This window comes from Pseudonaja textilis, chromosome 14 (genome assembly GCF_049901715.1).
Source record: "Pseudonaja textilis isolate UNSWEBS1 chromosome 14, rPseTex1.2, whole genome shotgun sequence".
NCBI lineage: Eukaryota > Metazoa > Chordata > Lepidosauria > Squamata > Elapidae > Pseudonaja > Pseudonaja textilis.
In genome coordinates, this window is record NC_142003.1 from 2741187 (window position 1) to 2812253 (window position 71067).

At 44.2% G+C, this 71067-nt stretch overlaps 1 protein-coding gene and 1 pseudogene across 7 annotated transcripts; both read right to left on the reverse strand.

The window, feature by feature from the left end:
* Positions 1–255: 255 nt before the first annotated feature.
* Positions 256–355, reverse strand: LOC148124671 (small nucleolar RNA U3; annotated as a pseudogene).
* Positions 356–9257: 8902 nt separating this feature from the next.
* Positions 9258–54004, reverse strand: CARD11 (caspase recruitment domain family member 11). 7 transcript variants are annotated; one of them, XM_087912911.1, is made up of 25 exons: positions 46826–46890; positions 39361–39575; positions 37705–37842; positions 36097–36422; positions 34896–35075; positions 33694–33846; positions 33195–33320; positions 32662–32856; positions 31560–31739; positions 30946–30997; positions 30124–30230; positions 27033–27133; positions 23350–23399; positions 22739–22754; positions 22643–22660; positions 21333–21534; positions 20846–20972; positions 19955–20195; positions 19332–19419; positions 18637–18732; positions 18354–18486; positions 17641–17820; positions 15288–15412; positions 14239–14354; positions 9258–9891 (listed from the first exon to the last, which is right to left on the reverse strand). In XM_087912911.1, exons 1-25 carry the CDS (start codon positions 46882–46884, stop codon positions 9687–9689), a joined length of 3429 nt encoding a protein of 1142 aa, XP_087769037.1. In that variant the 5' UTR covers positions 46885–46890; the 3' UTR covers positions 9258–9686. The 7 variants fall into 7 exon arrangements, with proteins under 7 accessions (XP_087769037.1, XP_087769034.1, XP_087769036.1 ...); XM_087912908.1 differs by lacking the exon at positions 46826–46890 and adding an exon at positions 53926–54004 and having other exon boundaries at positions 22643–22754; XM_087912910.1 differs by lacking the exon at positions 46826–46890 and adding an exon at positions 53355–53966 and having other exon boundaries at positions 22643–22754; positions 36097–36419.
* Between the last annotated feature and the right edge of the window lie 17063 nt (positions 54005–71067).

Consider the following 71067-nt stretch of genomic DNA (forward strand, 5'->3'; position numbering starts at 1 on the left):
TAAAGAGCCAACCTGCAAAAGGGGCAAATCAGAAAGAGGTTCATCAGGACTTTTAAATAATAATAATAATAATAATAATAATAATAATAATAATAATAATAATGGTTTCCATTGCTTTAACAAAGGGAAATTCAAGAGCAAACCCCCCCAAGGAAATCAAACAACTACTTTAGATTAAAACAGTTGGAAGGGATCTTGTAGGTCATCTAGTCCAACCCCCTCCTGCCCAAGCGGGAGACTCTAGTCTACACCATTTCTGACAGATGGCAGTCCAATCTCTTCTCGAAAGCCTCCAGTGTTTGAGTGTATTTCTCTAGTTGGATACTGTAGAAATGATCCCTGGAAGTATAGTCGTAGAATGATGGGGTTGGAAGGGACCTTGGAGGTCTTCTAGTCCAACCCCACGAAAGCATTTTTTTTTAGTATCGTGATGTCCAGAGCTGATTGCAGTACTCCAAATGTGACCTTAACGATGCAGTTCTATAGGTAGTCCTTGACTTATGGCCACAATTTCTGTTGTAAGCTGAGTCGCACCTCACGTTATGACAATTTTTACAGCATTTATTAAGCGAGCCACCGTTGTTGGGTGAATCAGGAGGCGATTCAGCACATCACGCAGTTGTTAAACAAACCCAGCTTCCTTGTGCAACCACCGCACCGAACGCTTACATGCAGGCTTTTTCGGGGAGGGGTTTGGCGATGCCGTCATCACCCCTCCTGAATTAAAATCTGTCTCTTCTTCCAGTCGGATTTTGATTCCTGGAATGAGGAGAGAAAGTGGCACCATCTCGTTCCTTGGAAAAAAATAATAATTGTGGATTGAGTTCCTGCAAATGCAGGCATATATAATTGGAAAAAAAAATTAAATTGATTGACTAAGACTCAGACCAATAATTGACTAATCTTTCATTTACTGAGTGACAGCTCTATTGGTTATCCAGCGCTTGAGCCAAGACACATAATCTACGCACAAACATTAAAATCCCCTACACCAAGGAAAGCTAGACTTTGCTGCCTGGTTAAATGGCCCCGATGAAAAATGGTCAATTACTTTTATAATTGTCCTTCAATTTGCGCAATTGGCTCTGGTTGCAACCTAGAGGAACGGTCTCCCAGGATAGCCCTGAAAAGCATCCTCAGAATATTAAGGACTAGAAACATGGGGCGCGGGTGTGCCCCATGTGCCAGAGAGAAAGGGGAATCTGCTTTGTTGTGCATCCATAGCCCTGGGCTTGCGCGTAGCTTTTGCAGAACAACAGCCTCTTTTGCACCGAGTGTGAAATTTTCCTCCCCGTTGCAAAGATCACGACCTCCATTTGGCTGGGCTTCTCCTTGGGGAGAGAGGCTGGCATGCAGGCGGTTTAGCAGAGGCCTTTCCCAACGTGTCCTGCCAGGCCGTGGAGTTTATTTTGGGAGGCTTACGAAGCAAATACAGGTAATAAGCAGCAATGGGAAAATCGATGGCGATAAATGAAGCACCGGCTAACGCCGTATTTTTGCTGGCCGTCTCATCGTTGGGGCTTTGATTAATGACGGACCGTCGGATCACGAGCCGTGCATTCCGAGGGCTGGGCTGGGGTGGAATGACATGGGTTGCTTTTTAAAGGACGCCATGTGGGCTGCGGGCATTTTTTTTTAGAGAGAGATTAACAGGGTCGGACAGGACCTTGTAGGCAGAGGTGGGATTCAAATAATTTAACAACCAGTTCTCTGCCCTGATCAGTTCTTCCAACAATCAGTTCACCAAACGGCTCAGAAAGTTAACAACTGGTTCTCCTGAACTGGTGCAAACTGGCTGAAACCCACCACTGCTGGTAGATCATCTAGTCCAACCCCTCTGCCCAACCAGAAAACTGTTTCTGCACCGTTTCTGACAGATGGCAGTCCAGTCTCTTCTCGAAAGCCTCCAGGGATGAAGTTCCCACATCTTCTGAAGGCAACTTCTGTTCCATGGGTTGATTGGTCTCATGGCATTTGAAGATTGTGATGACCCAAAGGGGCGTGGCACAAAGGCAACACAGTCAGATAAGCAATAAGAGTCCCTTTATTATCGCCAACTTTGCCTCCAATGTCCAGGTTACCTTCGGCTGGAGAAAAACTCTCCAAGGAACAGCCTTTGACTGAAGAAAATTCGGTCCAAAACAAGGTACACAGAAACTGTAACTTAAAGTCCAAACAAACAAACTGAACCAAACTTGAAAGCACAGCAAAAGTCACACAGTTGGGTAGATGCCAGGAACACAGATAAGCCATCATGATACAAGATAAAGTCATGTTTGCTACCAGCAGTTTCCTGCGTGCAGTTTGCCTTTTTTTATATACTGTGTTCCCAGCTGCAGCTAATGAAGGGAATCAGGGCCCTTTCCTCCCCTGTAAGCCAAGCAACCCACGTTGCTCCCTTCTCCGTTCCTCCCTGCATGCCCTAGGATGAAGAGGGGGTGGGCCTGGGTCTTCCTCTGAATTCCCAATCCCTTGTTCTACCTCTCCCCTGCTCTGCCCAGCCAGACTTTGCCCTTCTCCTCCACAGCCAACGGAGCCGCATTCCCACTCCCTGTCAGCTGCTCGACTTCCTCCTCCAAGTCAGATTCCAACAGGGGCACGACAAGGATCTTCATGGCTTCACTGCCCTGTTGCTTTTACCAGAGGTCCAATGGCTTCCCAATCTGCCTTCTCTCTCCATCTGGCACTGAGCAACTCCGGATTAGATAAAGCCTCTTGCTTCCAGAGGCACGTCAGCACCCAATCTTGATATAGAGATCTTCTTGAACCCATGCAGATTTGCGTAAGCCAATCATGGAAGCCACAGTAGTGCCTTAAGAAGTGCAAAATAATAATAATAAAAATGAGTGGAAGGGACAAAAAAAGGATTCGCGTTGGCTTTTGCTGACACACCGCATAATATATTGTTGGGGAATAAACATCTTTCTTGCTGGAAAGGTTAACATCCTTGTAAATTAAAAATAATAACATGAACAACGCCTGGAGCCACCGACGGGTTCGTCTGCCTGCCCTAATCCTAACCTCAACCTGCAATCGTTCCAGCTTACTTCAGAATCGCCGTGTTTGTGTGGTTGGCAACACTGAAGGGGATTTGTGGGTGGCCGAGGGCAGGGATAAAAAAAATGTAAGATGTTGACCATGACTACGGAATCGAATCCCCCTTTTAAACATAGGTCCTGATGCCTGCAAAAAGTGGACAGGATTTTGAAGGCGTGGCGGTGGCTGACCTCTTGACATTCCTGTGAACTGCGGGGTCAAAAAAAATATATTGTAGGAGCTGAAATTGCAGCCCCTTCTTAATGCTGACCAGCATCTAATGTTCTTTCATTCACACCACGGGTTTGTCAGGTGTGAAAGATTAGGTCCGCATGAAGGTCCAATTAAAGTGATTTATTGCTATAACCAGTCCGATGTACAGGAGTCTGCTCACCTAAGGGTTAGCTTCTGCTTGGCGTTGGATAAGGGGAAATGAAACTCAAGGGAGGTTGGACTTAGTTTGCTGTTGACTCTGTAGAGATTCTAGGCTGATTCCTCTTTTGACTTGGCCCCTAGGTTCTGCCACTCCTTCTCCTACAAGTTGTGTATTCCAAAAAGAAACTTGTGCACGAAAAGATGAGACTTCTGTTCCCATTGGCAGTGTTGGCATTCAATTTTTTTTACTACCGGTTCTTTGGGCGTGGCTTGATGGGCGTGGCAGGGGAAGGATAGTCAGAGGTGGTATTTGCCAGTTCTCTGAACTACTCAAAATTTCCGCTACCAGTTCTCCAGAACTGGTCAGAACCCGCTGAATACCACCTCTGCCCATTGGCAACTGGATGGCCAAGCTCCTCCCCAAGGGAGAATTTCAAACACTCCATTGGGTCATTGAATGGCGGTGGATTTTTGAAACTCTGTGAGGTTTCAATCCTCTCTAAAGTGGTCTTCTGGAGATGCTAAATCTAAGAATGCTTGCTAGCAGGAACGGCAGCTGGACCTTTCATGTGGGCAAGATCTTCCTTTAGAAATGTAGTTTCAGTGGAGATGGGTCACTTTCTTAAACCAGTGGGTCATTTCTCTTCTTCTCCAGACCTGTGTCTCTCAACCATGGTGTGGATTTCAACACCCAGAATTCCCCGTGGAACAAGGTTCAGAACTACTCAATCTGCCAGGATTGAGAGAGACACATGTATGTCCACTTCTGACGTGGTTATCAAGCAGTGGTGGGATTCACGTTTTTTTTACTACTGGTTTTGTGGGCGTGGCAGGGGAAGGTTACTGCAAACTCCCCATTCCCTCCCCAACCCGCTAACCTGCTTTCCAGCTCCATTCTTCTGTGCAGGGCAACCAAAGAAGACACAGCTGATCAGCTGGGACTCAATGGGAGGCAGAGAAGGGATGGAGTTGGTGGGGCCAGTCAGAGGTAGGATTTGCCGGTTGTCTGAACTACTCAAAATTTCCACAGCCGGTTCTCCAGAACTGGTCAGAAACGGCTGAATATCAAGGAGAGATGGGCTAAACTTCTCAAGTCTTTGCTAAGGATTTGGAGAAGGTTTTGAGGGGAGGACATTACAGAGCCACAACTTACCCTTTGTTGAGCAGCCAGAGGTCCACACACCCCTGAGTTGAAAATCTACAATCTCTCCCTTTGTTTCTGGTGGTCTCCCATTTCACCAAGGCTTCCATAAAGGAACACAGTGCTCAGCCAATGCACGGAGATCTTCAGCTGCTTCTGTGGAAATACGAAAGAGTTAAAGACTCCGAACAATGCTTTGAAACATTGCTGACATAGGCGCTGTTGAGTGTTTTCTCCGAGGATTGCTGTCCAATTAAAGGATTTAGCGGCCTTGATTAGGTTTTAAATGTTTTGATTTTAACAGCTGATTGACTAAACTCATTGCTTAGACCAAGGCTATTAAAAGCTACCTTTGAGGCCGTCAACTCCGTAACTTACCCCTGGACTCGGTCAAATGGTGGGGTCCTGATCGCTGACCATCAATCCATTTTAGAGGCCTCCATCCTTTCTTCCATGAACTGAGATGCTGGATTAGAGCCATAGAATCATAGAGCCGAAGGCGACCTGAGAGGCCCAAGGCAGGAGAGTCATTATACCATCTGAGACAAATTGGTTGTCCAATCTTTTCTTCAAAATCTCCAATGATGGGGCATCTACAACTCCACAAGGCAAGCTATCCCATCGATTAATTGTTGTCTCTGTCAGGAAATTCCTCCATATTTCCAGCCTGGATCTCCTTCTGATAGGTTTCCATCCTGCCTTCAGGTCCTATGGAAAGGAAATCGACCCCCTCTTTCCTGTGATAGCCCTTCAAATATTGGAAGACTGCTAAGATACCTCCTCAACCTTCTCATTGTTCCTCCGGCCATTCTTCAAAGGATGAGTTCTCCAGACTTTTATCTTCTGGGTTGGTCTTCTCTGCACTCTTTCTAGGGTCTTAGGGTAGCTCATGCATGGTAGAACCCACAGCCAACCTCACACACTAATGAAGCTACTTGTTTTTTTAAAAGACAATTAGGTGTGAATGCGCATCGGGGCGAACGAAATTCAATAAATCACGCAATCTCAGCGAGAAAAAAAACTGAACATACTTCCCCAGAAATGACATTCCTGACAGATGCCCATCCGGGTGTGCGAACAGAAGAAGGTACAGGTAAGTCCACACCTTCCTTCCTTCCTTCCTTCCTTCCTTCCTTCCTTCCTTCCTTCCTTCCTTCCTTCCTTCCTCCCTCCCTCCCTCCCTCCCTCCCTCCCTCCCTCCCTTCCTTCCTTCCTTCCTTTCCTTCCTTCCTTCCTTCCTATCTTTCTTCCTATTTGCCTTTTCTGAAGCTTTCATACCACACAATAAAGTTTGTGATGCTTCCCTGCCTTCTTTCTTTTTTTTCCTAATAATTTTGGCCAGGCTCCCTAAATTTATTCTGCTCAGTGCTTCTTGTAACATATTCCAGCAGCTTAAAGTCCTAGTCAACACCCAGCAGAACCTGGCCAGAGAAATAGCTAAGAAGGCTACTGGGGCATTTAGGATCCGTGGGGTTAATCTCCATTTTAAATCCCCAGAGGGAGGGGGCACAGAACCCTGCTGTCTCTTTCTCTTCCCCCCCACTCCCAAAGCCTTCCATGCTGTCTTCCCTACTACAGCAAGCTGGATGTTGTAGCAGAGGTGGAGGACTGAAACTGATGGACAAGGTAGATTTGCGTACCTTGGCTGAAAAAGAAAACCAACCACTATGAAATCGTTGAAAATCCTTTTCAGCAGGGGTGGGATTCTACCGGTTCATATCTATTTGCTAGAACTAGTTGTAATATTCTAAGCAGTTCGGAGAACTGGTTGTTAGAAGAAATTACTGGTCTAATCCTGTAAGGAAGGCAGGAAGGAAACATTCTGTTGTTGCTCACAGAAACTGCCTCTCCGTTAACCCTTATTATGTTCTTGGCAGGACTAGACTTCCTGTCTCTGAAACTTCTCTGGAGTATTTTTTCCCCTCCTTTGCTGGTACTTTGCTTGTGTGGAGGGACCATTCAGAGTTACAATGGTACTGAAAAAAGCGACTTATGACCATTTTTCACACTTACGACTGTTGCAGCATCCCCCCAGTCACGAGAGGCCAGACGAGGAGATGCGTGCCTCGATGTGAGTGATGTTGAGTTGGCCACACCCAGCCAGTCACATGACCATCAAGCCACACCCACCAACTTAGCCACGCTCACAGAACCGGTTGTTAAAAATTTGAATCCCACCCCTGTTTTACAGGCACCAAAATCCTTTCGGTGCTTTTTTTTCTGCTGCAAAACATTTGAATATCAGAGTCAAACACAACTGTGGAAGGGAAGTGCCATCTCATTTGCTTCTTGTTGTTGTTTTAATTCTCAGAAGCAGCCCAGCCCATCCTAAAATCCCAACCCCGCATTCACAGTGTGATCTATTACATTTCAGGCCAGGTTTTCCTTCCAAAATCCCGATCTGGTTGTCTTTTTCATGAGCCTGGGCTCAGTTTTATCGAGAACAAGCCTCCCTCGCCATCCTCGATGGATTTAACTGCTCAGAAAAAATTGTCCCCTCCCTTTGCTGCCTGTTGCAATCAATGCAGTGAGTAGATATTAGAGCACTCGCCATATTTGATGGAAGCTCATGGAGGCATGGAAAAAGAGAGAGGGGGGGAGAGGGAGGGACAAAGCGAGAGAGAGAGAAAAGGAGAGAGGGAGGAGGAGGGAGGGAGGGAGAAAGAGAGAGAGAAAGAAAAAGAGCGAAAGAGAGAGATGGGAGGGAGAAGGAGGGGAGAAGAAAGACAAAAACACACAGAGAGAAAGATAGAGAGAGGAAGGGGGAGAAAGAGAGAGAGAGAGAGAAGAGAGAGGGAGGAAGAAAGACAGAGAAAGAGAGAAATGGAGTGAAGAAGAAAGAGACAAAACAGAGAGAGAGAGAGAGAGAGAGAGGGAGGGGAAGAAAGAGAAGAGAGAGGGAGGAAGAAAGACAAAGAGAGAGATGGGCGGGAGAGGAAGGGAGGGAAGAAGAAAGAGACAAAAACAGAGAGAGAATGAAAGAGAGAGAGGGGGAGGGGAAGAAAGAGAAAGAGAAGAGAGAGGGAGGGAGAAAGAGAGAGATGGGAGGGAGAGGGAGGGAAGAAGAGACAAAAACAGACAAAGAGAAAAAGAGAGAGAGAGAAGAGAGAGGAAGAATGAGAAAGAAAGAAGGGGGAGTGTGTGTGTGTGTGTGTGAGAGAGAGAGAGAGAGAGAGAGAGTGAGAGAGAGAATTTTCATGTGCTTTCAACATCTTTACAAAAAAAAAAATCATGTCGAGTGACAAGGCCGTTTGCACCAGGAAAAAAAAATTGCCACTTAATTGAAGGTGTCAAAATTGGGGAACTGCGGCCAGCGCCAACTCCAGAGCCCTCGGCGATCTTCGTTCTTCAAAGGGCTGGGAGATATGAAAAACGCTTAGAGACAGCAGGCAGAGGACACAATCTGCCAGCACAGTGTGCAACCTCTATTTATTTTTGCCAAAGCGAGCCCCCCCCCCACCCCCCCCCCATGGATACTCAGGGGCATCCGGAAATGCCTGGCAGGAATGTTTGGTCTTTCTTGCTCCAGATGGCTAAGGACAGAGCTATTTGGTGGACGTAGAGCTGGATTAAGGAGAGAGTTTGGGCCAAATGAAGCCATCGCTTCCTTCAAACATGCTTAGATCATAGAATCCTAGGGCTGGAAGGGACCTCGGAGGTCATCTAGTCCAGGGGTCGCCAACCTTTTGGACCTCAGGGACCACTAAACTCATAATTTTAAATCCTGCAGATCAGAGACCCTGGGAAAATCCTCCCAAAAATGTCTGCAGGAAAATTCTCCACCCCGTTTTCCCGTTTTCCCGTTTTTTTCTTCGATTGTTCTTTATTTGGGATTGCAGGATACAATCTGCAGCTCCGTTCTCAGGGAGAGAGAGAGAGAGAGAGAGAGAGACTTTTGGCTTCATGCAAGGAAAGCAGCAGAAGCCGCAGAAGTCTTTCTTTCTCTCCCCCAAACTCCGCCAGAAATGAGTCTTTGCTGGCTCAGCCTCTTGGAGCAGGAGGCCTTGCAGGGTCCCAAAGACTCATTTCTGGTTTGGGGGAGAGAAAGAAAGACTTTTGCTGCTTTCCTTGCGTGCAGCCAAAAGCAGAAGAAGAAAGAAGCGGAATATAATAACATATTACAGTACAACCCATCTCTTGTGTATTATACTCGGCGAAGCATCACGGTCAGTGTTGGATGTATATTTTGTGTATATCCGTCGATATTGTACTCTCAAATTGCAAATGGAGATGTGGCTACTCTATTTTTCTTATCTCCATTTTTAAGTGCTTTGGTTTGATTGTATTGCAAACAGTTGCTGGGGTGCATCCAGAGTTTCGTTGTACTTGTACAATGACAATAAAGTTCTTCTCGTTCTTCTAATTCTAATTCTAAAGAAGCAGCCCAGTGGCCAGGCCAGGTGCGTGGGGCAAGTGTCCCCCCCCCTCCACCCTTTCCCCGCTCCCCTCACTACCTCGTGTTGTTCACATGCAAGAGATACAAGCCTTGTGTTCCTGCGGGCCATGTGGGCAGCACAGCCTTGTGTTTTCACACAGCCTGGATTAATCATTTTAATTCCAGTTTTGATTCATGATTTAGTTGAGGAGCTCTCCTCTTGGTAAGTGTCTCCAAGGGCCAAGACACACATTTTGGGGGGAATCTGAGAACAATTGGATCCCCCTCTTCAAGAGATGGACCATGAGCTACGCTGAGGCCTTCCCCGGCTTCTATTTATTTTATTTTATTTATTTATCCAATGTAGAGGCTGCCCATCTCACTCACAGAGTGACTCTGGGCGATGACTATTAAAAATGCTTCCCCGTGACTCTTCCACCGTCCATTTTCAGATTCTTCTAGTTCCATGTTTATGCTTCAAAAGGTCTCTTTGGAAACATCTGACCTTCAGTGGCTGATGGCGTGAACACTAGGATCCGGACTTCCTGGGAGAACAACCCACTTCCGTGCCCCAAAGTATCCTTTGGAAACTTCATCGTTCAACCCCCTTTGTCAACGCTTCCATTCTTCCTTCTTGAGGACGTTCTCTCACCGTCAACGTTCTCCCTGCTACCGTCTCATGAAGACCGAACAAAGGCTGCCATCTTCACCCAAGTCTTTTATCTGTCAGCTTTGTTGGAGGGATTCCCAGATCCCAGATCACAACTGCTCCTCGTCAACCCAGATGGTTTTCTGCTGCTCTTCCCAGACTTTATCCTTGATAATCCGGAGAAGGTCTTCCAAGCTGCTCCACAAATCCGTCTCCAACGAGGCGTAAAGGCAAGGTAAGCCCTCCAGTTCCTTCTCGTTGTGACGACCCGTCCTGAGTAATTCGTCCTCCAATTCTGGTTTTGGTAGCAGCTTCCTACAAGGACACAAGAAGAGACACCCCCACCCCAAAAGACAGCTGTTAACCAGATGTGCACCCATGGAAACATATGCAACCAGAACCAGTCTCCCTCTCTCTCTCTTTCCCTCCTTCCCTCCCTCCCTCCCCCTCTCTCTCCCTCTCCCTCTCTCCTTCCCTCCATCTCTCTCTCTCCCTCCCTCCTTCCATCCCTCTCTCTCTCCTATCCCACCTAACAGAGTTGTTGTTGGAATTTATTTTATTTTTATTTATTTATTTATTTTTGTCAATTGCTTACAAGATAATAGGTATAAGTGAAAGTTACGAATACATGGATACATATAAGAAAAATAAATGAAACCATAGGACAGGGACGGTAGGCACGTTGGTGCTCTTATGCACACCCCCTACAGACCTCTTAGGAAAGGGGTGAAGTCAATAGTAGACAGTCTAAGGTTAAAGTTTTGGGGGTTTGGGGAAGAAACCACAGAGTCAGGTAGAGCATTCCAGACATTGATCACTCTGTTGCTGAAGTCGTATTTCCTGCAAGCAAGTTTTGTGCGGTTTACCTTGAGTTTGTATCTATTGTGTGCTCTTGTGTTGTTATGGTTGAAGCTGAAGTATTCATTGACAGGTAGGACATTGCAATGTATGATTTTATATACTATACTTAGATCGGACCGAAGGCGGCATAGTTCTAGGTTTTCTAGGTCTAGAATTTCGAGTCTGGAATGACTTGCCACCAGAAGTTAGCAAGCTCCAACAGTGGAGGCTTTTAAGAAGAGATTGGACATTTGTCTGAAATGGTGCAGAGTTTCCTGCCTGAGCAGTGAGTTAGACTAGAAGACCTCTGAGGTCCCTTCCAACTCTGTTATTCTGAATGTCTGGATTTTATTGAAACCTGGGCAGTATTTACGGGCACCCCAAGATTCCATCCAGAAACAAAGAATCCTTATTTCTGTTTCTCTGTCGTCCCCCCAAAATGACGGAGCCTCGAATATATTTCCCTTTTCTTTTCTTTCTTTCAAACCCCATGCTTTCTCTCTTTCATTCCCCATTTCTAACGCCTTACGAATTTGACTGACGCTGCTTCCCCACGAAAGGGTAGACAGTGCGAAGGGAATTGTTGTAAATACATTCTTAGATTAAAAGGTTCAAGTTGAGAGAAAAGAAGGTCGAGGAGATATGACTAAAATCGATGGGACCAATTAGTTTCAACTTATGTATGTCTCATTAATTTCTGACATAATCACCGTGAACTTTTTCTGGACCGGGAACAGTAATTTTAACAGTGGGAGCCCCCAAGACACAGATCAGCCATCCGTTCCAAGCCAAAGAAATCTTAACCCATTAATCACATTTTCCTTAAATGTGCTTCGTTCTCTCCCATTGCCATATAGGCTGAATCCTCTTGCAATGCCCTTGGTAGAGTTGGACTCTGAGGAAGAGGAGGAACAGCCGACAGGGAGTGGAAGTGTGGCTCCGGAGGTTGTGAAGGAGGCTGGGGAAGGGCAGAGGCTGGCCGGGCAGTCAGAGGAAGGACCAGTCCCATCCTCTCTGCATCCTAGGACATGCAGGGAGGAAAGGAAAAGGGAACAACGTGGCTTAAGGGAGAGGAAGCGGCCATGATCCCCCTCATTGTTACAGCTGGGGAGACGAGTATGTAAGAGAGATGGTTAAAACACCGGTTGCCAGAAGCAAAGCGTGTTTTATTTTGGTCTGAAGTTATCTTGGTTGGTGTCCTTCCAACAGACTGCGCCTTGTTATCTCCTTGCAGTTGGTAATTACTTATCCTGGTCCGTTGTGTAAATTCCTTCATTGTAGTTTTTTTGGTTTTTTATTTCACCTTCACCTGGTCATTGAGTTCAGACTGTATTGCTTTCTTTTGAAGACTATTTTTGAGTACGTTTAATCTCCAACTGAGAATTATTGAACAGCGGGGCCAAGTTGGAGGCATTAAAGGACATTTATTTACATTTTGGATTTTATTACGTTTGTGTTACGCTCCGGGTCACCACACCTCGGTATTTTTCTATTCTTTATTCCTATATTCTATTTTACTCTACTCGCTACTCTACTCACCATTGCAAGTTCTGTAACTATTAAAAAAGTGGCTCTTTTATCATGCAAACAACGCATGATGGGCAATCGATTTTCAGTTTTTGGGGCCAAGCAGCATGGATGCTACAGCTAATAAACTAAACCAAATAACTGCGGCTTGAATTTGATCAATCAAATGGCATATTTATGAATTGAAGAACAGCATTTCATGCCCCTGCTAACCTCCGTTGGGTGCCTCCGTTGCCACCAGAAATGCAGTAACTAAACTTGTCCAACACATATTGTTTATGGTTCTCCAGTGTTTATTTACAGATAACTTAGAGATCCTTTCAATCTTCCGTGGGGTAGAGCATGACTGAGTAATAATTTGGTATTGATTTTCTATTATGTTTACACTTTGGCTGGTTTTCATTGTCATGTTCTGGAGATTCTTCCATTTGTTTCCCGAAATTGGAGAGTTCAAGTCTCTTTCTACTTATCCAATTCGTTGTTTTATGACATAAAATTTTATTACCGTTGACCATTTTGGGGAAAAAAAAAAGTAAACCTGGGCCAAAAGAAGGAGGAAGAAAAGTCAGATTTCCAGAAGGCCAGGAAAGAAGCCTTGAATTATGACCACAGTTGGATAGAAGTTTCCATTCTAAGTCCTTGCAATTATTAAGTCGAGTTGGGCTCGATTTTATAATATTTTTACAAAGGTCGTTGCAGCCAGTTGTAACTGGGAGCCAGTTGCCAAGCATCTGAATTGCATTCACATAGGGAGGTGTGATGATCTCAAGTCTGAGTCCAGATCGTAAATCACATTTCCCAAGGCCGTCGTAACTGTAAACCCTTGTTAAATGAACGGTCATAAGTCTAGACTACCTGTAAGTGCGACCATCCCATTTACACACTTACATTTTTGTCCCGTGGTTACAAATTGCATTGCTTGCACAAATTGCATCAGGAAGGAAGGGAGAGAGAGAGAGAGAGAGAGAAAGAAAGACAGAGTAAGTAAGAAAGAAGGAAGGAAGGAAGGAAAGAAGGAAGAGAGAGAGAAAGAAAGAGAAAGAAAGAAAGAAAGAAAGAAAGAAAGAAAGAAAGAAAGAAAGAAAGAAAGAAGGAAGGAAGGAAGGAAGGAAGGAAGGAAGGAAGGAAGGAAAGAGAAAGAGAAAGAAGGAAGGAAGGAAGGAAAGAAGGAAGAGAGAGAAAGAAAAAGCAAGTAAGCAAGTAAGCAAGCAAGCAAGCAAAAAAGAAAGAAAGAAAGAAAGAAAGAAAGAAAGAAAGAAAGAAAGAAAGAAAGAAAGAAAGAAACAGTGTAGCTTTTGTTTTTCTCCACAAGATTTTGTTCTCTCGAAGACTTCTGGCTTGTAATTTTATTCGAACGATTATCATGCAAACTTCCCTCCTCGCAGGGCCAACAGGTAGAAAAGGAATTCCCTGCCAAATTTTGATTCTGAGTCATCCAAGCCAAGCATAACATCTGGTGAGCAGGGAACCCATGGCGGCCTTGCCTCCTCTGTACTTTCCAGATGTGTTTGCGATGATAGATTTGCCAGTCCCAACACACGAAAGGTTTGGTTTCCTAGCATTGGCACCAAGTGCCTGTTTTGACCCAACCAGGTTCCCATAGAGCAAACCCAGACAAAGTCAGCAGCCCCCACCTTTTAAGGTTTAATAACGAATTCTGTTCCGAAGGCTGCTTTCCACTAATTAGCTCCGACAAAAAAGAGCCTTGCCAAGTTTTTTTGTCAAAGTTGCCAAACACCCAGCGATAAGAACTAATTTACAAAATTCTCCAAACACGAACTAAGATGTCCACCAGTTGAGCTTCAGAGCTTCTTTGCTATCTGCAAAGAACGCTTTTCCAGGCAGCAGTTCACTCCCTGATAGTCCTGGCCCCTCATCAGAGTCATCGCTTTCCTCAGCCACCTGTACCTGCTGCCGGCTAACCACAACACTGCCAGCCCTGATTTTAAATCATCAGTTGCAACCAGGGTTGTGGGGTTGTTGTTGTTGTTTGTCTCCTTACATTCAAATTCATCATAATCACATCATATTTTTCTTTTCCCTCCTCAAAACAGGAAGGAACAACTTAAGGACAAACAGAACCCTGGTGTGCAAATCCTAGGGAAAAAAAGACGTCGGGGTCCAAATAGACTAAGTAGTGATTGTCTTTGTAAGGACAGGCCCCACTTTTAACCTGAGTTCATTTTTTGCGGTTGTGCAGCTGTTTCCACCGCCCCGTATTTCTGCACGAGACAAAAACCTCCCTCGATTTCCTTCCTCTCTCCCGTCCCTCTTTTTGCGGCGCGACCGATGTACCTGAATTTCTTGATGTTTTTTTCGGAGACTTTAATAAAGATAACAATGGGATATATCTTGGCTTTGATTAAATCTTTGGTGCAGCCGATGCCGAGTTCGAGCAGGCAGTGTTTGTTCTGTAAACACAAAATCAGAGAAAGGACCCCGGTTAAGCACATTGTGGTGGTGGGGGGAGTGAGGTTTCGACCCACGTCACCTTCACTGGGATCAGATAAATTGGAACCCTTTGATTTGCACCTCTCCTACGGCTGCTTTTTCACCTAAGGGCAGATTAGGGCCTTCCAGATTCTTCAAGGTTTTTAGAAATCTCCTCTACGTAGCCCTGTAGCAATAGCAAGGACTTCCTTTCGCTCCCACCCCGCCTGCAAGACCATCTATGAGCTTCACGCCTGGGGAAGATCTGAACCTGCCTCTTCTTGTTCCTAGTCCAGCTCTGAAGTTAGCCCTGCGAGGTAGTCCAGACAAGATGCATTGGCAGGAATACTAGCTTTGTAAGGTTACGTTAACAGGCGTTCGAAAGTATTTTTCCCTTCTCACAGTGGTGGTATTCTACCGGTTTGGCCCAGTTCTGCTGAGCCGGTAGCGGTGATGAGCCGCGGAGACCGAACCGTTTCCTTCCACTGCTCTGGTGTTGGGTCCACCCACCTGCCCAGCCTCCCATACTCACTTTTATTCGCTGAATTGGAAGCGCAACCACTTTGTTGCGGCACAGAAGAGTGCCGCGTGGCAGCTGCTGAAGCGACTGGGATTGTGCAGGCTTGCGGGAGGCGAGTTAGAATGCCTCTGCGCCTGTGCAAAGGGTGCATTTGGTGCGTGGGTGCATGCAAAGTGTGTGCGTGCACAGGAAGCGCGCTCAAGTCAACAATCATCTCTGATTGTTGATCACCGAAAGCGGGGAGAATACACAACCTGGCCCGTGAATGATTTTTGCACCATGACAAGGAGGAAAACAAACAGAGGAAACACATGGGAGGAATACAGGTTCTTCCCTTTAGTTTTATGCCAAAGGCGCATATTGGGTTACATTGCAAAAGGATTGGAAAACCTACCTTGGCAGCCACGGCTTCAATATTTGCTGGGAAAATACATTCATAAGTGTGCGGATTTTTTTCTCGCGAATAGATGATTGTCTCCGCAGCGTGTCTCCTGAAGAATTCCTCCTTGGTTATAATATCTGGGGGAGAGAAGGAACAGGAAAAAGAAAAGGTGAAAGAAAAAGCTGGAAAGGGGATGCCTTTGGATGTCAGGGCAAAAGCCATCCAGCTGAATGGACTCTCTGTGGAGTTAAGACCAGAGGTGGTATTCAGCCGGATCGGACCGGTTTTCGAGAATTGGTAGCGGAAATTTCGAGTAGTTCAGAGAACCGGCCAATCCCACCTCTGACTGGCCCTGCCAACCCCATCTCTTCTCCGCCTCCTGAGTCCCAGCTGATCGGCTGGGTCTCCTTTGGTTGCCCTGCACAGGAGAACGGAGCTGGAAAGCAGGCTAGTGGGGTGGGGAAGGATTGGGGGATTTTGCAATATCCTTCCCCTGCCACGCCCACCAAGCCACACCCACCTAGCCACACCATGCCCACCAAGCCAAGCCCACAGAATCGGTAGTAAAAAAAAATAAATTGCATCCCACCACTGGGAGGGAGGTAGGCTGGACCAGCCACAAGTGGCACAAGTAGGATCCCCATTGACAAAAGACGAGAACAAAAGGGCCCTTTTATCCCCGCATTTCGTCCGCCGCAGGCTTTAGCTGGCGGAGAAGCTGTTTATCCCGGAGCTAGTTAAATCTGGTGAACTTAAGCATGACCTATTTCGAGGAACAAGGTACGCCGGGACAGGCTGGGAAAGAAGAAGCGACGTCTTGTGTAATTGCTAGCCCGCGTTGTGGTGTCAAGATTCTTTGGAGAGGCAGCATTTCAGCAAAGAGGCCCACAAGACCCGTGAAGGGCTGGATAAACGGCAGACATATAAACGGCAGTAATCACACAGGAATTGGATCAAGAGCAAAGGGTTTTTCTTTTCAGCAGCCTCTTCTTATCAGCAGGCATGAAACATGTTTCGGGGGCAATTCAGAAAGAAAACAGGGAGATGATGTCTGGTTTCCCCAAACTCGCTCCCAGTATTAAGACTGTATTTAGTCCCCTTTCACAAGATGGAGACACAACCACACAAACGGCCCTCGTTGTCTTCCTTGGATCAGTTAGCATAGCCAGGTTTTTTTTAAGCCATTATTTAACCACGATTAATCAATCAGAATAGAGCTGGAAGGGATGTTGGAGGTCTTCTAGTCCAACCCCCTGGTCAAACAGGAGACCCTATACCCAAGGTCTTCAAAGTTGGCGAGTTTAAGACTGGTGGACTTCAACTCCCAGAATTCCTGAGCTAACAGGACTGGAGGAGGAATTCTGGGAGTTGAAGTCCACCAGTCTTAAAGCTGTCAAGTTTGAAGACCTTTGCCCTAGACCATTCCAGGCAGATGGGTTGTCCAGTGTTTTCTCAAAAAACCTCCAAGGATGGAACACCCATATCTTCTGAAGGCAAGCTATGTTCCACTGGTTAAATGTTCTCACTGTTAGGAAGTTTCCGCTTAATTCCAGTTTTCTTCTTTCCTTGGTTAGTTTCTATCCATCGTTTCTTGTCTTGCCTTCTGCTGTTTTGGAGACTAGGTTGACCACCTCTTCTTTGTGGGAGCCCCTGCTCTCATGTCCCCCCTAGTCCTTCTTTTCTCTAGACTAGCCATTACCCAATTCCTGTAACCGTTCTTCCTATGGTTTCGTCTCCAGGCCTTTAATCATCTGAGTTGCTCTTCTTTGTATTTTTTTTTTCCAAAGTCTCAACATCTTTTTTTGTAATGTGGACCTTATGTGGAGTTCTATCCATGTTCCCTCTGAAATAAGCCTCCTTGTTTTTAGGATCGCAAGGCAGTTTGTAGAGAAAATAAAACACCACCAAAAAGAAAGGCCCCAGTTTTCACAAAAGAGAAAGGGTTGAAAAGGAGGAGTGGAACCGGGAAGGCATGTGCAAGAATTAGGATTCTGGAATTCAACCGGCTTTTTGGAGCTATCAGTCCAAACATGAAATTTCTGTGTTTTTTTATATATGTAATTTTTCTATTGATGTTTTACAAAACAGATAAAAAGCAGCAGAAACGAATAACAAGCAGAAGCAGGAAAGGAAGAAGGGAAGAAGAAAGCAAGAAGGAAAGAAAGTAAGGAAGAAGGGAAGAGGGGAAGAAAGAGTGAGGAAGGAAGGCAAGAGGGGAAAAGAAAGAAGCAAAAATGAAAAATAGAAAAAAAGAAACTCCGGAGTTCTGGGGAATTCTGGGAATTGGAGTTCACATATCTTAAAGTTTGAGAAACGTTGAGTTAGAAGAAGACAGGGTGGCTTTAGACAAGGACGCCAGGGTTACCTGGTTTGCATAAGTCGAACTCCAGGGCTCCTCCAGAGTTGAGAAGCTTCTGGATAAGGGCCTTGGCCAGCATCGTGGGGCTGAAGAGGACGGGGCGCCGGCAATCACAGTGGGTGGGTTTCACCAGGCTGTATGGGATCAGGCTGAAGCTCTTATTGATCTCAGTCACGGAATCAAACTCTGGAGGGAGAAGAGGAACTCCACTGTAAACCGCCCTGGAATGAATGAGTGGGCAGCCCAACCAAAGGCTGGAATTCCATCAAAGGAACATTGAAGAAGAACCAGAGGTTGGAGGACAACCTGGTTAGCAAAACCCCTGCGACCACCTTGCTGGAATTATTCCAGACCACTTTCAAGGTGTGAAGGAGGAATGGAGGAATGGCCTAGAGGGGGAGCTCTCGCCTCACAATCAGGAGGCTGTGAGCTCGATCCTAGGTAGAGGCAGATATTTCTCTCTCTCTGGGCACGATGAGAATCTGTCTGCTGAATAAAAACTCCACACTGGCGACACGAAGGGTATCCGGGCAGTAAACATTCCGCTAACTCCCTTCAGTTGCCCAGACTCCACCCCGCAAGGGATTATGGGATCGTTAAAAGATGATGATTATGAGTTTCAAGGTGTTAAGGGACAGCCTCATTGGGTGATTCGTCCTTCAGCTTTGCAATCTAAGAAAAAGAGGTCCCCACCCCTTTACCCCCCCAATCCACTGTACCTTCAAATCTTTCAAGGAGAGCCTTGGTCACTGGATGCACTTCCGATTTCACCCGGCTGTCTTTTGAAGTGACGATGCGCACCCGTTCGTTGCTATTCATGCGCTTGTATTTGTTTTCGGACCTGCTGACAAACTGGAAGTGGAGATCCAGGTTGGGTCAAGGGGTGATTCAAGGCTGTGTTTCCCGTCTAGTCTACCTAGCAAGGCTGGCGATCAGAGAGCTGAACCCACCCTTTTAATTTGACTCTGTGGTCCCTGATTGTTGTTATTGTGTGGTTGTTACCTGCAAGATCTGGCCCAAAAGGAAACTGGCTCTGGAGAGACGAGGGCTGGTTTTGGATTCACTGGGAGATGCGGCTTCGTCTGGTTGCAGTGTAGTCTAAGAGTGCAGCAACAGAGAGAAGGATGAAGAAGAAGAAAGAAGGAAAAGAGAAGGAGGAGGAGGAAGAGAAGAAGAAGAAGAAGAAGAAGAAGAAGAAGAAGAAGAAGAAGAAGAAGAAGAAGAAGAAGAAGAAGAAGAAGAAGAAGAAGAAGAAGAAGAAGAAGAAGAAAAGAAGGAGGAGGAGGAGGAGGAGGAGGAGGAGGAGGAGAAGAAGAAGAAGAAGAAGAAGAAGAAGAAGAAGAAGAAGAAGAAGAAGAAGAAGAAGAAGAAGAAGAAGAAGAAGAAGAAGAAGAAGAAGAAGAAGAAGAAGAAGAAGAAGATGATGATGATATGTAGGTCAGAATCCCATAAAGCCAAAATGTATGTATGGGATGTAGAAGCAGGAATGTTGAGAAGAGGGGCCCACCATACTTGGAGGCCCTCAAGTTGAGTTGATGACATCAAAGTCAACCACTCATAACAAATGGAGACAGAATACTTCTTCTAGAATGGATGGGAATTACCCAAGAGGCAAAACTGCCCCAAACATCTCACAAAGGGATGGAAGAGGGATGGGTGAAGAGGACAACAACCATCTCAAGCCAGGGAGAACTTACTCGTGGTATCCCATAGACACTATCTGTATCTTCTTTGCTTCCTTTGTTCATAAGTCGCTGGAGTTTTACCAGGAGCAGCTGCTGGGCTCTGCAAAGGAGAGTTGGGAAGGATCAGAGGTGGTGCCAAGGAAGGCTTCCAGCCTGATCATCCACAGCTGGGGACCTTCTTGCTCCCTTGGGATGGCCAAGCAATTGGGACTGAGCTCCAGGAAGCACTTGCCAGCCTATAATGCCATGGGATGGACAATATTTGCTCAAACTTGAACTCTTGGAGTACCTTCAGACGTATGCAAGAAGAACCCCATTGCCTCAGAGGTATCCACAGGTAGGTCCAAAAAGTGTAGATGGCCATCACAAACCTACAAGGCAAGCCTTCCCCTTTTTCTATGTGGGTCACATCTCCTGCACAAGGCTTGGCTTCTGCCTCATGGGATTGGCATCTGAAGAACGGCCCAAGGGCAGAGACAGATTTGCCACACAGACAGTCATGGAGGATGTTGTTTGAGTTTGCAACATACCAGTTTCCTGTGACATCCCATCATGGCTGTTACCGGCATCTTGAGTTTTGAACCTGTAATGCCATTTGTACCCCCTGCCCCTTGCGCTCAGAAGAGGGTGCTCACCTGCTATAATTGGGGACCGTCCCCGTTTCCTCATCTTTGTTGGTGACGGGATGGACTCGGGCACAAAACCACTCACACTTCCCCTGGTACATGGTGTCCAGGACGTGCAAGATCTCATCACACCTCACAGAGAGGGAGCAGCAGTCCAGGTGGCTGGAGATGCTGAGGTTCAGCCGGATGTAGAAAGAGTCTCCAGAGGTGATCAGACCTTCCTCCATTTCTGAAAGCAGCTTCCGATAACCTAGAGCGGAAGGAACACAACCACAACTGGTTCCACGAAACGGGGAAACTGCTTGGTCCTTAGGTCCCCCTCATCGGGTAGAAACTTCCCCTCACCCTTCTTAAAATTGCCAAGTTTGAGAAACACTGATTGAATTCCTACTGTGATTGTTCCACACGTACAATTGTGCCCATCCATCCTGTCAACTCAACGTCAGAGTAGCGGAATGTTGGAAGGGACCTTGGAGGTCTTCTAGTCCAACCCCCTGCTCAGGCAGGAGACCCTATACCATTCCAGACAAACAGTTGTCCCAAAAATCTCCAGTTGTGGAGCACCCACAAGTTCTGGAGGCAAATTGTTTCAATGCTTAATTGTTCTCACCGTCAGAAAATTTCTCCTTAGCTCTAGGAAACATCAAATTTCCCATTACACAATTATGGGTTGGGGGCAGAGGTACCCCCTAGAAACCACCTCTACTACCAACTCTGCGCCTCCAACTTTTAAGGGTGATCATGAAAATAAACGAGAACTCAGGTTTCTTTTTTAAAAAAAAAAGTATAGTGGATTATTCTGGCTTCCAAAGATCAATCCTCCTGTCCTTTTATCCGCCTCCCAGATCCTAAAGATAAATAGTCCTTCTCATCCGAAGGTTTAAAAGTATGGTATCTCACCCTCATGATTTGGTTTGCAGTGCAATGTAACCGGTCCACTGCATCTCTGAATTGTCCAGTGGATTTCCTCCTTTGTGCAGGTATCCAGGGGAACGCTCATATTTTCTCCTCGGATGCAGCCCTCCACCTGTTGAAAGGAACGCCGCTTTATTCTCCCTCCAAGCAATTAATTCGACTTACTAAATTACACAGCTAATGCCTCTGCCCACCCTGGTCTTCACCAACAGCATAATGTGATTTGTTATATAGATTTTTTTTTTCTTGAAGAGCACACAGAATGAAGGGATGGCTGATGCTTCCAAAATGAACCTTCCTTAAAAGGTGTTTTTTTTTAAGTTGAAAACTCTGCCCCGGGCAACATAGACCTTAGTTACAGCAAGCAAGGAAGAAAAATAAGAACAGCTCGCTCATTCATCACTTCAAAGAACTGTGAAGGACCATCCTTAGGGATGCTTGCAGGAATGACTAGAAAATATGGATGCCTCACCAGAAGCAATTGGTACCCTTCCCGGAGGCCAGCTTTCTCCGCGGTGGAGTTGACCTTCACAGAGTGGACAAAGCTTCCTTTGATGTTCCCTCCCAGCAAACTGATCTCCGAGCTCAGAGTGTCCCCGTTGGCCACTATTTGCTGGACAGCGTGGAAGACGTTGTGGAGGCGTCCAACTGAGGTCACCGAGGGACGGAACGGCCTGTGTCAAGAAAAGAGGGACAAGTTCTTCTTAGCTTCTCAGATCACCCTTGAGAAATGGCTGAGATTGGTAGGGGAAAACTAGCAGTTCCTAGACCAAAGAGAATAGTTGCATTTATGTATCTCAGATGCTTGCCAAGGCCATCAAGAGATTACACCAAGTGTTTGTTCGTTCGGAAGAGCAGGAGGAAAAATTCAAGGCTTTTAAATTCTGAAACATAGCTATGAAGAAAGGCCCTGACTTCTTTGCATGCAACCAGCAATCCATCTGCTACGTTCACAGTTTCATTCTCGACTGCAATGATGTGTCTCGTCTAACCAAAGTTGCATCTGAGGGTCTTTTGCCAACGTTGAGAGAGGCAGTGGGGGATTTAGAAAGATGTGCGGCTGAGAACTAACACCAGCCGCTGCTCTTTGGAACACCTCCAGCCACAAGGAGATTGCTTAAAAAAAAAAAAAGCCACCAAAGGAATTCAGAATTTCTTTAAAGCAGCTGGAACTTGAACAACAATAACAACAACAACAAAAATTTTTTTTAGTGAAATCACAAGTAGAATTCGGCACAGTATTAACTCAGACTCAGGACACACGCAGCGGGAAATGAAACAATGGCAACAGACTTCTGAAATATCTGGTGTGTGTAAAAAAGCTTTATGACCTTTCAAAATTTAGCCTGGATATCAGCATCAGGAAGTTGCAAATCATTTCTGTTCCCTACCTTCCAAGTTTTATTTCTCTCTATCTTTCTGAGCTAACATGAATTTAGGTGAAGTAGTAATGTTTTCGCCAGAAGAATTAAAGAACCATTTTTTCTGGACACTACCACGGATGATCAGGAGAGGTGCCACATTCCCTAGGTGACACAGGGATTGCAGGAGGTGAGTAGGGAAGCCTCTGTGCGTGCGCCAAGTGCGTGTTTGGTGCGCACCCGCACAAAGTGTGCTCACCAAGCCACGCCCACCGAACCGGTGGTAAAACCTCTTTGAAACCCACCACGGCTTCGTGTGCATTCTATAGTAACCCCCCCAGCAATGGTACAATCCAAGAAAAAGCACTTTTGCAATCCCATTTTGCTGAGTACCTAAAGCAGACCGCGAGTCATACCATACCTTTCCAGAGAGAACTTCCTAAAAATAGAATTGACTTGTTCCAGATCCAGCCCTTCAGAATGGTGGGAAGATGAGGAGGAAGGTAAGGAGGAGTACCTGTCAGGAACATCATCTGGAAAAGGAAGTGCGGAACAAATAAATTTATGAAATGGATGCATATGGAGGGAAAATATATCCTTCTTAAAGAAAGGGCAGCAGGAGGAACAAAAATGGATGAAATATAGACAAGACTTGATGCATTTGCCTGGATGGATTATCTTTGGGTTCAGAAAAAAATTGCCAAGGTCTTTCCAAATCAGTTTGTCTCCTGGTGATCTTCTCATGAACTTTATGGATCCATCTTTGTTCCTTTCTAGATAGCAGCAAACTTTTGGCTGACCTTGTCTGGGTTCAGAAGTTGAAAGACCTTCTGGTAGAAAGCAGTTGGCACACAACTTCTCTACTGTTGATAAACTTCTACATGAAGATGTCCCAAATGATCAGGTATATCCTGCCAGGTAGGAACTGTGGATGGGTAATTTGTTATTCTTCTGATTGGTCTTTACCTTTAAGTTGGAGTAAGACTGGGCAGCATTTCAAACAGAGATTCTGCATAAAGTATTGTGAGGTCTAAATAAGGTCCAGAAGATCATTTCTGTCCACCAAATGAGGTTACTCAGAATGCTGGTCTTTAAAAAAAAAAAAAGAACATCTTCCAAACCTCTTACCTTCTAATTCCAAAGCATCAAAGCCAAGGCTGTCGTCTTCTTCGGTTAAACTGAAATGCAGAAATATATACTGATCGTTCTCTCTTTCCACGATGTCTCATTTGCACATCTTACTATCCCTCAGCAGGTCGCCCAAATCTTGGAGTCAGAACATCTTGGATGTAGGAAGTGGCCAGAGGTGGCCACGGAAGAGTGAGCAGGTGCCAAGAGAGACAGATGGTAGGTGAAGGGAAAGAGACAAGATTGGAAAAGGTGCCACCAAAATTGGAACACAACCAGGTCACAAAATGGTGCCTAAGAAAAGGAGACACCAAGCCTTGGGAAGGGGTCATGATGCTCTCCAAAAAAAAGAAGATCTGGCTCTTCTTATCATTTCCAGCTCTTGCCTATGAAATATGACAATTTGCTGCTGCACAGATGGCCATAATATTATTTTTGGAGCTATGTTGTGGTTATTATTATTATTTTTATTTGAAATGAGAAGGGTTTTCAGGTGATTGCAACAGTAAAATTGCATCGGTCACTTTACCCAATGCAAGCAAACCCATTGAGACATTCGATGCCACACTGCCAGCTATATGCATCTGCCACAAATATGTGTGTGTATTTGTGTGTGTGTGTGTCTGTGTGTCCTTTTGTTAATGTTCACACCTGCACTATGTTTTCTAGCATGGCGGGAGAGGAATGGACACTACCTTTGAAGGCAGTAGGAAAAAAATGAAGTGACCGCCTGAGCAACCACTTTAGTAGTGGTACGCTACTGGTTCGGCCTGGTTTGGCTGAACTGGTAGTAAAAAAAAAGCCTTCGACGATCAGCTGAGAGGAGGGAAAAAAGTGCAGGATCGGCCCTCCCACTCACCCCTGCGCTTTTCTTTATCCTCTCAGCTGATTGACACTGCAGGCCTCAGCTGGTGTGTGGAAAGCTGCGTGTGTGCACTGGATGCATGCGTGTGCATGCCCTTGTGCAATCACTGAACCAGCAGTAGAACAGGTGGGATCCCACTGCTGGACCACTCCTTTCATGACGTTGGAGGTCGAACTACATGTTACACACAACAACCAGTTCTGTGGGCGTGGGTTAGTTGGTGGGTGTGGCTTGGTGGTCATGTGACTGGCTGGGCGTGGCCAACTCAACATCACTCACATCGAGGCACGCATCTCCTCGACTGGCCTCTCATGACTGTGGGGATGCTGCAACAGTCGTAAGTGTGAAAAATGGTCCTAAGTCACTTTTTTCAGTGCCATTGTAACTATGAATGGTCACTCCACACAAGCAAAGTACCAGCAAAGAAGGGGGAAAAAAAACTCCAGAGAAGTTCCAGAGACAGGAAGTCTAGTCCTGCCAAGAATGTAATAAGGGTTAACGGAGAAGCAGTTTCTTAAGCAACACCAGAATGTTTCCTTCCTGCCTTCCTTACAGGATTAGCCCAGTAATTTCTTCTAACAACCGGTTCTCCGAACTGCTTAGAATGTTAACAACCGATTCTACAGAATAGGTGCAAACCTGTAGAATCCCACCCCTGCACACAACGCTCCCAATTTTTGAAAGGAAAAGAAACTTCTGGAGGCTGTGACTGGAAGGAAAGGAAACATAATGTATATAAATCTTTTTGGGTTCCCTTTTTGTACTCGGAATGGCTCCTGAAGGGATCATAACTTCCCACAGAGAAGATGGATCTCTGCTGTAGGAGTTGAGGATTATATACCAACAGATTCAATGCCCTCTTCCAGTCACGGCCACCTGAAACTGGCTGCTTTTTATATCCAAACACCAGATGAATGTTACCTGCGCTTGTGAGAAAGCTCTAATTCAGCTCTTAAAATTGTCCCAGTAAATCAGACCAAGGAACACTCAATGGAGGTAGAAGAACATTGAATAAATGATTGTGCTTGCCTTGGATCATGTTATACCATCAGTAAAATCATATAATAAATGTTTTCCTCTTGCACAATCAGGGGAAGGCAGTTTCCACTGCATATTTTCATTTCGGATGATTAAACGCTTACAATCCCTACACATATTTGACAGCACACCGTAGCTACACACTGTCTGGCATGGTTCTGAGCAGGGCCACTCTCTCCTGTGTCATCCTCCGAGTTACAAACCTTCACCTGAGATACTTGTGATTGAATTTCCTGATGTTCTTTTTTTAAAAGATAACGTTTAACATCAGCTACAGGGATTTCAAATTGGCTCAAGGTAATGGAATTGAGAAAGGTTGTAATTGCCTTCAGGGTGGAGCAGAGAAATGACACCGAATCACCTCGCATCCGATTTCCTCCTCAATCAGACCAGGATAGTTTCTGGAGGTAGGAATTGAGTTGGGGAAAGGATCCAGGGAAATAAGGCTCAACATTTGTCTGCCAGGAGGATAAATCTGGATGGTTTATTTCTATAAGCCAGTATTTGACCTGGGGACCATCGACTTTGGAGAGAAGCCCGGAAAGAGAAGATGACTCAACAGTAAAAGGACAGTAAATGGAGAAGAGATTGCACAGAGGTAAGTAAAGAAAGCGGAGAGAACCCCCATACACAGTGGTGGCCCCAAATAAACCTTGGCAAGTGTCGCCCGCATTTTTGATCTGTATGAATATTCCCTCAGCATTTATTTATCTCTTAGTTTCCCTGCAATGAACTGTATGGAGTTCCAGCAATACAAGGGCAAGCATGATTATTTATTTGGAGCAGGAGTGGGCAACTGTGCTTTGAATTTACAAGCTGTGGACTTCAACTCCCAGAATTCCTTTTATAAGCCATGGACTTCAATTCCTAGAATTTTATTACCTATGGACTTCAACTCCCAGAATTCCTTTTACAAGCTGTGGACTCCAGCGCCTAAAATTTAGCAGTCTGTGGACTTCAACAACCAAAATTCCTTTTATAAGCTGTGGACTTCAATTCTTTAAATTTATAACCTGTGGACTTCAACTCCCAGAATTCCTTTTATAAGCTGTGGACTTCAGTGCCTAGAATTTAGCAAGCTAGCTCAGGAACTCTTGGAGCTAAAGTCCTCAATTCATAAAGAGGCCATAGTCACCCACCCCGATTCAAACCCCTCCTTTCCCCAAACATGCCAGTCCATCCTCATTATCTTCGAGGAATAATGGAGAATACCGTTTTCTTTTTCTTGGAGGTCATCAGAATGACAGGAGTTGGGTTGTAGGTCAATCTGAGTTCTTCTCTGGGACTCCTTGGAGAAGAAGTCCATACATCTTACATGTATGAGGTTGAGAAACATTGCTCTAACCTCTTCCTGTCCTCTCCCAACGATGGACGTGTGAGATGGTTCCTACATTGGAGATGAGTCCATCTCTGCTCCTCCTTAAGAAGTACCATTGTTCCTTCCAGTCAGAGCTGGTATTCAGCAGGTTCTGACCAGTTCTGGAGAACCGGTTGCGGAAATTGTGAGTAGTTCGGAGAACTGGCAAATACCACCTCTGACTGGAGATTTTACAGTATCCTTCCCCTGCTACACCCACCAAGCCACGCCCACAGAACTAGTAGTAAAATAATTTGAATCCCACCACTGCTTCCAGTGCTGACCACTATGAAAATGCATTCAGTGGGACAATTCTTCTCGTCCCTAAACTAACTCTGTTCCCCCAACAAATGTAGTTTTCATCCAAGTTTCCTGGTTCACACAGGCCCTTCCTTTCTCCCCAGTTGTCCAAGAGACATTTACCTTGAGTGAGGGACATCTTTGTTCCGTCGGAGGATGGAATCATTTCCTGGAGGCTCTGGAGTGGTGGACATAATACTGGCACAGCGATATCTCAGGGTTTGCTGGGTTTCAGAAGGGAAGGCGAGAAAAGAAGCAAACAGAAACCATCAATGATGCAATCGCACCATCTTGGTGAGTTTCCTGCCTCAGAGGAAAACACGCTTGTTTGTAAACCAAACAGTGCTTCTGCATCTACTAGCTTTAACACTTCATTCTATTGTTGTCGTGGAATGCAGTCTGGATTCCCAGGAGGGAGGGAGGGAGGGAGGGGCTGTATTCCAGAGGAGCAAGAGACGGGATCATTTGTGTAGGAGAAAGTGGGTGAAGGCACCTCCTTCTCAATGGGTTCCCACAGTATATATTTAACAGGGAAAATAGTGTGCTTTAGTCTGGCAAGATTCCCACCTGGAGGTGAGGAACAATAAAGAAATCTACTCAAAAGAATCACAATGTATCTTTCTTGGGTTTTTTGGAGCTTTCATCCAGCGAGTCCTTTCATTCCATTCGGAATTAAGAACAGAATTTAGGATGGTGGCTGTAATGAAAATCTGATAACCCATTTTATAAGGGGAGTAGGAAAGAAATCATACGGAGCAAACGGGGATAGGTGAATGTGTGAATGAATGTATGGAGGAGCACGGGTGCATAAATGCATTCCAAATATATCTGCAAGAAGCCCAGAGTGATACAGTAGCTGTTTCCACTGCAACCAAGTTGTGTGTGCAGTTTGCATATTAGGCAGAGTTGAATATTTCAACAGCTTCCTATTTCGATTCTTTTCCAGCAGTAATGGCAAGCTTGTGATATCGTATCTGTTACACGGAATATGGCAGTCTTTTCATCTCCGAGTAGTGATTTACATAATAACTAATGGGTGGGGTTTTATTTTTCCTCCCCTGCTTCCTTCTCCCCCAAAGACTTCAATTTAAGCCATGAAATCAGTTTCTTGGGTTTGCCCTGGAATGGTGTGTGTGCGCGCGTGGAGAGATTATTTTAATTTATATTTATTTAATAGGATTTCAAGGCTCTGCTGTCTACAAGAGAGGCAGCTTAAGACGGCTTACAGCAACAAGGAAAACAAACAGACAAGGCAGTCAAACATTACGAACAGACGAAGAAATGGAACAAGTCTATCAAAACAATTTGAGCAATCACAACACACACCCAGCAAGGTTCCCTGCAAGGGAAAAAAAAATCAATCAGAAAACACAAAAAGCAAATGAGGGGCATGTACAATTAAAAGCGTTGTGAGAAGAAATATACAAAGGCAACTGTGCGATATTGGCAGAGACCTCCGTTGTCATCAAATCACTCAATGTGCAGGCACTGAGTGGAGCTGATTCATAGAAATAGATTTTTTTTGTTTTCTGGACCCAGACATTGGGGAGTGATTTTAAGCGTCCCTCCTGCTGTTGACACTAATCTTTCTGTCTGCAAACATGTGTGAGCTCTTGCAGAAAAACTGAGCTGAGTGTCCCCAGGACTGCAGACAAATATGTCTTTTCTGCAAGCAGAAATGGATTCCCTAATAGTTTGGGTGATATTTACAAGAAGAATTCGTGAGATCTTTTCTCAGTCCAGAAAGTTGATGTGGAGCAGGGTCAGCTTTGCAGTTCTGTCCAAAACTGAGAACGTAGACTTAAAAATAATGGGTGTTAGGGAACCCTAGAAAGGGGGCAGAGAGGGTCATTGGGGGAAAGAAAGCATATTTGGAAGGTGGTCATTGTGGTGGAATTTTATTGGGGGGGAGATTTCCTGGGAGGGAGTGAAAAGACAATGTGGTTTAGATAGTTTGTGTGAGAGAAAGTGGATGAAGATGGCGCCTTCTCAATGGTTCCTTGAGTAGGTTTTTAATGGTACAAGTTGTCTGCTTTAGTTTGGCAAAAGTGCTGTCTACCGGCGAGGAATCTGCTGAGAAGAACCTCAATGTGCCTTTCTTGGTTTTTGGAAGCTGACATCAATCTTGCCAAACTAAAACAGGTGACTTGCACCATATACCCTGGGAACTGTTAGGGAGGAGCCATCTTCGCCCTCTTTCTATCACACCAACTATCTAAGCTGCGTTGCCTCTTGATCCTCTGGAATGCAGATCCACTCTCCTGGGAATCCAAACAAGATTCCATCAGAGACACCCATGCTGGCTGTGGAATTTGGGGAATTGAAGTCCACACATCAAGTGGCCAAGGTTGAGACACATTTGTGGACTTCAACTCCCAGAATTCCCCAGTTAGCCATGCTGCTTGGGGAATTCTGGGCATTGAAGTCCACCGACCTTAAAGTTGCCACAGTTAAGAAAAAAACATTGGTCTGGACTGGGAGTCCCTAAATCTTGCCTAGCCTTGGGTGGGGCTTTGATTTGGAGTCAAAGCTGCCTTCTTGAGTTTTTTTGACCCCGCTGCCTGCAGATGCCCCAACTGTGCACTTCTCACCAGCACCAATTCAGAGGAGAAATCCAGATGACTTCAGGTCATCATCACACAACCAAGTGAAAAATAGTTCACTTCACTGCCGGAAAGCTCCTGCTTAGAAAACCTTTGGCCAAAGGTGTCTTTTATTCTTCACATAGCTTTTTTTTTTTATTAACACCTTTTCCCCCCTCTACTTCACTGCCCCTGCTAAGCTGGTGAATCCATTCTTGTGCAATGGAATCTCACAAACAACTGTCAAAAGTTTAAATTGTTTTTCCTTCTTCTTCTTCATCTTAAAAAATGTCCAACCTTTGCAATTCAACCAGATAATAAAACCTTTCCTGTTTTCTCTCCTTGTGGAACTTCGTTTTAGTGGGACATATAACCAGGAAAGATTCCTGGGAATATCTTTGGGAAATACAAATTTAGAAGTTGGAAAGGTGATAGCAAGTGTGTGTGTGTGTGTGTGTGTGTGTTAAACAGAGCAAACTATTAACATTCACGCAGGGAAAAATAAATCATATTCAAGAATGTACACAGCAGGTTGCGAGGAAAAAGCACCCTTTCATTTCTGGAGTTGCAAACAGAGGAAGAAGACACACTATAATTGGGTAACAAAAAAAAAAGGATTTCAAATTCCTTACAATTTTGCTAACGTCACAGCTGCCCATGGAGTTGTTGATGGATATGGGTTGAGAAGACACTTCAGGGTGGCTGTAGCTGATCTCAGTCTTCTCTTCGTTGTGGACAGCTGAATCATTAACAGCAAACATGGGGATAGTCAGAGAGAAAGACAAGCAACTGAGTTGTTGGCTTTTAAGTTGTGCCATACACATCATTTAGTGCAAAGAAGGCTTGTAATACCTTCTGGCTTTTTACAGGCGGTCCTGAACTTACAACAGTTCATTCAGGGACCATACAGAGTTACAATGCCATTGTTTTGACCCAAACACAACAAACTGTGTAATCAATCAACGATTCCTTTATTAGGAGAGCCGTCAGCCCAGGCAAAAGGCCTCTTTCTCTCACAGCAGGCTAACAAGTCTGTCCAGCAGGACAGAGATTAATAGTTGTCTGCCACATCGATTCATCTACACCCCCTGCTTTTTATTATCAGAGCTCGGGTGGGGCTTTGCTAGCTGCAGTGGCTCTTCTGTCCCAAGGACCGGCCCATAGATTTCCACTGCTCTCCTCTCCTCTGCCTTCTGTGCACCCGCCGGTCAGACAACTGACAGGCCACAACTGGCACTGAAAAAAGTGACTTAGGAACATTTTTCATCTTTCACCTTTCATTTCTGATAAGCAAAGTCAATGGGGAAACCAGATTCACTTAACAATTGTGTGACTAACTTAGCGACTATGGCAAGAAAGATCATAATACAGGGCTTATCATTTTGGAACAACTTAAATGTTAAGGAAACATCTGAAAAGCCAAGTACAAGAACCTGAGTTTTTGTTCCTCTGACCTTGGAGATCCGATGTCCGATTCGTACCGATGGGGGATTTTGTTCTTGGAGGCTGAAAGAGAGCAAGAAATCCCACCTGAAGTTAGGAGGTGTGTTCACGTTCCCCATCAGACAAACACCTCTTACATTTTGCCCACAGTAATAAGTGAATTTGGGCCTCTCCTTTGGAACAGAAGCATCCGTGTTCTAATTATAAGATCCCTCTGGTGTTCTGGAAAACTAATTGTACTATTACGAATTTAAGAAGAAAACACCAGGGAAACAAGAGATACGAGGAACGGATGTGGTAGAGTTTACAAAACTCTTAAGGGGGCATCCAAACATGGCATGAAATCTAAGGATCACGAAGGAGCTACAGGTTAGAATCATAGAATCACAGAATTGTAGGGCTGGAAGGGACCTTGGAGGTCTTCTAGTCCAACCCCTGCTCAAGATAGGAGTTAAACAAATGATCATAAATTGAGAAGGACTTGTCGAGTTGGAAGGTGGTATCCCGGTCATGCAATCCAACCCTCACTGCGGAGCTGGAACCCCGTTTCAACCATGAATGAGAGCTGACTGTCTAATGATCCAAAGATTGTCCTCCAGCCACCAGACCCCCGTATGGATTGTACCTGGAAGCCCTTAATATTTAATCTTCTTCTAAACTGGGGTGGATCCAAGGGGAAGAATTTACTGTCTTCAGGGGATTCTTCAGAAGTTGAAGAGTCATCTGCCTCTTGGCCATTGGTTTTGGGTCTGGAGGTTTCCAGCATCTGAGAAATCACGGTAAATGGCAAATTCCGTGGTAAACTCTGGAAGTAGAGAAGAAGATGGGTTTTAAAAACTGGCAAGTTCCATCCAAAACATAGAACAATAGAGTTGGAAGGGACCTTGGAGATCTTCTAGTCCACCCCATTGCTCAAGACCCTATATCGTTCCAGACAAGTGGCTGTCCAAACTTTTCTTCAAAACCTCCAGCGATGGAGCATCCATAACTTCTGGAAGTAAGTTGTCCCACCGATTAATTGAATTCATCTAGGACATTGATCAAGAATTGAGCCCCTATATGTTGGAAGTGTAATAAGGAAATTGGAATGTATTATCACCTATGGTGGAATTGTAAGGAAGCCCCAATGTTTTGGCAGAAAATCCAGAAATGGTTAGAAGAGATGTGCAAAACTAAAATAGAATATAGACCCAAATTTTTCTTGTTGGGAATTAATGTGGGAAAATATGACAAAGATGTCATATATTTAATAATCCATGTAATCACAGCTGCAAGATTAGTTTATGCCCAAAAATGGAAATGTAAAGAAACTCCAGGTGAAATAGAAATAATTAGGAAAATTTGGAACTGCGCAGAAATGGATAAATCGACACAAGAATTAAAAAAATAAGGATGATTCTGATTACTACAAAATATGGGGAAAGTTTTATCACTGGTTAGAAACTAGGAAGGATCAAAAAATATACAAAATGATTAATGTTTATGTATATATTATATACTACCTATATAAAATGTAAATATGTACTATTCTTTATATGAATTAGCGATGTAAGACAACTAAGGGTGTTGGGATGATTGCACCAGGTCCATTGTTTTTAAATGCCTTTTTCTTTTTTGTGTGTGTTTGTTCAATAAAATTTTTTAAAAAGAAAAGAATTGAGCCTTTAAGATGGCCCTTCTTAATTTTCATTGGGACAGTCAAAACAGCAGCAGTGGAGTAGAGCTACCTGGTCATAACCGTTGTCTTTTGAGAGACGTCTGAGTTTGCATTCCAGGTTGACGATGCTCGCTTCCTTCCGGACCATTTCAATCCTCAGGTCGTTGTTTTTTTCTTCCAGTTCCCGAATCTGCTTCCGGTGTTTGTCCTTCTCGATCAGGCACTGGGAATACTGTATTTGGGCCTCGTCCCGGGAGTGGAAGGCCTCCGGAGAGAAAACAATACCAAGAGTTCAACACCATGAAACAGCTACTGAAGGACTCAAGATCATCATTTCCTTCAGATGGGAAGCCCTCCACCCATCAAATGGTTTGAGCTAGCTACATTCCATCCCAGGGCTACGTGCATTAATGATTGTAATATTTGGGATTTGTTTCATTTTGCTCTTTTATATGCACGCATATTTAAAGATATTCCCTGCTATGAGTGTTCTAGTGAACAAAAAAGGAATCGGCTCCATCAATAGAATGTAATCCATGGGGTCCCACCACCCACGTCTCCTCAGCATCTGCTAGCAGAGGTTCCTCAGGTATTTTCAAGCACCTGATCTCTCTCCTTCTCCACCTCTTCCAGCTGTAGCATGACGGTGTTCATGCGATGCTTGTACATCTCACAGTCTTTCCCCAGAGTTGAGCATTTTAACTCCAGGTCTTGCTTCTCCTCAAGGTACTACAAGGAAATAAACGGAGATGAGGGTCCATCCAGTTTCTTCCCTAAGCCCCAAAAACTTTAACCTTAGACTGTCTACTATTGACCTTACCCCTTTCCTAAGAGGTCTGTAAGGGGCGTGCATAAGCGCACCAAAGTGCCTACCATCCCTGTCCTATTGTTTCTTTTATTTTTATTTTTTATTTTTCTTATATGTATCCATGTATTCATAACTATGTTTTTACTTATACCTATTATCTTGTAAGCAATTGACAAAAATAAATAAATAAAAATAAAATAAAGTAAAATAAAATAAAGACTCTAAATTAGGTAGATCTAGGACAACCCTGAATTTCTCTTCATTGTTCCTTCTACTTCTGGGTTTCTATTTTACCTTATCCCGGAGGTCTTCTGCATGACGGATCTCTTCCTGGAGATTAAAGATCTTATTGACCAACTCTTGGCGATCCTCAAGAGCTTCTTTGCGGTCATGTTCCAGGATATCCAAGATGGCTTTGTCAGAATCTGGCAATCTTGGCTTCCCAGCCTGTAGTAAGGAAGGAGGAACAGGTATAGATTGAGTGGGAAGGGAAAAGAGTGTTGTGGACTGATTGAAAAGTGAAAGATTTTCTAATTTCAGATGCCCTTGGCGCGATAGAAGATGAAAATAAATAAACCGCTATTGCAGATCAAAATTTTAGATCAAAGTTTTCCGCTGATTTTTCTGTTGCATCCTAAGTTTGCAAACATGGAAAGGATGAGCAAAGTGTTAACATCAGTAGCGATCAATCTGCATTTTTTCTTTTGTTTCCCAGGACATTTCTGAATTAGACACTGCTCCCTAAGTGTTGAGTTTACTGATCCACTTCCTTGTGGGACCTAGAACGCAAAGAACATTTCCATTCAACACATTTTTGCAGAACTAAACTGGAATATCTTGGAATATCTCCTCCAGGATCTGTCCTTAAGTGGACACTCTCTAACCCAGGGCCACCTGAGCTAGAAATTCTAGGAACTGAATCTCCCATAAAGGTGGTTTTGTAGAAGGCAACTGGAATTTCTTGGGAATCTTTTCCCTTTGAAAACATTTCAGTTTTCATCCGAAAAGCTTCTTCTTCTGAAGGGACTGAAGAAGCTTCTTGGATGAGAAGTGAAACGTTTTCCAGGAAAAACAAAGGAAGTCCAGTGGCCTTTTGCACAAGCACCTTTGGAACAACCATGACTTGGATGGTGGAGAAGCTCCATAAACATCTAGGAATTGGATCCAACCGAGCTGGGGAGCAGCTGGTTCCAGAAGATGGACCAACAGCAACCCATCCAACCTTTAAAGAGGAAGGTGTAACTTTAGAGGTTTCTCAAGGATACCTGTGAGTTCTGCCCAGCAAGACAATAATTTTGGTTCTCTCCTATTCTCGCTCAACTTTCCAATTCTTGTCAAACTCTGCACTCAGGTCAACGGTAGCTTGCAAGTAGCAGAAATCTGGATTAGGGTTGGATTAAGGTTGACCATTCTTCCCAATTCCTGTACTCGCCCATCTTAAGTTGCAAAGATATATCCTTACATAATCAGATATTAGCCTAGAAAAAATTGCTCACCTGGATTATAGATTGCAGCTCCTGAATTTTGGTCTTCAGCACCTCGTTTTCGTGCTCTAGTTCCAAAACTTGTTCTTTCTTCGGACGGTTTTCAATATCGTTTTTGAGTTTTAATGACTGGTTCCTCTCCAGCTTGCATTCTTCCTCCACTTTATTCAATTTGTGCTTCAGCTTGTCAATCTAAGGGAGCCCCACAGAGAGGCAAGATAAATAAAGAGATATCAATCATCAAGTATGTCCTGTCTTCAGAAGAAATCCTTGCTCCATATGGTGCCATAAACAGCCTCGGTTCCATCTGTTGAGATGGTCTCCAAATTGAATTCCCCAAGCCATCCTAGGTACTTTCAAACCAGAATGAAGGACACTGGTTAATTTTCTATAAGACATATTGCAGAGACAGGAATAATGACTTCAACAACAATTTTGCAAGCGGGAGAAACAACAGAGCCAATTTAAAGCCATTTCAGACATTACTCAACAGGGCTAAAGAATGCAGCAGAGACCCCAAGCATGCCATTAGTAGTTAGATGAAGGTTTTCATCATAGAGTTATCCAAGTTAACTTTCACAATCAAGCATGGAGACAACAATTCTCAGAATTTCCAGGTGCTGAAATCCAACTCCTCTAGGTGTCCGTGAGCTGTGTAAAACTCTAGTTTCTAGTCTAGAAGATCATATTCTATTCAGTTGCCATTGAACACTACTTCTGAAGATCTCTAACCATTGGTTATGTTGGTTTGGGATTTTGTTGGATGTGGCATCACTTATTTCAGCCGTGTCGTGTGGGGGAATTCACTAGAGAAAGCAAGTCGGTTTGGAACAGTTAGCGGTAAAAGGAAACCAGGCCACCAAAAAACATGGTGGCTGGACACCATCAAAGCTGACCCCACCTACAGTGTACAGGAAAGAAGATGTGGAGAACCCTAGCTGACCAAGAGGCAGACATGATTGAATAGATAACATCATCATCATCATAAATCTGGAAAGCCACAGATTTCTTGCTACCACCTCCTACATGATGGCCTCAAATATAGCCTGTCAACCCATTCATTCAAGGATGCCATTTAAATCCTAAAGTGCTTTCTTTGTTTGGAGGTGATATATGAATCAAACACTGGTGATTTATTAAAAACATGGACCACGGATGAAATGATCACCTAATGCAAAGATGGAACCCCACGTTCTGAAGAACTTCCTCTCACCTGGAGCTGAAGGTCTCGGCTTCTCATCACGGCCATGTTCTTCTCTTCGCTGAGCTGGGCATACCTCATCGCCAGGTTGTAGTTCTCATCCTTCACCTTGATCAGCTCATCGTTGTAATTGTTCCTCTCCTCTTTCATTTTGTTGTATCTCTCCTGGAACGTAAGCAGCTCGATCTTGTTGAGTTTCAGCTGCTTCCTCTCGTCTTCCATCTGGCGAGATTTGGCCAAGAGCTCACAGCGCTGGGCGTCCTTCGTCTTGACTTGCTGCTGCAGCTTTATGATCTCATTCATCAGGAAGTGAGTGAGACCCTCGTGTCCCTCTTCTACTACGATGAAAACAGAGAAAGAAACCAGTACAACGTAAGTCATCACAACAAGTTGATCGCGCTCAGTAGCGGGAAGCGTTCAATCGACCAGAATGGGACTAAACACTCTGGCCCAAAAAGAACCTCTAGACCAACAGATCTAAGAACAGCCCAGATTGAATAAGGTGAAGCCCAAGAGAGACCCTTCATTGAAAAAGTTTGATTTTTATTTTTCATGTGTGCAAATATAGGTCGTTCTCTACTTATGATCAATCATTTAGGGACAATTCAAAGTTATAAAGGTACTGAAAAATGTAACTTACAACCGGTCCTTGCCCTTATGACTGTTGCAGCATCCCAGGGGTTGCCGTTTGTAATCTTCCCAGCCAGCTTCCAATGAGCAAAGTCATAGTGGGAAGCTAGATTCACTTAATGATGGTGGCAAAAAGGTAGCAAAATTGGGTGTAACTCACTTAGCAACGGCTTTTCTTAGCCATGGAAATTTTTGTCCCAACTGTGGTTGAATGTTGAGGATTATCTGTATGACATATCATCTTCCAACCAGCAAAGTCATTGGGGAAGTTGGATTCACTTAACAACTGTGGCAAACAGTTGTAAAATTGGATGTGACTCACTTTGGGATTCTTTTCCCAAAAGTGCTTTTTTTTTCAAGAGGCCACTGGGCTTTCTGGTTCTTCTTTGAAGTTCTTTCGCTTCTCATCCAAGAAGCTTCTTCAGCTCTGACCGGATGGTGGGGAATGGAAGGATTTCTACTCCTTGCAGACAGCTGGTCATTTGCATCCTTTTTAGAGAGTTGTTGAGGTCACCTGGATGTTTATCTGTCTCCTCAAGGTCACCTGAGTAGTGCAGATGGATGTGGAGCCTTTTGGGTCCAAGTGGCCTCAAGGACTCTCTAAAAAGGATGCAAATGACCAGCTGTCTGCAAGGAGTAGAAATCCTTCCATTCCCCACCATCCAATCAGAACGGAAGAAGCTTCTTGGATGAGAAGAGAAATGTCTTCAAAGAAAAACCAGAAAGCCGTGTTGCCTCTTGAATAAGCATCTTCGGAAAACCATGACTTGGATGACTGAGAATTTCCACAGACAATGGAAATTCTTGTCCCAATTGTCATTGTACGTTGAAGATTATCTGTATGATATATCAGAAACCTAGTATCGTACATTTCTAGTTCTCTGCCTGGACTCTGCTCCAAGCAACAAAGAACCAAGAAAGTTTATAAAGGATTCCCCCTATATTGATTGCACGGAAAAACAGACTCCCCCAAAAGTGAACCCCACTTACCAACGATAGTGGAAAAACGCCGGGTGGGTTCCTTCCCCGTCACTAATTTGTAGAGTTCAGGATAGTAAAATTCAAGGCTCTCCAAGAAAACCACATAGCCCCTCTCTCCCTTTGTATGAAGGATGTCCAGAAGACGACCTACAACAAGGCCAAACATTGATCTGGTTACTAAAATAGACCATTTCGCTTTGAGACCAAAATTACAAATGGGATAAGAAGATGTGAACATGGCAGAAGAAGAATGATTGCAGCTGTATAACATGTGGAAAAAAAATATATATTTGAAATGCAGGCTGTGAAATTACCTTTTCTAAGCACCAACCAAAACTACTCAAAAGAATACACCATTAAAAAAAAAATTCTGCAGAATATCAAGGCAAGACAGAACAAGCCTTATGCATAACATTTAGCAGAACTGATGCACTGCATATAAACCTTCCGGAATTTAATGCCATTTGTTTAAACACCAAATTGATATGCTGTCCTTCTACTAAAAATTAACATTTAAGGTGGCTTTTACAGTTTCCAAGAATAAAATAAAGGCAATTGTAATAAAACCTGAATGATAAACTAATTGACCTTTAAAGGCTTAGCTAAAGAGAGAATAAGTACTGTGTCTCTAAGGAAGGCTAGTGAAGCAGTCTAAAACTCTTACTATGTGCAGCTTAGTCTCTCCAACATGATTATTATTTTTTTTCTCCAGGCTGGTTAAGATTACAACTTTATATATTGTGCTGCTAATCAGTGGTGGGATTCAAAAATGTTTACTACCAATTTGGTGGGTGTAGCTTGGTGGGCGTGGCTTGGCTTGGTGGGCGTGGCAGGGGAGGGTTACTGCAAAATCCCCCTTCCCTCCCCACCTCACTGTCTTGTTTTCCAGCTCCGTTCTCCTGTGCAAGGCAACCAAAGAAGACCCAGCTGATCAACTGGGATTCAATGGGAGGTGTTAGGAATATGAGTCACCTAACAGCTATTTGGGTTAGAAATATCTAAACCAGGATAAACATTTTAAAACTGTAACTTTAAGAAAATGCAAAACTGTAATTAGGTGTGGTTTCTCAAACGGCCATGAGATGGAGCCAGAAACCTGGTTTGTTTCAGTCTGAGTCTCAGAAGAGAGTGTGAGTGTATCTCTGTTTCCTTCTGTTGGAAAGTATTGCTGTTCCTCCATTTCTTCTAATTGACCGATATTACTGGATTTAATGTAAGTCTGATACTGAACTGTTTTTGACACTGGAATTTGATATTTGGATTATCCCTAGATTGAAAACTGACTGATTTTACCTGTGAATGACTTTGGACTGCCTATTTTGGACTTTGCTTAAACCTTTCTGGAAGTAAAAACCTACATTTACTGTACAGTGTATCTGTACTGTGTGTGTGTTATTCAAACACTTCTCTCAAATACGTCTCCCTGTATGCGCTCATTCTCCTTATGGGGAATTACATCAACAGGAGGCAGAGAAGAGATGGAGTTGGTGGGGCCAGTCAGAGGTGGGATTGGCCGTTTCTCCGAATGACTCAAAATTTCCACTACCTGTTCTCGAGAACTGGTCAGAACCGGCTGAATCCCACCTCTGCTGCTAATAATTCTGGAGATAATTGGTTTGGTATAGTGGTTACTTGGTGCTCTCTGAGCTTGGTGGCTTGTCTTACCAGCTCGGTTGATTTTGGAGAGGAGCATTGGGGAGTTGAGGACCTCATCTTCATCCTGCTCATCCAAGACTTTGCACTGGCGTAGGTACGGGGTCAGCTTGGCGGGATTGATGTAACGGGTCAGCATATGACGATTGCATTCGACGTTCTCCCACAGAGCTTCCTCTTCGTCCTTCAGGGTTTCGAGACAGTCGTCCATTTTTCCACGTTTCTCCCTTAAAGAAAGTGTAGAGAAAAGAAAAGGATAGTTTTGGTCTAGAAAGATCCCACATCTTGTCCAGGAGAAGAAGGTTTACGAAAAGAGAATTGACCGAGTGTAACTTGCACTGAATTTCATACAGGTAATCCTCGACTTACAACCACAACTGAGCCTGTGTTACTAACTGAACAACTGCAACAATTAGCTTAACACTTATGGCAAGAAAGATTTGTAAGTTGGGGCAAAACGCACTTAACAACTATCTCGCTGATGGCTAATTTGTCTGAATGCCAGTTCTGTTTTGCAAGAATCAATCAACACTATACTCCACAATCTGGGGTTAGGAGATGCTGAGCTGTATAAAAGTAGTGAGTGGGATTTTGGCAGGATGACTTGCTACTAAGAGAAGACAATGTCAATGGGGACATGAAAGAAGCTGAGTAACTTGGACTTACTACTCAATCTCATGGGTCTGGTGTAGTAAACTCTTAAGTATTTCACTTTTCCAGCCTGGCCTTTCCCAGATGGCAGTGAGGCTGTGCCTTCTGGGCAGAGTAGTCAACACCCAGCTGCAGCCCCCACCAATTTGAAAGGAAGGAAGGCAACTGTGCAAAATTTTGCAGTTTTATTATGGCACAAACTCTCATAGATTCTATGCATGTTTATCAGGTGTCCTGATGCTTTACCTCAAAGCAAAGGACCAACTAAAAGTTCAACAGCCATATTCACTTCCCTTCTGAAAAATAAAAAGCACCATTTGCATGGGTTTTTTCTTCTTCTCCCTTTGAACAAGTATTTTTAGGTTGCAATTAAGGATGGCCATTCATTAATTTTTTACCACTGGTTTTTCAGCTATGATCTGAAGTGCACTTCTTAGAGACTGCATATCTTTTCTCTAAATTGCACCACCAAACAGCAACAGAAACCTCTTTTTTCAGCCTTTTTTTTTTTTTGCTTTTCACTTAATGGAGGAAAAAGGCTAACCTAGATAGCAGGAGGCTTCGAAAGATAACCTAGAAAATCAACGTATGCAGGAGGCCTCAGAATAACACGGCTGAACATCTTGTGTGCGGACAAGTGGTGTACTAAGCCAGGAGATTGATACTGCAAGCTAGATAGCTTAGAGATCCAGGTTTTATGGATGGTCTTAGAATGATGGTTCCCAACCTTTTGTCCCCAGTGCAACATACAACAAGGCTGCTGATTTGTCTACTGATTTGGCACTGCCCCAAACGCAGGAGCAACAGGAAGAGAGAAGGAATTCCTTCACAGAACCTCAGCGAACGTCAAGCTGGCAAGAATAGAACAGAACAGAATGTATGGAAGGGAAGGGAAAGGAAGGGAAGAAGGAAGATGGAAGGAAGAGAAGAGAAAAGGAGAGAAGAAGGAAGATGGATGGAAGGGAAGAGAAGAGAAGAAGGAAGATGGAAAGAAGGAAAGAGAAGAGAAGAAAGAAGATGGAAGGAAGGGAAGAGAAGAGAAGAGAAGAAGGAAGATGGAAGGAAGGAAAGAGAAGAGAAGAAAGAAGATGGAAGGAAGGGAAGGGAAAAGAAGAGAAGAAGGAAGATGGAAGGAAGGAAAGAGAAGAGAAGAAGGAAGATGGAAGGAAGAGAAAAGAAGAGAAGAAGGGAAGGGAAGAGGAGAGGAGAGGAGAGGAGAGGGGAAGAGAGGAGAAGAGAAGAGAAATATTTTATTGACCAAGTATGATTAGGCACACAAGGAACTTGTCTCTAGTGCACAAGCTCTCAGTGTACATGCAAAGTGACAGATTAATAATATTAATACTAATAAGAGGGGGCAGTAGAGAAGGTGAAAAGAATATTAGAACATTAGAACTTCCTCTTAAATTGTCCCTCACAGTCAATTCTTCCTGGCATTGCTCTGATAGTCTTGTCTATATACAGGTGCAGAATCCCTCCCTGAAATGAAACAGGCCAGCGGCTCGCACTTGCTTGCAGCAAGCACCGTGTTGGCATTTACACAGAGGAGAAAAAAAGAGTCACGAAGATAAGTGAATGGAGACAAGGAAGATCACCGAGGGCCAAAGAAAACATATTCAGTGTTGATCCAGCTGTGGTCATAAGCATTGGGGAGGTGATGCTATGCAGCCTCCCGCCAGCCCCGTGGTTGTTACAAATAAGTAAAATGTACAGTAAGACAGAGAAATGATTGCTAGTGCGAACATCCATTCCGGCAGAAAATCCACCTCACCGTCAGCAAACATGGGGGTTAGCCAATGACAGGGCTGCAGAGCCAACCATCTGTTGTTTATCCAGCAAACCATGGCTTATGAAAAAAGGACGGCCCATTTGAGGCTTTAGAGAATTGATTAATTGCGGAAGGTTTTTGCATCCACGGGGGTTTGAATGTTGGCTGCTGGAAGCTGTGATGATAGAAATAATGCAGGCATGAGGCAAAGTGAGGGCTTAGCAGAAACCTGTCCCAGAGAGTAAGATGAGACGTGCAATGCCTCCTTGGTTGTTTGCTGTAGTCATCGGTAAATGTAAAACAAATGTTGCGATGCCAGATTGGGGATGCGAATGGGAGGGTTCGTTGTATGCTGTGGTACTGGGTTTGGGGTTGAAAACTAGAGTGTTTTGCAGGGCATGTACAGGAATCCCTTGACTTACATTTTGAGCCCAAAATTTCCGTTGCTAAGCGAGACAGGTGTTAAGTGAGTTTTGCCTCATTTTATGATCTTTCTTGCCCCCGTTGTTAAGTGAGTCATTGCAGTTGTTCAGTAACATGGGGATTAAGTGAATCTGCTTCCCCATTGTTAGAATCTCACAAAAGGTGATCATATGACCCCAGGACATTGCAACCGTCATCAATATGAGCTAGTTGCTAAGCAGCCAAATTTTGATCACACGACTGTGGGCATATTTTTTTAACAGATTAACAGAGTTGGAAGGGACCGTGCAGATCTTCTAGTCCAAACCCCTGCCCAAGGAGGAGACTCTACAAAACAGTCATCAATCAGGGCTGTGGTGACTTCAAACAGTCAATAAATGAATGGTCGTAAATCAGGACTACCCGTAGGGTAGAAATAAAGAGAATGGTTCTGGAAAATAATACCCTTAAACCCAAGGAAAATAGAGTGAATATTTGCACATTATGCACAAATGTAGGAAAACTGAGGCAGGGAGAAGGTTTTCTTGGGACTTGCTTAGCTAAATCAGTGGCCTTTCAATGTCCCCAATTCCCTGCAAACTGGGAATAGCTTACAAAACAGGTACAAAATGGTTATTTGGCAATCAAAACAGGTACAAAATTGTTATTCGGCGATCAAAACAGGTACAAAATTGTTATTCGGTGATCAAAACAGGTACAAAATTGTTATTCGGCGATCAAAACAGGTACAAAATTGTTATTCGGCAATCAAAACAGGTACAAAATGGTTATTCGGCGATCAAAACAGGTACAAAATTGTTATTCGGCACTTTAAGAGAAGAAATCAAAGTGTTTGGGAAGATGTCAACCAGATACTTGGGGCTTTTAAGAGAAGCTTCATCCTTCTGCTGTTCATCTTCATCCTGCCTGATGAACTTGAAGTTCTCGCTTGTCTCCATCTCCTTCCCCTTTTCTCCCTCCTTCTCTTTTGCAAAACTTATCCCGGCCTTCACCTTAACCAACCACCAGGAGAGCTTTAAATAGCTGCAATATGCATGGACTTTATCCCACTTGTTCTCACAGCCTCTGATTTGAGTGCCACTTCAGGGATGACACGAAACTGTCTCAAGTGCCCGAGTGTCATGGAAACCTCCTGGCGCCATTTTCCCATGGCAGATGTGAAATTAGCCATGTGGGCTGACCAGGAACAAAGGCTGGAGTTCCCCTGTGCAGGCTTTGAAATGTTCAAATCGTAGCAACAACAGTGAGCTTATTGTTTTTTTTTTCCTTCCCTTCCAAACAGGATTATTGTACAAAGTAATCTTAATTTTGCAAAAAGGTTTGCATTCTGAAGAATCCTTGGTGCTCTCTGAACTTGGTTGTTTTCTTGCAGACGTTGCATGACCCAGCTAGATAACATCATCAGTTGGAAGGGAGACAGAGAGCAAACCCCACCCCCTTCTAACATGGATGATGTTACTCAGTTGGGTCGTGAAATGTCTGCAAGAAAACAACCAAGGTCAGGGAGCACCAAGGTGCCCACAGTCCTCCTCCTCCTCCTCTCCACAAATCCACCCCCTTCTAGCACTGATGATGTTACCTAGTTGGGTAATAAAATGTCTGCAAGAAAACAGTCAAGTGCAGAGAGCATCAATTACTCCTCAGTTCAACCCTGAGTTACAAACACACTATTGATAAACGGAAGCACTCTACTCCATCAAGAGGAATATGGATGATCCCCGACTGAGGACCAACTCTTTAACAACCGTTCAAAGTTCTGATGAACCCCTCCCCAAAAGATACTTATGACCCAGATTCAAAGTTCTGATGCCCCCGTGTTCCTGCTGGGGCACTCAGCAACTGCCCCACAATTATGTCTGTTTGCAGCATCCCACAGTTATGTGATTGTGATTTATGATTTTTTTTTGTGCCAGAAATCTGACTGAGTTTACAATGGGCTCACTTAAGCACCTCTACGTTTGCAAAAACGATCACAAAATCAGACAGGTTGAAAACTGATAGTTGTATTGCTCTCTCTGCCTGCAACGCACAAAAGGGAGGGGCTTGTATTGGAGTGAAACAATCACACTCAGCAACGTCTGCAACTCTCAGGAAGTTTACTCAAAAGAAACTGGCCGACGTAATGGCCACAGATTAACAATCCAGGTGGGCTTTCACATCACCCGCTCCAGTGGTGGGATTCAAAATTTTCTACCACCGGTTCTGTGGGCGTGGCTTGGTGTGTGTGTGCTTTGCGTGCGCTTGCACACGTACAGAGGATTTCCTACTGACCTTCTGCAATCCTGTACTCTCCCTGCGTCTTCAACAGTTGAAACACGGCAATCCGCTGTAGCACACGAAGCAGCTTCAAAATCAAGGAATAAAGGTCAGATTGAGCCGGGTCAGCTGGAAGGGCCCAGAGGTTGATCCTTGGAGCGAACCAGTTCACTCACAGATGATCCTCAGAGCTACCAGTTTGGCCAAACTGGGCCAAACCCACTGAATACCACGCCCCCCCCAAATCTTTTCCTAACAAACGAGTCCACTCTTTTCCAAACAAATGCAAATGTTAGAGTCCACCAAGAAATCAACAACAACAACAACAAGCCGTGGCTAAAGGGAACCAGGGTTCACTCCAAGCTCGGTATCCAGATCCTAACTGCACAAGATCTCACAAGATCAGGAAAGAAAGACAAACACGAGCACACAAATCTCTTTCTGCAAAATGTGCGTCTGGCCTTTTCAGTTGTTGTTTCGTAAAAAAAACGAAACGCCAGTCTGCTCAGCTTTGCGATGGCACCTTCTGGCTGATCAGTTTGGGGAAATCATTCATAACTCTGTTCTGGTCTTCACCAGCTCCTCCTTTGCCGGAAACCAGCCAACGGAGGAAGTGAGTAAAATGTCAGGCAATGACACCGCCAGTTTATCTAACTCAGGCTTTGAAAAAGGAGAATGAAAGGAAGGGAGGTTTGGGCAGCCACCCAAAATCCCGCTTATCTGTTTTTTCGTAACAAGGAAGCAAAGAGGGCTGCTGTGCAAATAAGTCACCAACAGATGACACTCTGCCTTCCTGCGTCTGAACACAACCAGGGATGGGCTGTTGGGGGTTTGCAAGGGGCAGAGTTGTCTCAATGGTGCTTTTTCAGAAGGCAACTAGACCTCCTTGTTTTTCTTTTGAAGATGTTTCGCTTCTCACCACCCAAGAAGCTTCTATCCTGTCAGAGCTGAGGAAGCTTCTTGGATGAGAAGAGAAACGTCTTCAAAAAGGGGGGGGGGGGAAACCCCAAGGAAGTCCAGTTGCCTCCTGAAAAAGCGCCTTTGGGATACAACCACCTCCTAGTTTCGCCTTCCTTAGGCTTCCATGCCGCCAAAGGGGAGAGAAGGAAACGTCACTCCGAAGGATCAGGCGGAAGCAGGTTCAGCGGGAGACGGTCCTGCGGTTGGACCGACCGGGTCTGCGGCCTCACCTGGTGGGTTTCATGAGCGGGAACGAGATGTTGGACATGCGATTGAAGGAGGTCATTGGCCTGCTTGTGCCCCTAAAGTCGAAAGGCTGGGGTTGGCAAAATCGGGAGGAAGGGAGGGAGGGAGGAAAGAAGGAGGGAAGGAAAAGAAGGAAGGAAGAAAAGAAAGGAGGGAAGGAAAGAATGGAGGAAGGGAGAGTGGAAGGAAGAAAAGAAGGAAGGAAGGAAGAAAGGAAAGAAGGGAGGTTGGAAGAAAAGGAGGGAGGAAAAGAAGGAGCGAGGGAGGAAGGGAGAAGGAAGGAAGGAAAAGGAGGGAGGGAGGGAGAAGGAAGGAAAGAAGGAAGGTTGGAAGGAAGGAAAGGAGGGAAGGAAAAGAAGAAGGGAGGGAGGAAGGAAGGTTGTAGTAACCTTGTCCAACCTGGGATACTCCAGATCTGCACATGAACCAGCCAACCAACCAGAAGAGCATCTATTTGAAGGAGGCTATTCTTAATGAATTTAAGGACAATCCCCCCACCCGCCCCCCAGCCATGGAAAGTTCAATCTTTGGAGGGAAGAATGTTTAAGCTGTCACAAACACACACAAAAAAGAACAACGCTCCAAAGTTTCACGCTGTGAATACAGAGAAGAAATCCCAGACAGGAACGGGCCACTTTTCGTCAGATTTCAACCACCCTGCACTTACTTCAAGCTTTCTGACAGCCCATTCTTCTCTGTTTGCAAGCAAAGGAGAGGTTGGACAGCAGCCAGCCAGAGCAGCTAAATTTATATTTGGGAAGTGAAAATGCCCCTATTTATTTTTCTCCAGAAAATCTAAAATCCAGAGCTGCGCCAAGCCCTGCTCTTCAGTCCGACTGGCAAAGCGATTTCTGTTTCTGACATTAATCTTCTGATTGCCAACTGATCCCATTCACCGGGGGACAGGAGCAGCACACACCACAAATACACACACACACAGAGAGAGACACAAACAAGGTATTAAAGTTGAAATCATGGCCTGTATAGGAGATCATCCCAGCTTCTGCACATGCTGGTTCCAAGGAACTTGGCTCTGAACCTATAGCTCCTGGGAAGAAAAGATACAGCCATATTTCATGCTTTTAGTTCATGCATCGGTTTATGGCATATGGCAGCAAACCATAGGGCCTTATTAAAACAAGCCTGTTTCACAGATGCTGGAGATGGCAGTACCTTTCTAAGGTTTGGAAGCGAAACCAGGTTTGTATTTGGAAGCAGAAATGCCGGGCCATCTTAGGGACATCCTACGGACTAGGAAAATGGGAGTAAAACATTTCTGTACTGCTCTTATGAAAACTGCAGAGATCTATTGATGAATGACCAGGAATGGAGCTGAACACAAAGGAGTTTTTTTTTAAAAAAAGACTTTAAACCCTGAGAATAATCTCTATCGATGCCCTCCGTGTGTGTGTGTGTTTGCGTGTGTATTTTCCAAACACACACAACTTTCGATGGTTTGCATTCCGAACAGCTCATCTTTCCCCTAATAAAATGCAAAATGTCCCAAATAAACCTACCCGCCGTTAACCCAAATTAAAAATGACATGTAAAATAGAAGGAGAGGGAAGAAACCCAGGTGAAAATACCTGCCGTTATCCAGAAGGAGCTTCGCTAGGATTCAGCAGGTTTTTGTCCTTCCTGAGGGATTAAGTCCCCCCTGTAAAATGCAGTGAAGGTTTTACTTCCTTCCAAAAGAGGGAAAATTGCTCGCCTGGCCCGCAGGAAAGAGAGGCAATTAAAAAGGCTGCCGAGAAAATTGTACGGGAGAGGGGAGGCGATGGGATCCAGCTTTTTTCTGCTCTGAACGTCCTCGCTGCTCATCTGCAGCAAGCAATAATGCAACTGGAAAGTCCCATTTTCAGCCTAGAAGGCTCTGCTGACTGACATGGCACCCCCATAGCATTTGAGTTAGAGGTTTCTGCTCTGACAAACTCACTTGGCGTTACTTGGATTCAAGCTGAAATCCTTAAGCTTGCCTGTGAAAAAAAGCAGTTTTAACTCCGGTTCACTCAACCTTAACTCAGCCTGGCCCCAGTTAAGATAGGACTCTAAACCTGAATGATGGTTTATATGAGCACACCAGGGAACTAGGACTTTCACTGTCTTGCTAAGCTACAACTGTTTAGTATGGTTTTGCCAGGGACTGTGATGCATGTGAGCTGTAGTTTAAGCTCAGTGTTTCTCACCCTTAGCCACTTTAAGATGGGTGGACTTCAACTCCCGGAATTCCCTAGCCAGTTTTGAGAGTTGAAGTCCACCCATCTTAAAGTGGCTAAGGGTGAGAAACACTGGTTTAAACACAGCAAAGTTATGGTTAGTATCGGTGGAGAGTCAACTCAAGTCAACACAACTCAAGCCAAGTCAACACAACTCAAGCCAAGTCAACACAACTCAAGCCAAGTCAACACAACTCAAGTCAAGTCAAGTCAATGAAAAAAAAAACATAGCTGGATTTCTAGAACTGAAAACCCCACGGAATCCGGTCCATTTTGACCCACTTAGATGACTTGTGAAATGCCAGAAAAACAATGGACAGGGAGAATGCTGAACAATTTCTATGATGCACCTCAAAATGCAACAGAAAGAAAAGAGACCGAGAAGATTTGCCAACTGTACAACCTGTCCAGTAGAAAGCTTTCCTAGATGGATGCTTAAAAGCCATCCTCTTTTGGAGAAAGGATATTTTAAAAAGAATAGTTGAAACTGGATGAAGGAACTGGACATAAGTCACACTTTTCAGGGCCGTTGTAACTTTGAACGAGTGGTTGTAAGTCAAGATCTACCTGAATTCATGTGTCACCTATGACAGGTGTGTAAACATCCAGCAGAAGCTCCCATAAGAGGTGGGAAGAGCAATATCCACATGCATGTTACACAACTTGTATCTGCAGAACGATGTAATTCAATCTCTCTCGACTTTTAAGAGTGTGGACTTCAAGTGTAGACTTTGAAGAGTGCGGAGTTGAAGTCCACACACTTAAAAGTTGCCAAGGTCAAGAAATACTGACCTAATTTATGCCTGTGACATCACTCAAAAGATCCTAAATCTGGTCCTACTGATTAAGCCCATTTAGGAGGGAAAAATATTACAGGATGGGAAGTAGCGCCTGGGAAAAATATCACATGAGAATGTACATACAGGCAGCAAGATTTCAGATATGATCTGGGTATTTTCAAGATTAAAATTAGTTCCGGGCATGCAAATTAAGCTAATAGGATAATAATTTTAATAGCTCACTGAAGAGATTTGAGTGCCTCAAATTAAAGGGACTTCAGGAGTTGCAAACAAGAAGATGAAAGGTTCACATTTAATTACAGCTTTAATCTATACACATGCAAACATACAAACATACACACAACCTCGCTGTTGTCGTACAAAAAGACAGGGGGAGTGGGAATTATGCTAACAGCGAAACGGCGTGTGTAGAAAATTTTGCCTTTGAAATCCAGACTTTTCTGGAAAAACAACAACAGCCAAAGGGACACTATTTGGTAGAGAAACGAGACTTTAGAATTAATTAATTTCCCCTCTTGTCCTCTGACTTTTTTTTCTGCCAGATGCCAAGATGGTGAGGTTTGGCTTTCTCACAGCTAATTTCTGAGCTTATTTACTTGGGAAATCCCTAGATTAAAACTCTGGGAAGGCAGCACAGTTCAAACTATGTTAATGGAACGCAAAAGCAAACTAAACCAGTTGCTTGCTGCAGGAACATGCAAGGTCAAATTCTGGAACTCAGAAGTCGCCTGGTCCATGAGAGGGGTGGCATATAAATTTAGTAAATTGAAATAAAGTTTAAAATCCTCACAACCCTCTAACTGTTTTGTGTAGCAGAAACAAACTTTTGTGGCCTTCTGATGCACTTTTGAGTGAGTCCATCTGGCCAACATAGATCTTTCCAACCTGGAGGACTCTACATCCACCCATATCGCAAAGGTGTTTTTTTTAAAGAGGCAACTAGGCTTTCTTTGTTTCCCCTTGAAGACCTTTCATTTCTCATCCAATAAACTTCTTCGGTTCTGACTTCAGTTCAGTTGGAACTGAAGAAGCTTCTGGGATGAGAAGTGAAATGTCTTCAACGGGAAACAAAGAAAGTACAGTTGCCTTTTGAAAAAGCATCTTTGGGACAAACCTGACCTGGATGACTGAGAGTATACAATGACCTGGATGACGGCAGCTCTTTGGGCACTCAATGCAGCTCAATGGGAATGTCAATGGGTCAAGAGGCAAATCGACTGTCCATGGAGCCAACTAACCAGCTCACAACTAGGAGCCAAACTAAGAACAAGAATTAGAAAACTTTCCCATGTTCAGCAAATCAAAGACTTCTTAGGAATTGTATACATTGCAATTCCAGGTCAGAAGCACACCAGTTTGAGGAAATTCATCTCAAGAACCTCAAGGATGGTGTCCCTCCATCTGTACTGCAGAGATCAACAGCCTGAGGCCTCCAAGGGTTTGTAGGAGACCCCAAATCATCTATCACATTTCCATCTGTCGCAGCCTCTTTAAAAATGGTGGTCCAATGGCATTTTATTAACAAGTGAAGGAAACGAGTGAAGTACAGGAAGAGCAAGCTATTAACTGCATTGAAACAAAGGAACTGAAGACGGATGAAATTAACATGAAAAGGGCAACACATTTTGACCTGGTCCTGCCTAATCCCATGACCCGGGCCGATCCAACTATTTGGAAGGAGACTTTCTGTCTGCATTGAGAAGCCAAGGGAGGTTGCCGCCTTCCCAAGGATCGCCCACCCCAGTGTCTCTGCCAAGGAAGATCCCTTGGTCTATGGCCGTGTCTGCTCACCACATGGACCAGATCCATGGAGAGCAATGGATCCCTGTCTTGCTGAGCTGGCACGATCACAAATCAGCAAGATCTCTCCAACTTTCCATGGGGAGGTTTGAAGGACTTTCCATCTTGCTAAGACTGGAGAGTAGGACTTGAGACTTGGATTCCCGTTTCCCCCAGCAAATCAAAGAATTATTGGTTGGTCAATCAAAATATCCAGACAGCACCAATGGCCCCAGAATCATGTCACCTGATCACTTCACCAAGACACAAAAGGGGCAGGAAGGATCGTGCCTCCCCCGGCCAAATCTCCACCGGGGGAGAAACCACACAAGGAACTCAAGAACTCAAGGACACTACCTTCAAACTCCACCAGAAGTCTGGATATCGATGTGTCCCGTAAGGCGAGGATGCCCAACTCCTTCTTCTGGGCCACTTGACGAGTCCCTTCACCAGCTGCTCCACGGATTTCTTTATCTCTCCTGCAAGCGGTGCCAACTTCTGCCTTTTCTCCTGCCTTGTGGGTGCCCCTCCGAGGCACAGGACATCGTAGGGCAATGCAGCATGATTCCGGAAACACCCGCCTACCCCCCTCACACTCCTTTGCAGACCTGGGGCCTATTTATAGCAGGGAGGGAAGGCCCGGCCTGCCTCACTTCCCCTTCTCTTCGGCTCAGAGACGGTTCTCAGAACAGTTCCTCCTGCGAGAAGCAGAAAGGAAGTGTTGTGTAGGAGTCCTCCGCTCACCTCTAAGGGAGAAAAGAGCTAAGGGGACATCCAAGCACTGCCAATGAGTTGTGGGTTGAGAAGAAGGACGTCTGGAGGATGACCATCTCCAATGAAAGGGAGAAACTTGGAGGAAGTGGTTGAAGTCCTCAGATGAGTTGACCAAGCAAGCTTAAATCCTCTTAGTCTTTGAGAACCTTCCCATGACTCTCTCCTTTTCTCTTGATCCATGATGAAAGGACTCCAAAACTCGTTGGCCGGTCTTCTGGTAGGACCAACCAAGGAAGAAATGGGGCAGCAGACACCTCAACGAGGAGAGGGAATGGGATAATTTGATGGATTTTGCTGTTGACCCTGGCAAAGGAAGGTTCAAGAGCTGTTTGCACACGTTTTAGGTGGACATTAAGGAACATCTCTAACCCTGTCCTTAAGCATAGGGTCAACTTCAGGACCTCCTAAAAGTCAGTCCTTGATTGGTCTCTAGTCAGCTGCAAAACAGGCTCATCCTGTAGCTCAGAACGAGAAGTTTCCAAGTGTGCATCTGATGCTAATAGGAGCTAAGCAAAACTTCTGCCCAAGAAAGTTCCATTCAATGTTTTGTCTATTATTTGCATATTTCACTTTGCACTTGTTCATCACGAAGAAAGAGGAAGTGCATCAGACGTTAGCAAGAGATCCTCTCCTTGGTTGATGCTCTCCCAATGTCTCTTCATAGTGTGAGATACCTGCTGGATACCACTCAGACCTTCTTGCAGCTCTCTATCGTCCTGAGGACTAGAAACCTGACTCTTTTTCTTTCCTTATGACAAAAAGTTCTCCTTTTGAGTGTTGTGCTTGCAACCCGATTGCATAAATTTTTATTTGGAATAACAACGGGCTTCAAATCCCTGGAAGGCAACGAGCAATACTGAGCTCTTAGTCCTGACGGCATAGTCCTTGTTTAGTGATTGCCTCATTTAGTGACTGCTTGCAGGATAGCAAGATAGTGACGAAAAAGTCCCTCTGTGACTTGAGCCTACAATAGGTCTGTAAAGCAAAGGAAAGCTGAAGTCAAATCACTTAGTGACTGTTTCACTTAATGCCAGTCCCAACTGTGGTCATTAAATGTGGACAGGTTGTATTGTAGAAAGAATATGCTCGCTTGATTGTTGATTTCCAGAACTGGAGAAAAAAAGAAGATGACTGCACAGAATCAGGGTGAGATTTTTTTGGAGCTGTCATTTCTTATGTCAGAATCAGAATCAGACCAGAGCTGGAAGGGACCCTGGAGGTCTTCTAGTCCAGCCCTCTGCACAAGCAGGAGACCCTGAAACGTTTCAGACAATTTGCTGTCTAGTCTCTTCTTTAAAATCTCCAGTGATGAAGCACCTACAACTTCTGGTGGCAAGCTCTTCCACTGGTTAATTGTCCTCACTGTTAGGAAGTTTCTTCTCCGTTCTAGATTGTTTCTCTCCTTGATGAGTTTCCATCCGTTGCTTCTTCTTCTATCCACAGATGCTTTGGAGAATAGCTTGACCCACTCCTCTTTGTGGCAGCCCCTCAAATATTGGAAGACTGTTATCATGTCCCCAATTGGTCCTTCTTTTTAATGTCATTTAATCTTTCCCATAAAGTGTTATAGTCAAGCGTTGTCTCCGCTTGCTGAGTCAGCGGGCTGAGTGCGAAGTCATAAAAATTTATTCCAAATGGGTCCAATGATTTTATTCTCCAGTCGTAAATATGGAATTCAATTAGCGGCTTGTTGGTGATGAAGTTAGCATGGCAGACGAGAGGGGTATAGCGACCCAGCAGCTTTGAAGCATCAAAACAACATGAATGTGAAATAAGAACCAAAACAATAAATTCCAAAGCCCGTAAGACTTTGGGGAACCCCACGAGAACCCCTCGACTTGATGTTCTAACAAGAGCTGGTTCTTTGGACCTTACTCAGGGGTGGGATTCTACCGGTTTGGACCAGTTTGGATAAACTGGTAGTTCCGGTGATCATTTGATCCCGCGCACTCACCTCTGCCCTTTTTTTCTGTGCTTTATTTCCTTGTTTTTGAGCACAGCTGATTCGCGGGGCAGAGCATCAGCTGTTTTATTCACCGGGGATGCAGCAAAAGGAAAGTATTAGAGCTAAAAATGATCTTTTCTAAAGGCTGACCGTACTGGTTGTTACACCGATTGAATCACACCACTCACCTTACTTCTTATCTATTCCCCCAGGTGGGGGAAATGGATGGTGCGGTGGTCGAGCTCCACCCTAAGCGATTGCTTTGAGAGTTCCTCGATCAGCAGAGTTGAAAGGAGCCCTTGAGGTCCTCAAGCCCAACCTCCTGCTTGGTCCCCAGCAAGAGGAATGATGCCACCTGCCACCAATCCGTACCAAAATACAGACAGTCCTTGACTTAACGACGATCCACTTAGTGGCCGTTCGGAGTGACAAGCAGCCCTCCGGACTGTTTTCTTTTTCATTCTTATGACCACTGCGGTATTTCCCCAGAGACACGTGATCAAAATTTGGATGCTTGGCCACTGGCTCTTATTTATGACGGTCACCGTGTCGCCTTTTGCGACCTTCTGACAAGCAGTGGGATTCACTTAACAACTGTATTACTGACTTAACAACTGCAGAAAATTCATTTAACAGCCGTGGCAAGGAAGCTGGTAACATGCAGCAACATTCATTTAACGACTGTTTCGCCGAGCAACAAAAACACTGGTTTCAACTGTGGTTGTAAGTCAAGGACTAGCCTGTATGTTTCTTGCTCACCTGCTGTTGTTTTTATGAGTTCAGTGGATATCCTGGCGCCTGATTCCACTTCTCAGCTGTCTAGAGATCAGCCCGCTCTGTGTTTGCAATCCTGTTAATCAGTTATTTTTCCCCCCTCCCTTCCCTGATAGTATTTGTATCTCTCCGCTTTTGTTCTCAACGGAAAACAAAGCTTTGTGTTTAAAAGAGAAAAGGGGGGTGAGTGGGTTTGAATGGGACTTTAAGGACACCTCCTAAAAAATGTCTTTTGATTTCATGACAATGCAATGGCGGTCAGGGCCTTCCAGAGCCAGTTCTTTGGGAAAAAAAAATGCTATTTACAGCCCCCGCCTCTTTGTAATGTTTGGACACTGCTTTGTAGAGGTAACCTTTGCAACAAAAGGCAGATCGGTCCTTCTGGAGCCTGGCTATGCCAAGTCAATTTTCCCTGGAGTGGTTCCAGGGTGGATGTTTTGCAGAGTCGTTGGCTGGAGGATTAAAGTCCTGGACTGACATTGTTGATAAGATGTTTTGTCAACCTGTAACATGCTCTTGTTTGGGGCTCAAAGCTGCGCGGCTGCTAGCAAAGAGATGTTTGTGAGACTTGATTGGGAGGCATTTCAAGACCCTCGGGTTTTTTTTTTTCTTCTTCTCTTGCATCACAACCTTTGTCAACCTTTCAAAATGTCCTGGGATTCCAACGCCCAGAGTCCCCAGCCACTCCCTCACTGGCCGATGGCCATGACAACAAGGGATTCTGGGAGTTATTTAAGGGATGGCAGAGAGCGTTGCACAGTAAAAAAACTAGGATTTCTAACAGCTGTTTGCATCGGTTTCTTGGGTTTTCTTCACCCTATTGTCTGAGCTGCTTTTCAGGTTTTTGAAACCAGGCTGCAAATCTCTGAACCTCCATGAGAGAGAAGCAAAGAACTCATATTTTCTGTGCGCCTGCTGCTCCCTGGTGCTCTTTTTCAGTACTGCGGCCCAGAGATATGGTAAGGCATTGCTTTCACCGCTTATTAATTCCCTGCAAGGATTGCTTTGCTTTTCTGCAGTCACCTCCTGGTTTTTCAAAGCCTCATGAACATCTGTTAAATGAAGAAACAACCCAAGAAATACAAGAGCTGGTGTGTTGTGTTTTTTTAAAACCCAGATAACAGCAGAAGAAATTTTGAAGCTCAGTTGGCTGTGTTTCCTGGGGCTGTAGTGGAAAGGAGTGAAGCTCAAATAAAATCAAATATAAAATAAAATACAGAGGAAAACATTCTAGCTCTTGAAGTAATTTCTTTCTCTCCTTTTTTTTTTAAAAAAAATATACAACTAGTTGGCTTCCTGCCATCAGCACCAATTATACACTTCAGAGGGCAGCCCATTAAACTTCCAAAAGCTTACTAACAAACTGAAACAAAAAGACTCCCTCCCCAACACCCCAAATGTTCACCTCTATTAAAATTATTGACCTGAGCTGAAAGGGGGGGGGGGGTGTGGAGGAGAGAGGAGGAGAAGAGGGAGGGTGAACGGAGAGATTGAGATGGAGTTGCTGGAAAACTCCTCTAGATATATTGCGGTTGATCTACGTCAGGTCTCCTAAGCAGACCTTGAAATCCGAGCTTAAATGGAAGAGAAGATTAAGGAAAGAATCCAGAAAGCAGGAGACCTGGGGCATTTTTAATGACTCCTAATTAGAGGTCGATGCCAGCTTTCCATGTAATTAAAAAAAAAAGAAAAAAGGAAAAAAAAAGCAGAGAGTTGGGAATTATACGACTTGTTTATGTTTGTTGGAAGATCTGAGTATAGACCGTCTGTGGTCACACAAAAGACCTCGTGAAGGACTTAGGCTTTCCAGGAACTGGGAAGAAGTAAAGGATGGAGGAAAACTGTTTAAACTGAGGTAGGTCCCCTGTCTATAAATTCTGTCTTGCGTTTCTTTTCAGTTTTGTCCGTTTTGTGGCTGTGGCTCAGGAATTCTGGGAGCTGAAGTCCACAAGTCATGAAAGGACCACAGTTGCCTGCAGGGGTGGGATTCAACGGTTTTTACTACCGGTTCTGTGGGCGTGGCTTGGTGGGCGTGGCAGGGGAAGGATATACTGCAAAATCCCCCTTCCCTCCCCACTCCACTAACCTGCTTTCCAGCTCCGTTCTCCTGTGCAGGACGACCAACGAAGACCCAGCCAATCAGCTGGGACTCAATGGGAGGCAGAGACTAGACAGAGGCGGTATTTGCTGGTTCTCCGAACTACTCAAAATTTCCTCTACTGGTTCTCTAGAACTGGTCAAAACCGGCTGAATGCCACCTCTGGTTCCTTGCCCGCTGATTTAGAACACCCCCCTGGCATCGTGTCATTATTACAGAAAACCTGGCCAATTTTTCTAAATCTCCACTGTTTTAAATGAATTAAGCAGCTCTGTCACGATGTGGTTTTGAAGTCATCCTCCAAACTCTTCTTCCTCTTCTGCGATTCTTATCGTTCTTCTTTCATTACGGTAATGATATCCTATTTTGCTGGTACAGAATGCAGCAGGTCTCTTCCACGCAGCTGGGGAGCCAACCAGCCAAACCAAAACGGCCATCAATAATGCCATTTCCTGCTTCCCCAGAGTGGAAGGGTTGGCTGGGGAATTCTAGGAGTTGGGGTCCCCAAGGGCACCAAGGTTGAAAAACCACGGGCTTAGTGGTAAGAAATAATTTTGTAATTGGATTTATATTTGCTGCAAAGGAAATCTGAAACTCCTTCCTTCCTTCTTCCTTCCTTCCTTCCTTCCTCCCTCTCTCCCTTTTCTCTCTTCCCTTCTCCTTTCCATCCCTTCCCTCCCCTCCTTTCCTCCCTCGCTTCCCCTTCCCTTTTCTGTTCTCTTCCCCCTCCCTCCTTTTTCCTTCCTTCTGAACTTTCCTCTCTTTCCTTCCTTCCTTGAGATCTTTCCTCTCCTCTCCTTCCTTCCTTCCTTCCTTCCTTCCTCTATACACTTTTAATAAGACTTACTTTTTTAAAAAAAAGAAAAGAAAAACATTGGCTTAGAAGATTGAGGGCTGACACCAACACAGCCATGAACTCGCCCCAACTGGGCTTGAGAGTTTAGCGTGGGGTATAAACCCAGCCACCCTAACCTTGATTTGCCCTCCCAAGCTGGGTTCTTACCCTGGATAGTCCATTTGGGCTCAGCATGTCATTTGAACACAGCCGGAATCCGTTCTCTGCCTCTGGTAGAGGAAAAAAAGGAAGTGAACAGAGAGGAAACAGTGGTGAGAACAGGGGGAAAGAGAGTGATTGTGTAAACGGAAGAGTGTGGCCGATTTAGCAGCAATCGTAGGTAGTGATAGTGGATACTGTGGTAAGGAAAAAGAAGACAAATTACTAATCAGTAACAGAGGGGAGAAAGAGAGAACAGAATATGTACATATACGACAACATCATACATCTTTTCCCAAAAGAGATCTGTGGGCTGGACCAAAATGCCCACATCTACATCCTGATGTTTCATGTAATGTCTGGTTTGTGGGTCACTTCAAAATCAATATTTTGAAGCTGTACAATGAAGCTTGGAGGGAACAAACCCTCTGAGATCCAGACCCCTCCCCTGTTTTCTGGGCACCCCACTCCTCCAATTCTGGACAAGAAGCAACAGGTGGAAACTAAGCAAGGGGAGAAGGAACCCCTAGAATTCAGGAGAAATTTCTTGACAGAGCAATTACAACTTGCCTCCAGAAGTTGTAAATGCCCCAACACCGGAGGCTTTCAAGAAGAGATTGGACAACCGTTTGTCTCAAATGGAATAGGGTCTCCTGCTTGAGCAGGCGGCTAGACTAGAAGACCTCTGATGTCCCTTCCAACTGTTATTCTGTTATTATGATGAATAGTTGCAGGAACAGTGTATGTCCAGGCTTATTGTGAGAAATAAGAAAATTCAAAAATAAAATGTAGGTGAAGAGAATGGTATATTATAACATTAAGAAGACAGTTCTTCTATACACATTTGCTATCTTGAAAATATATTTTCTAATGCATTTACTCATTGTTAAACACGTGCCTGCAATCAATTACATCTTCCTGCATCAGGTAATGCCACCCCTATTTCCTCCAGGAATTGGTACGTATCTCAAACTGTCAAGGCAATTCGCATGCACATTTGACATAACAAAAGACCAAAGTGATCAATTAGGAGGATGACAGGAGAAGAGATAATAAAAGATAACTTTCTTAATCAATGGAAGTTAGATTTTGTTTTTCAAAGCATCTGCTTAAGTTATAACCGGATTTTTACTTTACATAGGTGAATATGTCAGAGATGCGCATAATCATCACGTTGTTCTAAGATGGCTAGAGAGAAGCTGTGCTGAATGAAACAAAATATGCGACAGTGCGGCGTTAGAAATAGATATTTCTTTGTTCTCGGACTGTTAGAAAGAAGCTCTGCTGAAGGGACATTAATGCCAAACAAGATAAGAAAAAGCCATGTTGGCAAAATATGGAATGGGTGGTTGTGATGGGTGGTTATTGGGAGGTGTTGAAGGAGATGAAGTCTCCATAAGGCGTTTCAGATAAGCTGTTTTCGGTCACTGGACCAGATGTAGGAGGGGCATGGGTGTGTGTGTGTGTCGGGATAGAAAAACTATACAATGTAATGTTTTGAAATCTTAAGGTGTGGCTCTTGGCTCAAACCTCATGTCGAGATAAGCTAAGATCCTACCGCTCTTTGCAAACAGCTTTGCCCTTTTTGCACGCTTTGATTTAAGCTTACAAATAAAATCTCTGTGTTTTCACCGATCCAAGTTCTCGTTATCTGGAGTCATTCCCAACATTACGAAGGAAAGGATTAGGAGAGATATAACCGTTGAATTCCAGTACTTGAGGGGTTGCCCCAAAGAAGAAGGGGTCAGCCTATTTATCAAAATACCAGAAATCAGGATAAGAAGCAACGGATGGAAACTAACCAAGGAGAGACGCAACCTAGAAACAAGGAGAAATTTGCAGACAGTTAGAACAAATGATCCCCGGAATAACTTCCATCCAGAAGGGATTGGGTGCTCCATCACTGGAGGTTTTTAAGAAGAGATTGGACAAAACCATTTGTCTGAAATGGGGTAAGGTTTCCTGCCTGAGCAGGGGTGGGGGTGGGGGGTGGACTAGAAAACCTCCGAGGTCCCTCCCGACTCTGTTATTCAATCCTCTCAATCCATCGAGGAGGAAAGAGGGGAAAGCCCCATCGTTTGCAGAATACGTGCCAATTGCATATGCCCCCCAAAATATTTGCTTGAAATATTTGTACGCTGACTCCGTCCCCTCAAGGGTTAACGCAGCTGCCCAAGAAAATGATAAATTTACAGTTTGCAAATAGGGGGGAAAAAAAAGGAAAGCCAGGAAAAAAAATAACAACAACTTCAGGCCTGCTGTATAAATTAAAAGGAAGATAAACAAGAGGCCAGACCTTTTAGGGTCCTGAAATTCGAGGATGTGGATTCCTTCCCCCTAACCTTTGTCAAATACAATCTGGACATAAAGAGAATTATGTGTAAAGAGTGTGATATTTGCTGGTGACTGAGTGGTGTCAGCCTGTTTCATTCGGTGATGATTTCTTGGTTATAAATAATTTATGTATCTTCTTCCTATGCTTCAACATTTTCTTTTGGGAGGTGGGCAGGGAGAAACAGAAATAAGGCTTCTTAATTTCTGGAGGGCATCTTAGGGTGCCCCATAAATACTGCCCAGATTTCAATAATTCCAGAAATTCAGAATTACAGAATACCAGGAGTTGGAAGGGACCTTGGAGGTCACCTAGTCCAACCCCCTGATTAAGCAGGAAAGCGTGTACCATTTCAGTCAAATGGCTGTCCAATCTCCTCTTGAAAGCCTCCAGTGATGGGTTCTAATCTTTTCTTCGGATTGATTTTCGTTTCTTGTATATAATTTTGCATAGAATATCTGGGCATTTGTGACCTTCCCAGTTGGCTTCAGACAAGCCAACTGGGGGCAGCTGTATTTGTTTAGCGACCGTGTGATTCACTTACCGACTGCAGGGATTTGCTCAAACAATGACGTTTGATCCTTTTGGTTTATTCAAATAACGGAGAATACATTCAGTGGATAAAAGAAAGAAATCAAGGTCAATTGAAGTCAGTATCAAGACCGTCGTTCTTTGCAGGTGATATTTCAGCCATCTGCAGAAATATGATGAGCTGGGGTGTGTGTGCTAAATCTAGTTCGTCTATAAATAGACCACAGTTAGAGCGATCATGGCTTATTGAAATGACCGAAGATGAACAGGGTTTATCAGAGTAGGCACAACAGAGTTGAAACAGCTTAAACTCTTACTATCAACACATCTAAAATCAATTGTCCCTCTTCAAATTATTACATGAATAGAAACACCTTTTTTTTTCATTGCTTTCCTTTTGTTTTGGCAATTTGGTTTTCTTGGATTTTGCTTCGCCCTGAACATATATGAAGGAAAACTGAAGGCAACCTTTATTCAAATATTTACACACACGAATCTTTAAAAAAAAAAATCATAAATGGAGTCAGAATCCCAACAGAATAAAAATGAGTTTGGACCCAGAGATGCTTACAATGTAGAACGCCAAATAAATTGGGCACTTCTTGGAAATTGGAGACCACTAGGAGGAAAAAAAAGAAAAAAAAACTAGCCCACGAAGCAAAACAAACATAAGCAGCAATTGGAACAAAGGAAACCTGATTTCTCCCTCATATGAGAAATGCTGGGTTACTTTACTGCACAAAAAAATAGAAAAAGAAAAGGAAAAAAAAAGATTTGGAAATGTTCAATCCTGGCAGGTCTCTTAAACGGGAAAAGATAACAGTAACTGCTTTTTTTTCTTTTTCCAAAATAAATAAAAACCAGCAAGCTTGACAGGGAAGGTGGTTGGAGTAGGTAGCTGAGCTACCTGAGCCAGACGTTCGACCCTCCCGTAAAACCCAATTAATATTTAACCACTGTTTATTATTATTTTAATACATTTTTATTGCCTGGCTTCATAAGAAACCTGGACTCAGGGCCTAAAGGGGGAAAAACAGAGAAGGGGAAAAAAGGAAAATTTGCTAGTAAAGGGATGGAAGAGAGAGAGAGAGAGAGAGAGAGATAAGATAGATGAGAGAGACAGAGAGAGAGATATAGACAGAGAGGGAAAGTGAAAGAGAAAGAAAGAAAGAAAGAAAGAAAGAAAGAAAGAAAGAAAGAAAGAAAGAAAGAAAGAAAGAAAGAAAGAAAGAAAGAAAGAAAGAAAGAAAGGTAGAGGGAAAGAGTGAAGGAAAGTAAGAGAGAAAGAGACGATAGATGGTGAGAGAGATAAGAGAGTTAGAGAGACAGAGAGAGAGAAAGAGAAAAAGAGAGTGAAAAAAGAAAGAGAAAAAAGAGAGAAAGAGAGAGATGATAGAGAGAGAGAGAGAGATGATAGATGAGAGAGACAGAGACAGACACATAGCACAGGGAAAGAGAAAGAGAGAGAGAAAGAGAGAGCAAAAGAAAGAGAGAGAAAGTGCGTGTGTGTGAGAGAGAGAGAATGAGAAAGAGAGAGATGAGAGAAAGATAGATGATGAGATAGATGAGATGAGAGACCGAGAGAAAAAAAGTGAGCAAAAGAAAGAGAAAGTGTGTGTGAGAGAGAGAGAAAGAGAGAGAAAGAGAGAGGGAGTGAGATCGAAGAGCTGTAGGCAGTGACTTTTTCCTTCTTGAGCCTAGTGCGAAGTGACAGCTGTGTCTAGAAGCAAAGGCACAAGTTTTCAAAGGGATGGCAATGTGTGATCACACTTCTCCAGGGCTTTCTTTTTCTTTTTTAAAACCTCCTTCCATCTCTTTCAGAATTCTTTTCTCTCTCCTTTTTTCATGGAGTTGAAAGAGGCCAGGTTTTCTTCCTCACGTGGTGGATGGAGATACGTTTTCACCCGCCCCACGTTGACTTGCTAAGGAGAAGCCTCCAGAGTTTGAAAAGAAGCTAGAGGTTTACTGGAGATGAACCAAATGAGTGGCTTGATTGTTTTTGGCTCAGGGGAAGTTGGGTGCCCCAGGGCCTGGCTTGGTTAGAACTTCAGACGAGAAGGTTTTGGGTCTTGGATGCTGAATCCCTAGTGAGAAGAGGGCTTATCGGTGAACATGGGCAGCTGATGGTGGAAGAGTCATCTGAATCAAGGATGATCCAGTGGTCTTTGGAGGCTGGGAGGATAGTCCTGTGCCTCAGAGGTTATGCCCATGTGGCAACATCTCAGTAGAGCACCGTTCCTCAACCTTATCATCTTGAACATGGGTGGACTTGAACTCCCAGAATGTCCCAGCCTTGTTCCTGTTACGAGGACTCTCATCTACCCCATCCTGAAGATCTTTCAAAGCAGAGGGCACAATTTTAACTGGCCGCTCCTCTTCTTTGAGAAGACCTCAAGTACCTCCTTCCAGGTTGCCAATTTTTTTTGCTTCACTTGGTTCCATCTGCCTTCCTCGTAGCTGAAGATTCCTCTGTGGAATTGTATTTTATGCACCATTTTGTATTCTTTTTCTTCATAATTTTGCTTTTATTCTTTGCTGTCTGCCTTTACTGTACTTCTTGTAGAGTACACACACATGAACTGCATACTGTACAAATGTATGGTCTCTCTCTCACACACACACTTTCTCTCTTTTCCTCTTTTCTCTCTCTCTCTCTCTCTCTCCCTCATGTTCTTTCACTATCTCTCTTTCCCCCGCTTTCTCTCTCTCTCCCTCCCTCTCTCCCTCATGCTCCTCATGTTCTTTCACTCTTTCTCTTTTCCTCTATTTCTCTCTCTCTCCCTCTCCCCCACTCTCTCCCTCATGCTCTTTCATTCTTTCTCTCTCTCTTTCTCTCTCTCTCTCTCTCCCCTCTCCTGCTCTCTTTTTCTCCCTCTCTCTCTCCCCTCCCTCTCTCCCTCCCTCCCTCTCTCCCTCCCTCTCTCTCTCTCTCTCTCTCTTTCTCCACATTGTAGGTTTTATTTTGTTGTTTTCTGGGCCCGTGGCCGAAACAAATGCTTTCATTTGATAACCAGTGGACTTCCAAAGGTTGGGCATAAATCAAAGCAGTCGATGAATCAATTCATTATGCTAAGCCATGGTTTAGCATAACAAGATCTCTCCGCCTGGCTGGGCTCGCACTTCGCATGATCCTCAAGCCATGCCTTCCAGCCACAAGTGTCACAACCGCCAAAACCAAACAAACAGTTGCCACTGAGCAAAGTGGAACATCATGCTGGTCACAAATCAAATCAGGTTGGCCCCAGGATGGGCCATCTTTTGACTGTCTCAACTTATGACTGTAATGGACGAGCTCCATTACAGTCATAAGTTGCGCATTGCCTGTAACGCCACATCCTCGTGAAACAAACCTGTAGCCATTTCCTTTGTCCGGTTCATTGTTAATCCCATTCATTCTACAGAGGAATGATGGAGTCTGTCATCTGCACCTCTATAACTATCTGGTTTGGCTCTGCAACCCAACAGGACAGACACAGACTCCAGAGAGGAATTAGGACTGCAGAAAAAAACAACGGCTACCAACCTGCCTTCCATGGAGGACCTGTATCCTGCGCGAGTCCAAAAGAGGGTTGTGAAAATACTTACAAACCCCTCATATCCTGGACATAAACTGTTTCAACTCCCACCCTCAAAACGACGCTACAGAGCACGGCACAGCAGAACAACTAGGCACAAGGACAGTTTTTTCCCGAATGCCATCACTCTGCTAAACAAATGATTCCCTCAACACTGTCCAACTATTTACAAAGTCTGCATTACTATTACTATTAATCTTCTCATCACTCCTTATCGCCCGTCCACTCCCACTTGTGACTGTATGACTGTAACCTTGTTGCTTGTATCCTTACGATTTAGTTGGACTGTTTCCTAGTATGATTTGATTACTTATTGTACCCTATGACTATTAAGTGTTGTACCTTATGATTCTTGGCTCTTGACGAATGTATCTTTTCTTTTATGTATACTGAGAGTATTTGCACCAAAGACAAATTCCTTGTGTGTCCAATCATACTTGGCCAATAAAGAATTCTATTCTATTCTATTCTATTCTATTCTATTCTATTCTATTCTATTCTATTCTATTCTATTCTATTCTATTTTCCATTCTATTTCATTCCATTCCCTTATTCTATTCTATTCTATTCTATTCTGTTCTATTCTATTCTATTCTATTCTATTCTATTCTATTCTATTCTATTCTATATTCCATTCTATTTCATTCCATTCCCTTATTCTATTCTATTCTATTCTATTCTATTCTATTCTATTCTATTCTATTCTATTCTATTCTATTCTATTCTTATCGTACCCTACGACTATTATTAAGTGTTGTACCTGATGATTCATGACTCTTGACGAACGTCTCTTTTCGTTTATGTCTACGGAGGGCATTTGCACCAAAGCCAAATTCCTTTTGTGTTCAATCACACCCGGCCAATAAAGAATCCTATTCTATTCCATTTATTTGGGAGTTTATAAATCCAACTCTGCATTTGTATCAGTTTTGGCTCTTTTCGTTTTCTTTTTCCTTTTAATTGGTGTGGAATGCAAAAAGTTTTTAGCGTTGTCATTCTGGAACAGAGTAGGAGTCCCAAGCCAATGCAAACATGTTTGCTAATTAAGTGCAGGTTTGCGGCGGGGGGACGACTTAAGAACAAGAGCCTCCACTGCAGAAATCCAGCAGGAGAAAATAGAATTGATTCTTGCCTATTCTTGAGAGTTGGAAAAGGAGGAAGAGTCAATGAATTGATTCTTTTTTTTTTTTTTTTTTTTGGGAAAGCAGACAGAACTTTTCTTTGACCCTTGGGGGAAAAAAATTTAGAGAAGTTTTAGGGGCTCACAGACCCCAGTCGCCTGCAAATCCGTCCCCTCCCTTTGAGATGTTAAAAGCAGAAGCAGCGGAGAAATTGCAACCTTATCACAGGAAAGACACCCCCAGCTCCTCGGCCAACACCCATTAATTCTACCACAAGGCCAATAAAAACACAAAGCGGACTGATAAAGGGAGAGAATCCAGATGGGAAAAAGAAACTTAGCAATCTGAACCAGTTCATAAAAGCAAGCAGAACACACACACACACACACACACACACACACACACACACACGCAGACTTAAACACTCCCCCACCAGCAGATCTTAAATAAATAAAGAAAGCTGTCAGCTCAGCCTAAGCCGAAAAAAAAAAAAAAAAAAGAAAGAAAGGAAGAAAAAGGAAAAGAAAAATCCATGTGTGCATCTTCAATTAAAGAATTAATTTTCTGCTTATGAGCTGGATGTTATAAATGTTTATTACTGGGCCTGTCTAATGAATCATCTGTCATGCATCTGTAGGAGAGCCAGGAGTGTTCGCAGGCCTTAGTATGAATAATGCATAGTTTGGTGGGGAGCTTTTTGAGGCATCCGGCTGGAAATTGGAAGATGGTGAGTTCTAGTCCTGTTTTAGGCATGAGATCAAATGGTGGGAGGTGTCTTTGGGTCAGTTCTTCTCAGCCTGAGAAGACAAGGACCAGCCCCTGGAATTGGGTAGGTCTAGTTTAATAAAAAGGACTGGGTAGGGACGGGACAGGATAGCAGTTTTCTAGTATTTGAGTATTTGAGGGGCTGCCAGAAAGGAAAGAAGGAAGGAAGGAAGGAAGGAAGGAAGCAAGGAAGGAAGGAAGGAAGGAAGGAAGGAAGGAAGAAGAGGGAGTCAAGCTATTGTCCAAAGCATTTGAAAGGCAGGACAAGAAGCAACGGATGGAAACTAATCAAGGAGAGAAGCAACTTAGAACTAAGGAGGAATTTCCTGAGAGTTAAAACAATTAATCAGCGGAACAACTTGCCTCCAGAAGTTGTAAATGCTCCAACACTGGAAGGTTTCTAAGAAGAGATTGGACAGCCATTGGTCTGAAATGGCATAGGGTTTCTTGCCCAAGCAAGGGGTTGGACTAGAAGACCTTCAAGGTCCCTTCCAACTCTGGTCTTCTGTTATTCTGAACAGGGGGTTAACCAACTTAAAAACCTTGGCGGGGTGGCCAGGCCAATTCACACAATAGGCAAAGCTGAAACGTGGCTTGCTTATTTCAGGCCCACCCTGCTCTGGCCTTAAATTGTGGCTTATGACTTAACCGATGGTGCGAATCCACACCCTGTTGTAATTCGTTCAGCCGGCTCTAAATCCACTTTTTCTTCTGCTCCAGCTGTGCTGGTAGAGCAGTTCTTCTTGAGTGTAGATGCCTCAGGGGTTTAACAGCTCCCCCTATAGAAATCTCAGCCCTCCCCCCCTTTCTCGTCCCCCTCCCTTGCAAAGGTGCCACCCACTTTCTGTGTCGCGACACACTGGCTCCTTTTACAGAGCCGCCCGCCTGCACATCTTTGCAGCAAACCTGATGAATAATTAACGCTAAACCCAAAGTTGTCAGAAATAAATGAACAGAGCCTCTTTTGGCAATGCGGCGTCCTTGATTTATTCTCAATCGCTTAGAAGACTTACTCATTCACGGCAGCCAGCCTGCCTCGGTCCCTGAAGGCCGGCAGGTGGATGTTCCACAGGGCGGTCCAAGGCTTTTGCAATGGAGAAGGAAGATGGGGGGAACCAGACGGCCGTTTTGACAACCACCCTCTTCTCCTTCTCCTTCTCCTTCTTCTCCTTCTTCTCTTTCTTCTCCTTCTCCTTGTCTTTTAAAAGAGGGCTGGTGGCACAACCTTGTGTAAATGGCAAGGCCAGCTTTATTCACACAAGACACTGAACGCCAATGTCACTGGGCTGGGCTTGACAAACAAAGATAGGATGGACATATCAGTGTTTATGGCTTAACATAGTGTGCAGTGGTGGGATTCATTTTTTTTTTTGCTACCAGTTCTGTGGGCATGGCTTGGTGGGAATAGCAGGGGAAGGTTACTGCAAAATCCCCCTTCCCTCCCCACTCCACTAACCTGCTTTCCAGCTACGTTCTCCTGTGCAGGGCATCCAAAGGAGGCCCAGCCGATCAGCTGGGACTCAATGGGAGGCAGAGAAGAGATGGGGTTGGTGGGGCCAGTCAGAGGTGGGATTGGCCGGGTCTCCTAACTACTACCAAATTCCCACTACCGGTTCTCCAGAACTGATCAGAACCGGCTGAATCCCATCTCTGGTATTGTGCAAAAGCCGCCAATGTCATCTTAGTGAATAAAACACGGTTAAGCATTGGGTGGCTGAGTTTCTTGGGCCGCCAATCGCATTTGTCTATGTGGCCTTCTGCCCCTGAACTCAGTGCCTTGATCTAATACCAGTCTGGCCTCAGACAGATGTTTCTGGTCTCTCCATATCCATCCACGATACGGGCATCCATAGTGCAATCCTAAATTACATTAACAGAAGGATACAATCGAGATCACGCCAAGGGTTAATACCGCTTTATAAGATCACACTTGGAATCCTGCTGTCCAGTTTTGGTTGCCATGATGTAAAAAAGATGTTGAGACTCTAGAAAGAGTGCAGAGGAGAGCAATAAAGAGAATTAGGGGACTGGAGGCTAACGCATACAAAGAACGGTTGCAGGAACTGGGCCTGGCTAGTCTGGGGAAGAGAAGGACCAGGGGACACAGGATAGCAGTCTTCCAATATTTGAGGGGCTGCCACAAAGAAGAGGTTGTCAAGCTATTCTCCAAAGCAGATAAAGGCAAGACAAGAAGCAATGGATGGAAACTAATCAAGGAGAGAAGTAACTCAGAACTAAAGAGAAATTTCCTGACAGTCAGAACAATTAACCAGTGGAACAACTTGCCTTCCAGATATCCCAAAGGTGCTTTTTCAAAAGGCAACCAGACTATGTTTTTCCTTGAAGGTGTATCACTTCTCATCCAAGAAGCTTCTTCAGTTCTGGATGACTGAGCATCTCCATAGACACTGGCTTCCAGGTGTTGTGGGGGCTCCAACACTGGGGGGTTTTTTTGAAGAAGAGATTGGATAACCCTTTGTCTGAAATGGTATAGGGTTTCTTGCTTGAGCAGGGGGTTGGACTAGAAGACCTCCAAGGTCCCTTCCAACTCTATTATCCTGTTCATCCATTGCAAAGGCGCAGTGAGAAACGCAGGCAGTTTGCAAAGTTGCTTCCCAAGCCGCGCTCTGAAGACCCCAGATCTGTTTTTTTTAATAAAACAATGTATTAGTTTTAACAGTTAAAAACAGCCAACAATACATATACAAATAAATGAAAGAAAAAAAAAGAAAGAAGAAAAGCAAGAAAAGAAAAGATTGAAAAGAAAGGAAAAAGAAAGAAAAAGAAAGAAGAAAAATTTAAAACATTCATATTTATTTTACAGTTTGCAAGATCTTTTTTTTTAATTATAGCCTTTGATTTATGTCATATATACACCTATTCTATACATATGTCACTATCTCATTATTATCAGTTAAAACTTTTCTCTTATGCCTTATGATATATAATTTATCTATGATTAATCCAATTATACCATTTTGATGGATGAAGTCTTCCTTACTTTCCGTTTTGCCAGGATTGCTCCTCCAAACGTGTGTGTGTGTTCTGCAGATTTTATCTGCCCATTTGCTGCTTCGTGGCCCATGATGACGGCGGGCTTTGTCGCTCTTGTTTTGCGAGGCAGCTGTGCCAAGCCTCAGGAGAAGCTATAGATGGAGATAGCACTTTGCCAGAGACGTCAAAAGTGTTGCTGTGAAGGACAAAACTCAGAATTACCCTGTCTTATTTTTTGCACGAATCCGATTCCGCACTATGACAATCCTGAGTCAAATTTCCCATTACTTTTACTATGCAACTTGGAGGATAAACGACATTGCCGCAATAAAACTTGGCAATGTGGCATTAAAAAGCCCATTTAAATAAAACATGTAGCTACATGTCATGTTGCGAAGTGCTCCGGAAAAAAAAACACAAAACTTACTGTCCTAGAATAGAGCATTCATATATTTTATTCATTTTGCAGACTGTTGTTCTCTCTTCTATTCAGCAACTGCATTTCACACATCGCAGAGGAATGTTTATCTAAAACAAAACAAAAAGGCCATATCATCCAATTCTTGTCAGTTAAACCAGAGCTTGTAAAGCAAGATTCCATTCATGCATCTTTTTTGGGGGTGTAGTTTGGGCAGTTGGATTGGGATATGGTTCTCTCCAAATGGTGGAGACGTTCTTAGGTTTTCCATTTAGATGTTCCCCGAGGTTGCCTCTGCTTGGGTGAGCTTTGTGTCACTTTATATTTCAAAGGATTCTTTAATAAGTCATAAGTACAGGTTATTTGGGGAGGGGGGGGTACGACCGTTTACCAGTGTTTGAAATGAGCATTGCTGGGGAAAAAAAGAGGCTTATTTTATTGCATGGCATTTTTGAGGTGTAATTCTTGGTAAGAGAAGGATCCCAGAACAGAAAATGGGGGAGAAATCATTATCCATGTAGGAGGAGCACAGGCAAAGCCTGCAGGTGGACTCAAGAGAGGAATTAGCCTGGAATCGTTACGTTCCCACAAATGTAAATAGCACTAGCGCTTAGACTTCTATACCCCTTCACGGTGCTTTACAGCCCTCTCAAAGTGGTTTACAGAGCCAGCATGTTGCCGCCAACAATCTGGGTCCTCATTTTACCGACCCCAGAAGGATGGAAGGCTGATTCACCCTTGAGCTGTTGAGGATTGAACCCCTGGCAGTCAACAGAATTAGCCTGCAATACCGCATTCTAACCACTGTGCCACCACACCTCTTAAATCCACCCCCTCTTGAATTTTGTAAACTCTTTATCCAGCATCGATTTAGTGCTGACCATTAGTTGATTAGATTCAAACGTATAAGCATGAGCAATACATCAACTTAATTAGAGTTTAACATGTGGTCTTGATTTTTCGCTTCTGACAGTCCCTCTGAGAAGATCATCCTGGGCTCATGTTGGACATATTGACCCAAAACAAATCCGTTGAGATCAGTTCGGTTTGCTGTATTTCCTATCCGGTAGACAGAATCTTGCCAGACTAAACCCTTACTTCTCTCACCCCAATGGATTTTTTTCAATGGACGTTCTCTGTCTCTTATCCAGCTCTGGGCTGTGCCACCACTTATCTCACCCCCACCCTTTCTGGAATATGCTCCCTGTCAGGACTCCAGCATCCACTCCCATTCAAATTATGAGTCTCTAGCCACATCTCTCAGAGTTTAAAAAAAAAAGATTTATTAGGAGCGAACATGCCGGTGCAACCTGGATGTAGCCGACTCTGAGACACACCATTCATTTCACCCTTGACCCTGGTCTTTCCCACCATCCCCCGGATGTATATTCTCCCATGGGTCACATCCATAACCAAGGGTCATCAAGCATGCTCTCCAGTAATAATCTTGCGTGCCAGAAGCTTCGGCCTCCTAGAAATCATCTATAAGCATTTAAGGAATGCACTACTTTCTCCGCTCGCTTTCTGCTGGCAACTCTAAAAGACCAGAGAAAATTTTTTGAGTTGACACTCCCTTCCTCCTGGGAAACAGCTTCTCCGCTGTAATCCATCACAACACCTTCCCTTCCGTAGACACCAACCGTCACAACTGGATCCATCTGGAGATGCTCTGAGGAAGCCATGCACAGTTCCTGCAGGGTCTTGGAACGTCCTCAAGCCTCTGGGTCCTGCAGGACTTCTTTCGGAGAAGAACATCCATTCCAGAGCAAGCCTGCATGCCTCCCAAAATGGCTGCTTTATGTATGCTGTGAATCGATGCCAGATTAGATTAGGAGACAATAGTTACTGGAAAGCCAGGTCTGTTTGATATGCAACTGAACACCGAATCTGTTATATTACTTTTTTGAGAAACATATTTTCAACGTCCCTGGTTTCATCACTCCGAGGCGCCTGCGTTTTTCTTTTTCTTTTTTCTTTTCTCCCTGCTGTTCGAAATTTGCCAGATTGAGTTTTAAGCCCTCGATAAGTAATGCCAGCCAAACATTTAACTAAGACGCAGCTGTACGCGCACGCAGACACAGTAGTTTTAAACTCGGGGAGCTCATTAAGACCGCAGCTCAAATACAATCCCGAGTAAACAGAAGCGTTGTCGGTTCACTTCCTCTCCACTCTGGATATTTTTCAAAACGAACATGGCTTGCAACTCTGACATTGACAGTCCCCGTCAGTTGGGTTTGGGTGCACGCTGGTGATTAGTGAGCCGCATTCATTAGCTGAAAAGCCTTTGGCTGGAGAACCG

Coding starts and splice junctions, on each gene's coding strand:
- CARD11 (XM_087912905.1), bottom strand. CDS start 46,884: ATGGCCCGGCATTTCTGCTTCCAAATACAAACCTGGTTTCGCTTCCAA. Junction 15,413..17,640: donor GTTCGACTTATGCAAACCAG/GTAACCCTGGCG, acceptor TCTCTCCCCCAG/ATATTATAACCAAGGAGGAA. Junction 14,355..15,287: donor TTGAAGCCGTGGCTGCCAAG/GTAGGTTTTCCA, acceptor TTGTGTTTACAG/AACAAACACTGCCTGCTCGA.